The sequence below is a fragment of the Cricetulus griseus genome, chromosome 2, assembly GCF_003668045.3.
Source record: "Cricetulus griseus strain 17A/GY chromosome 2, alternate assembly CriGri-PICRH-1.0, whole genome shotgun sequence".
NCBI lineage: Eukaryota > Metazoa > Chordata > Mammalia > Rodentia > Cricetidae > Cricetulus > Cricetulus griseus.
The window spans coordinates 346,497,764-346,569,852 of NC_048595.1; positions in this window are offsets into that span (position 1 = coordinate 346,497,764).

Sequence of the window (72,089 nt, forward strand, 5' to 3'; positions counted from 1 at the left end):
ACAATTAAAAAATTGGAAAAAAAGGTGTCAAATATCTCTATTTGCTGGTGGCATGATTGTATACTTAAAAGACCCCAATGGATTCTATTAGAAAATGATTACATTTCATGCACACTTTCATTAGAGCTGATGGACACACAATCATCATATAAAACTAATCTTTAAATGGATGAATTAATGAACTTGCTGAGAAAGAGATTGGGAAAAGCATCCATTTACAATACCTCCACAATGAAAATGTAAAGACACTAAAAGACATTGAAGGAGACTACCTAAATTGTGATCTACAGATTCAACACTTTCTCTTACCCAAGTTCCAAAGACATTCTTCACTGACTAGAAAATGTTTTGCATTTCCATGTGAGATTTATACTTTTATTCATACAAATGAGTTAACCTCTAAGACACAAATCTGATGCCACCATTTTCTTAATGAAATCCTGACTTGAGTGCTCACTGTATGTGACATAAATTTCAAATTCCTTAGGTTCACATGCAAAACCTTCAAAATTTAGTTCTATCAAGGCTCTGTTTCTTCCCAGCTAAGACAGGAGTGCTGCATGTTAGCATTTAAAACATATGTATGGTTCCCAGTATTTTGGAGTTTTTCTTTTTCTCTTTTGGCTTCCTACTTCTGTCCACCCCTAGAAGTTCTTAACTTTTTGCTTCCTTTTTTACTTTTTTTCAATAGGCAGATTCCAATTCACCTCAGTGTTTGGCTGAAATGTTGAATGTCTAGCCACTTTCAATTTTGCTAAGAAGACAAAAAACTTCATTCCATGCAAACCCCTACCATGTAACTTTTATGTCTATGACAAGCTATGTTTGTTTAGGCTCATTTCTCTTAAAACTGCCAATATTGAAGGAAAAGTATTGCATTCTTATTATAGGGTATCTATTATCTAGCCCATTAATGATGCCCACACTTCATTTTATGAATGTGAAATAAAGGGAAGTAAGAATTTAATTTCTGCCTCTGTAGCTTAGCTCATTTTTACAAGTGCTTTAGATGTAAGTTAGAAAAAAAATGGTCTGCAGATTTCCAATTCGACCATGATTGTCTAAAGTTTATCAATATTAAACCTTTTTATAGAGTTTACATAGTTAATAGCTGTGAATGAAAATTCTTAGGTAAGTTTATTTAGAAACTTTATTGTTTCCATTAGAATATTTAAACAATTGACTTTTTACATTTTCCCAAATTAATTTATTCAAACTTGACTGAATCTTCCTGAAGTCTGGTCTTCTTGAAAATGTAAATTGTAGTGTTTTAGAATTATAAAATTATTATTTTAACTTTTGATTCCATTTCTGTTCACTATTGTGTTAACTATTTGCCTTTCACTTTTTAAAAACAATTTTAAAATTTAAATGTTTTGATCATATTCCTCTCTTTCTAAAGTTTCTTCCAGATTCTCTCCCCTCCCTCACAACCTCCCGAATCCTACTTACTCAAAACCCCACCAAACTGTAACCATATAAAAGCACTCACATACAAAAACTGTGGAGCCCATTATTTGTTGGTCAACTACTCTTGATCATGAGGCCTAGCCTGGAGTAGTTAATATACCCAGTGTCACTCTATTGAAGAAAATTGATATTCCCTCTCCCAGAGAGCATAAGTGACACTCCAGATATTAGCTTTTACCCCAGCAGTTAGGTTTTCATTTATTTATTCATTTGTTCATTTAAAAATATAACCAAATAAAATGCAATAAGATATAACTAAAACTCTGACATCAAACTTGGACAAGACAAACCAAAAGCAGGAAAAGGAAAAGAGCCCAAGAAAAGACACAAGAATCAGAACTGCCCCTCATTCTCACACTCAGGAATCCCATAAAAACATTAAATCAGAAGCCTCAATATAAGCACAGAGGATCTGGTGCAGAACTGTGCTGGTGCATGCTGCTTCAGTGCTGTGAGTTCATATGAGTTTTGCTCATGCAGATTTAGAGGGTCTTTTTTCTTGGTTTCTTCTATCCCCTCTGGATATTCTTTCTCCCCCCCTCTTCCATAGTATTGCCTAACCTCTAAGGGGAAGGATTTGATGGCTACATCCAATTTCTGGCTGAGTGTTCCAAGTTCTCTCATTCTGTGTAATGTCTGGCTGTAGATATTTATATTTGTTCTCATCAGCTTTAGGAGGAAGCTCCTGTGATGGTAACTGCATAAGACATGGATCTATGACTATAGTAGAATATCTGTAGGCTGTGAATATATGTTTCTCTTATTGGCTGATGAATAAAACTGTTTCAGCCAATGGACAGGTAGGTTTTAGTCAGGTGGGAAATCCAAACAGGGATAGAGATACGTAGTAGGTGGAGTCAGGGAGATGCTATGTAGCTGCCAAGGAAGCAGGAGATTGGGCATCATTGGTAAGCCAAGATCATGTGTAAATGCAAAGATTAATAGAAATGGGTTAATAATTAAGAGAGATCTAGCCAATAAGAAGCCTGAGCCACTGGCAAATCAGTTTATAATTAATAATAAACCTCTGTATGTTTATTTCAGACTAAATGGACTGCAGGACTTGACAGGACAGAAACTTCCGTCCATAGCCATGAGGAGTTATTTGATGACTACATTTTTTAAAGACCAGTATTGTTTGGTTACCCTAGATGCCTAGGCTGTCTATTCTCAGGTTCTTTGTCACCTAAGCAGTGTTGAATATGGGTTCCATCTTCATAAGGGAATGGGCCTTAAGTCAAATCAGTTATTGGTTAGTTGCTCCCGAAAGTTTTGTACTACCATTGCCTTAGCATATGTAGTAGGCAGTACACCACTGTAGACAAAGAATTTGTGGCTGGCTTGGTGTTTACATTTCTCTTTTGAGAGCATGCAGAGTAGTCTCATTAACCGAGGTTACTATTTCTATAAATAGTGCATTTTCAAATTTCAATCTTTTTCAGCAGTACAATAATTTTAGATCTTTTGAGGAATCCTAAATATTTTCTCCATTTCTAAGATATTGGAAATAAAATCAAGTCTTAAAGTTTGAGTTTAATGAAAATAAATTCTGTGCCATGATGCAATATGCAGCTCCTTAAGATATTGCTTCTACTTTTTTCTGATACTGGGTAGCTCTTATTATCAAATGCCAAACCATCCATCTTCTTGTTCAGTGTCAGCCTTTAGTGAGAATCAGAACATAGAACATTTTTTTGCCATGTGTGCAGGTGTTAAGAGTGGGAACATTTTAGACATGTAAACTTCTATTGTTGGCTGTTCTGTGTTCAGCCTGTGATTTGTTGGATAATCGATTGTGGGAAAGGTCAAGACTTAGATACATGATGCAAAGAACAAAACTCCCTTTTCAGGTCTGTACTTGTAAAAATGGGAGAATGTTATAAAGGGACAAAAGAACAGACAATTTTATAGACAAATGCTTTAGACTATCCCACATTAATACATCTCAAGGTTGTAAACAACAAGCATAACCTCTCTTAGGGTTTTAATTGCTACTTCAATTATTTCCACTTTCAGGAGAACTGAGTGTTAATGTACCCTCACTTCAATCTGGCCTCTAAATTACTATGGAATGAAATTACTATGGAATGACCGGTGATAGTCACTTCCTAAGGCTGTGAGGCAGCAGGTAGCCTTCTGCTGTAGCCTAGGCATCTTCTGAATGGCCCCATTGCTCTCTGTTGGCTGCCATTCCATCTTCTGGAGACTCAGACTGCCTGGGCCCAGTGCTTCAGTAGTGGGCTTTTATTGATGAATACATTGCAAACTGACAAGGAGATCTTTGTTAACAGGAAGACTCGTTCCTCAAATTAAGTTCTAAGCAACAAGATAGGTGCCAAGGGTTGCTTACAGCTTTCTCTTCCATGTACTGATATAACTCACAGTATTTAAGATCCAGGACATTAAAATCCCAGAACTTATTCTCTTCCAAATAGAACAAAGTTGCCACAAAAAAAATTGGAGATCAATTCACCAACAGCAATTCACCAAATACAAGTATAAAAACATGTTTTCATAGCCACTTATGGTAATAATTATTCTATTTATGGCAAAGCCATATGGAGGATAGGAGATGTTAAAATGAATTTTTACTTATGTTTTACATTTTAACTTTCATTACATCATAAATCTGTTTAAAATATTTTCTAAATGACATTTTGTTTTGCTAAGTACACTTCCTCTGGTCTTAGTTCTAAATTATATTTACTAGCTTCACTAATATTTTATGAGGCTTCAGAATCATTATTTTATACATTAATTGCCCTTTACCATTAGTAGAGTAAGGGAAATGATTGACCAACTGGAGGAAATCATATTATGGGGACAACAGAAGGTCCCCAACTAACCTATCAGTGGTCATTGTCATCATCATCATCATTATCATCATCATCAGCATCATCAAGCAGCCGTTTTTAAACAGGCCATCTGAGCATGGTGTGGCTCAGCACTCTGCAAGGTTAATGAGACAGTGTCAAGGACTGCCATTCCAAAATTCCCATTCATGCCAGACACTCTCTACCAACACAGACACTTATACACAAGTGCAGATGACTACCATGGTAAAGCCACTAGCTACAACATGTTTTATAGAGATGTTCATTCTGAATAGAAGAAATAAAAATGTTGCATAGTACATTTCTTGGTGCTATCATGTAAGCAAAATAATCTTAGGTAGTTGAGAAAATAGCTTACAGTATTACAGTTCTGCCTATATAGTCTTTGATAGATCTTCCCCCCCCCACCCCACCAGAGGTATGGGCATTATCATAGAACAATTACCTATAGACAACTAAATTTCTTCTCTTCCTTTTTTCTTCCTCTCTTCCTCCCTCTCTCCCTCCCTCCCTCCCTCCCTCCCTCCCTTCCTTCCTTCCTTCCTTCCTTCCTTCCTTCCTTCCTTCCTTCTTCCTTTCCTCCTTTCCTTCCTTCCCTTCTTCCTGCTTGACTGCCTGACTCCGTCCCTCCCTCCCCCTTACTCCCTCCCTCCCCCCAATCCCCAACTTTCACCAGAATATTGACTGGGAATCTGAGTGTACTATGCAAGCACTTTACCACTGAACTAAATAATGCACCCAATATTTCTTAATAAAAGTTTTTATGCTTGCAGAGGATGATAAGTTATTCTTGAATTATAATATAAAATATTTTCTTTGTATTCCATCTGCTCACTATGGATGAATTTTTTTCTTCATTAAATTTTCTATTATTGATTCAGGAACACCCAGTAACAAATAATTGTTACTGTTGTTGATATAACACTCATATTTCTCTCTCTGAATAGATGTAGAAATTAGTTCACCTTTTTTATCCCTCAGATTTGGACAGAAAGGAAAAATATTTAAGTTTGTATATAGTGAAGCTTATGTAAAGATTATTACTTTTGATATTGGTATTCACAAACACTAACAAAGCCCCTTTAAAATGATATAAGCTGATCCTTGTGAAAATTGTCCTTATTCCTCTTTATGGAGCCCATTTAGAGACCATGTATCATGATACATGCCTTTATCCCTAGCATTTGTGAGGCAGCAATAGGTGTATGTCTGTGAGCTCAAGTCTAGCTTGGTCTACATAGCAAGTTCAAAGGTAGTCAAGGCTACATAGTGAGATCCTATCTCAAAGCAAAAAGTCAAGCAAACAAATAAACTAAAACACCAGTCCCCAATTCACTTGGCTCTCGTAGAGTCATAAAAAAAAAAAGACTCTGCTGTTTTTCCAATCATGATCTTGACTCCTCCCTCCCCAACCCCAGTTGCTCATATGATCTCTCTTCCCTCTCTTCAGCTGAACTCCAGAAACTCAGCCCAGTGCTTGGTTGTGGATTGCTGCATCTGCTTCCATCAGTTACTGGATGTAGATTTATGATGACAATTAGCGTAGTCACCAATCTAATTATAGGGGAATGCCAGTTCAGGCTGACTTGAGCTAGTGGGAGCTCATGAACTCTGGACTGACAACTGTGGAACCTGACTGGGACTCAACTAGACCCTCTGCATGTGTATGGCAGTTATGTGGCTTGATCATTGCGGGGGTTGCTGAAAGTAGGACCAGGACATATCCTGGGTGCATGAACTGGCTTTTTGGACCTCATTCCCTATGGTGGGATACTTTGCTTAGCCATAATACAGGGGGAAGGGGTATAGCCCTGCCTCAACTTGGTATACCAGACTTTGTTGACTCCTCAAGGGAGGCCTTACCCATGCTGAGGAGTTGATGGGAGGTGGCTGGGAGGGGAAGTGAGGTGGCAGAAGAAAGGGATGGAGTGGAAACTGGCATTGGTATGTAAAACTGAAAAAACATTTAAATAAAAAAAATTGACATAGATGGTTTTCTTTTTGGGAATTTTGAGAAAGCAAACCAGATGTTGATATGCCTGTTAAGACTTGTCCTCAACACATGAACTGGAGAAAATAAGTGTCGTTCTTTAAATTGAAGGCAAACATGAAAAGGTGGTGTTATTAGCTGAGTTATTTCCACTTTAATCCTTTTCTGCCAGAGATGTTTTCTTTAGGACATTGAATATGAGGGAAGGTACCAAGGACATTAGTCTACAAATAGAGTTTAATTACCCTGGGAACAAGGACTATTTATGATTTTTCAGCATTATCTCATGCTTTGCTTGAGTCTCACTATGCACTTGTTGATGCTGCTGCTGAAGTATTGCTGAGCCTCATAAAGAAACATAATAGAAAGTATTATGGTGATACCACTCTGATGCTTATAAAATTCCCAGAGGGTGAGTCCTGAATGTGTCACAGGACTCAATTGCCTGGTACTTGATCCACTTTTACTGAAATCAAGTGAAATGAGTTGTGTAGTAGTTTGGATTTATTAAGTCCCTATCCCTTTTCTGAGATGAGGATGCAGCACACATGAAAAGAACAATTTTCATTCTGTGATACCTCAAACCCTTGGCCAGGCAACTCAGACTCAATATGCTATTGATATCATTGATAAGATCCTGAGTCAGTCACGTGGAAATGCTTCTACATGAATATTTGGAAGGGATTACAGATCATTTTTCAGGACAGAGACAGTCAAATGGACTTGAGCCTGAATAAAATGTAGTTATATAAAGAACCTCAAAGCAGTAAAAAAAAAATTCTATTAACTACACAGGAGAGAAAACCATTACCACCCCTGCCATCTCTGCAGTATGATATAAAACAATGTCCTGATCAAAGATGAAAACAAATCTATAAATCCAGCCTGTGCTTGAGGAGGACACATCCACAATGGCATTAGATATGACTTCGAATTGCAGACAACTTAAAGACCTTCTCAACGATGGTCAACCTCAATAAGATTGGAAAATTCAACACTTAGCCCTATAAAAATAGTTGCACCGATTTTCTTGAGATGTCTTATTAACTTCACCTATAAATCTCTTGTGCCATCAAGATAGAAACAATAACACCCAGGACTTTGGTTATTCTAACAGTGTTGTTGGACTATCTGCAAAGTTCAAAGAGAATACAACTTTTTATGTCATAGATTGTGTTAGGCATTGCGGGCAGATGAGTTTGTAAGAAAGAAAAACTCAGTGAGTTAGTTTGGAGGTGACATTTGTATGCCTGACAGAAGTAGTGAACCAAAAGTTAGTTGTCAGACAAGGTTAAATTTTCTGGTCAGATGGTGGTATATTAAAACTCTAGGATGGTCTGAATTTGATGAATGAAGGAAGTCTTGTGTTGTGAATTTAAAAGGTGTTTTACTTGGAATAGCATTCAGGGGAAATGTTTGTACCTATCTTTGTTGGAATATATATTCATACATACGTACATACATACATTTATGTTGCTTAAAGATATGTCAAGACCACACCAAAATAGTACACAGACAAGTCAAGGAGCAGAGTTAGACACCCCTGGCATTTGGAAACCAGCATTTCATTCAGATTACAGGTGATAACATTCAGGTCTAAAGCATTCAGATCCTAACCAGAGAGAGCGAGTAAAATACTCATTACACATAGAAACAATAATTTTGGGCCGGCAAGATGGTACAATTTGTAAAGGTGATTTCCATGAAACCTGGAACTCAAATGAAAATAAGCCCATAGTGCTGTAAAGCACTTCAAATACCTGTTGAAGCACAAGTACTTTTACTAGTAATTTATGATGTGATTTGCTTATTGGGTGATTTTTCTGCTGGGCCATCATATCCAAATGACCTCTTTTTTCCTGTGTCACTGAATTCTCAGTGCCTTGCACAGTACCTAACACATAGTGACCCTCAGGTGGTGTTTGTTGCATACAAAATGGTAGCCTGGCTTTTTCTAACATGAAAACTGTCTCCTATAGTCATGAACCTTGAAAGATACCGTGGAAGGAAGGAGGATTTATGCAGCCTTCATCCCTTTCCGTTCTATGTTCTGCATCTATTTTCATCTCTTTATTTATGGCCTAGGATTTTTTTCAAATTAATTTTTATTTAAATGAAAGACAATCTTATTTTATATACCAATCATTGTACATCCATGTACAATGAGTAAAGAAATGACTCAACTTTATGTCATGGCAAGAATAATTTCAAGAGTGCATTTCCTAAATATCTATTGCTGTTCTCCACACAAATGTTGACAGCCTTAGCAGTTTATATAAATTCAGTCCTATGATGAGACACATACAATTGAAGTGCCCTCCAAATAGTCATTTTTCTGGCCATTTATTTAAATTTATCTATGTTTGTTGATGCATCTCCAGGCTAGTACTCTAGTCTAGATCTATATGGTAGAGCAACATAATTGGAGCAAAATTAATGTAGCCATTCCACCTTTTCCATCATGTCATATCCAACCACAGTTAGTTGTTTGCAAATTTATTTACAAAGACTCTCCAGAGTGTACAACTTGATTCTCCCATAGGCAGCACACTCGCATCAATTAGACATAGAATGACATCAGGCAAATATTTAACTGGACAAGAATAAAGGATGAAATGTGTTGAAAGTTCCCAGTCTCCTTTTTAAGGCAACAACTGTACAATCAGCAGGACAGCTGAAATGAATACTATTGGCACTTTATAATTGTTTGTTGTGATAGGCAATCACATTGGAAAATGCACTGTAGTGCAATCAAGTTACACTCTCTTCAAGAGCCTTATACTGAGGTTTATAACAGTCTTTAATTTTTGATGACATCTGTAAAACTAAAATTCAGAATTTAATACGAGGAACAAAATAGATGCTCAGATTACTGAAGACAAAGCATGCAATTATATCAAACAGTAGTTGCTCATTAGTACTTTGAACAAGAGGTATAAAAGGGAGTTTGTAATTCTATACAAAAAAGGATAGTAATTGGGCCATTTAATATAAATTCGGAAAGAAAAATTTGATGTCTTGATGTACCTATACATCTCTGTGCATTTAATTTCTGACATTTTCTCAGATTTAATGTCTGATTATTGGACTTGAACAACTAGTTCCACATGGTTTAGATTAATAGGAAGCCCTATATTTCTAATGAGCTTATACTTAGCATTTATTGTACTTAATAGTGTGTTTAATATTCAAAGAATCTCAGTGTAATTCCATTGTTTCCTGAAGGTCATGATGAAAGGGCAATGAGATGTTCTTATTGCTTTACAAAACCACAACCAAACAAGCAATGAAACAAAATCTCTAAACGCTATCCATCCCCCCCCAAAAGAGTTCTAAAAATTGACATGAATAATCTTCCCCTGATAGATTACTATATTTTTTTATTCTGGTTAAACTAAAGTCATTCAACATTGAATCCACCAGTAAAAATAGGATTTGCTACTAGAACATTGGAATTATTTAAAATAGTTTTGAGGATATACTCAATAAGCTGTAGGGTCATAATAAAAATCTTTGAAGAAGTTATTATCAAGGATGTGTTCAGTCATTCAAATCATCTAGGACATATGTTCAGCTCATGATCAAAATTAATGTGAACATTGTGTCAATATCCTTCTTCATGACCCAAGAATGAGAGCATATTCAAGAAGATGACTGTGCAGTGTCATTAGAGACACACTCCAAACTGATAATCTCCCAGCCACAGGACTTGACTCTCTAGGATATATATATATTATATATATATATATTATATTATATATATATATATACAGAATAATATACATTAAAAAGCAGCAAAACATGATAACAAATTCTATATTGATTCTAAGGAGAAAAACTGCTGATGTAAAGCAAACTCCATCAAAGCTTAAGATCCTGCTCTGGGCTATGAAGACTGGTTAATACTTGGATAAGCAAAGGAGGGATTGATTATATACATCAGGCTCTAGAGCAGCACAATGAGGCTGGGATATGTCTGGAGTACAAGACAGTCACATGGGAGAAGAAGCTAGGGCCACTTCATTGAAACTCAGTTCTGTCACTTTGACTTTGGGCAGTTCAGTTCTCCTAGATTTGGACTCTTAGTAAGTAAGTGGCAATAATAATACTCAGAGCCTTATGCATGAAAAGATACTAACAGGTAGGTATGAGAAAATTTTGGGTGTTCCATTGTATGTTTCTTGGGAGGAGGAAAGGGCTGAAAATGGAAAAGGGAATATAATTAATTAGATTGCATGTGCATTTGATGCTATCTAGATTTGGATTCATCTTTAGCCATTTAGACTCATTCTCACTACGACAAATCTTGCATGTAGTCAAGAGGTGAATTTACTTAAAATTCCTTCTTTTAAACTAATTTGCCTTCAACCTTAGAGCTTTAAAAATCTATGTATTACAAAGTTATGGCCAGCAATGGAGGCATCTTTTCTGTAATTTACTGAAAATGGGGAAAAAGAAGAAAGTTTCTTGAATTAATGGTAGTAATTGGCATATCCTTATTAGTATCTTTTTGTACTTTTGGGGATAAAACTTCTAAAACTCATTTCAAAATGCAGGACATCACTTGGGGTCTTTAATCATAAACAATAAAAGCAGACTTCTAATTTAGCTTAAAATAAATTTAATAATGATGCAGGATAACTCACAGACTTTCTGAGAGATTTGAAAAAGTCACTGTGGAAGTTTCAGTCTAGAAAAATGCACTAAATTCACCATGAACCTTGTGATGGTTTGAATAAGAAATGCCCCCCCCCACACACACACCATAGGCTCAGGCATTTCAATCTTTGGTCAAGATTGGAGGTTGTGGAATTTTTTGAAAGTAGAGCCTTGCTAGAGGAAGTAATCACAGAGGCAGGCCATTTATAGTCATGCCCCTTATTGGATTATGCTAAATTCCAATTTGTAGTCTCTGTTTCTTGTGTGTGGATAGAGATATGGTTGCTCAGCTTTCCCCTTCAACTGCCCTCCTCCATGCCTCTCCCACTACTATGGACTCTCTGTCTGGAGGTGTAAGTCAAAATAAGTGCTTCCTGCCACACACGAGGGTGTTTTTTTTTATCACATCAACAAAAAATAACTAATAAAGATATTTTACACAAAGGATACAATATATAACATGGCTGCATTGTAAATGGAAAGCTAAACTCCTGGGCCTTTGCTTTGGAAGACTATCTACTTTGTCTGTCCCAGGTTGAATGAGTAACTCTTTATTCATTCTTTCCATTACTAGGTTGCCACTGAGTTTAAACCACACAGGAATAGTTCCTAATAGATTTTTTGAATGAACCATTGAATAGAAAATCTGCATCAGTGCAAGGTTGATATTGGTACCTTTGCTATTATGGGTCTGTTGTAAGGGGTATAGGAATTCAACTCAAGAGGAGAAATAAATGAAAAGGTGAGACAAGGAGAAGCAGGGTTAGCTTGATCAACAATTAGATGTGGGATCTTGGGAAGATGAATTAATTTCCCTGACTTACAGTTTTCTAAGTGAAAGGCAGATGGTATCCCAATTTGTAAATGCCTCTGAGTGTCACCATCTTCTCAGAGATGCATTAAATTTCAAATGAGAATTATTATTCCCATTTCTAGACAAGAAATAGAGGTGCTGTTAAATTCTAACTTATAAATGGTGTGTTCTCAATTCTAGGCCCATATTAATTAAAATTCTAAACACTTTCCCATAACATCTATTAATCTAAGTATCATTCAGCTCAGAAATTCTATTTAAGCATAAAATGTTGGGGAGTTCATTTTCCTACTAGTGACATTTTCTTCAGTTTTTACTTGACTCTTTCCTCATGCTCTGTGCTTATACACTTTCCTGTGTATTTCTGAGTTCAGTTAATGTGCATCTTGGCCCACCTTTGCTTTCTTCATACATCCTTTATGATTCTCTCCTGATCCCTATGTTCTTTTGCCTACCTTTAAAATAGGATCCGACTGCCTAATTCAAGCACACTAAGGTCATCAAAATGCATGCTTGGTATTAAGGACAGAATTATACCATAAAAGAAAATTGCATCACAAAATGACTTCTCTTTTTCACTGACCTCATTACCCTGGTAAACTACCCTGCTTTCCCCTTGTTCTCAGCTGCGAATGGACAGGCCATATTTCATAGGTTGCTTCAGCTAAAAATCTTGCTGGGTCCATCTGTTATGTAGAACCATTTCCATCCAGAAATCTAAAATTCTACAGCTGGAAGGGACTCAAAGATCACCTACTCACACTAGGTTATTTTAGGATTTAGAAATTGGGTCCCTTGGAGTAAAGTGCTTCCCCCAAAGTTAGAGAAGAACAAAATTCCTAAGTGCCCAAAGCTGGTGGAGTGGGGATTTTGGATGAGGATCATTAGCTCAAAGTCTCAACACCCAATCAATTATTTAGCTATAAAATCATTTGAACGGCTTTCCATGCTTCCTGAGGGATATGTGGTTTAAGCCATATGTCTTAGTGGATGATTGCTTTACATGTGGGACTGCTTTGTAAAGCAGTGGTCATGCATCCTGTGGTTATCATAGGATACTCAGAATGTAATATGATACTAGTAAATCGGGGTACTGGACTTCATTTGAATGAAGTATTCATGTGAATACTGACTTGTACTTCTTAAAATATATAATATTTTGGAGAGGATACTAGTACATTAGTATTTATATAAGCTCTCAGTAAATCATCATAAAAAGGAAGGTGTTTTCATTACACAATGAGTGGTAAGAGCAAAGATCTATGTAATGGATGATGACAGAGTCAGCAACCAAGATTCAACTGTTGTGGGCATACTGTGTGCTCTGTGCTTTTTCTGTGCTCCTATTGATAATCAGGGACAACTATTGTACCAATAAAACTTCCTTGCCTATAGTTTACTGGATGTTTGCAGTGAAACCACAAATCCATTCTTAAAACCAGAGTACTCCCCCTGTACTTGCCAAAACAGGTTTTGGGAAAAACTGAAATCTATTTCATTCATATCCAAATGCTATATACACACCAGCTGTTACCATGGAATGAAGGGATTTGTACATATTTACATAGGATCTTGGTGTCTGCAAATTGCCATGGCAGGCATTTGGCATGTTAACAAAGAATTGTGTTCTGCTGCAGTGGTTTTAACATTATAGACTTAGATATTCAACATTATATCTGCTTTTCACATTCACATAGTAAAGGGTAGAAAGCTTTTCTAACAAACGTCTTAGTAAAATTAGCCATAATTTCTTACTACTGGAGATTGGTCTATGATTGGCTTTTTTATGCAGCTCTTAAACCAACCTGGCTGGCTTCAGTGAAACTTTTGGTATTATACCATTTTAAAGAAATTGTGAACTGAAGTTAGTGTTTTGTGAATCACTAATGCCTTTATAAGCTGAAATGTTAACATGGCCATTTACAAAGCTTCACACTGATCTTTTGACATTGCTTTTGGGTAAAATTTCGACTTGAGACTTTAAAATCTTTGCCTGTGAGTGTCTATAGAGACCAGCTGAGGTCAAGAATAAGCAAATCCTACACAACAAGTACAGTCTGTCAAAACCCAGGGCATCTGGAATCCTTATCTAAGTACTAGGATGCCTACTGCTACTTGGCCTACTTTAGTTTTTTTTTTTTTTTTTTTAACTTCTCCTCATAAAACAATTGACATTTGTTTCAGTGATATAAAAAGGAAGCAGGATATAAAAGTTTTAATTTGCTCTGAAATGCCTTAAAGTCATTAATAAATCCATTTAAAATGTCAAAGTTTATTAAGAATATACAACCCTGTTCAGGTAATTTAGAAGGTAACTATACATATGGATCGCAGTCTCATTAGATTGGCATTTGAATGAATGAGGTCACATGATAGTATCTGTCAAACAGGATGTCTCACAGAATTCATAAAATCTACATTAGCTTAGGCCAAATTCAATTGGGTTCCTGTGCTATTGATTAGGATATGAAAATAGTTTCTTAAAAACACAAACATTTTCTCCCAAAGATTTACCTAGCCTATTTTACAATGTGCATACTTATATTTTAGTGACATTGTTTTTGAAAACTGTCTGGCACCACATCTTTCCTAGGTTCTTTGTAATTATACAAGTTTATTGCTGATCTTGTTTTTGTTTGTAAGAAATGTATGACTTCAACAGTTGGGGGATGACATGGCTCTTGGAGTATGGGCTTAGCACTAGGTAGAGAGGAGAAGCATGCCTGTAGTCTAAATCACAGTCAGGTAGGTCAGAGGAAACAGATTAAACTTGCTTAGCTCTTGTGTGAAAGTCCAAGAAGTAGAAGCCTGAAGGAAGACAACCTTGCTATTTCTCTTTGATCAGCACAATGAGCCTCATTCTCCAGAAATATGCTTCTGATCATACTCATCTGTAGTAACATTGATTATAGCAAAGACATGCCAAGAATTTTGGCCAGTAGCTTCAAATGAATATACTGCACATAGAAGCTTCAAGTTTGTCATGAATCTGATGAGACCAGGGAAGAAATCCCAGTCAAAGTTCTAAGTTTCTGCCCCTTTGCTGTGGGTATGGCATTACTACTGCAGTTCACCACTGCTTGAAAGTCTGTCTTTTGCTGTTTGTATCACTGAGAAGCACTTAGAGCTTTGATTAAGCATTAAAGACTATTTTGAAAAATATTAACATGGTCAACAGACACAGCATTTGACCTCTTAGAATTTCATATCCTGTATGGAATGTCTGACATATTCAAATTGATCCTATTCCCCATAGTATTTGCATAGAAAGAGTATTTTAAGATGAACAAATATGTAATGGTTAATCTTATGTTTCATGTTGGCAGGGGTAAGGAATGACTAGACAGCAAGCAAATACTATCTCTTGGTGTGTCTCTGAAGTTGTTTCTGCAAGAAAATAGCTTTTGAATCAGTAAATGGCTTCTAAATAATGTGAGTGTCTGCTTTCCAATTTATTGAGAGTTCAACTTGAGTCTAGGGGAATTCACTCTCCATGCACCAGACGTCCATCGTCACCCACCATCAGATACTAGAGTTTCTGGTTATTGGCTTTTATACTGCAGAACTTCCATGAATGTCTTTCCCAGGTCTCATGTCTCTCCTGGTTTCCTAGCTTATATATGGGAGATTATGAAAAGAATAATAATGTCCCCAATAGGCTCATATATTTGAATGCTTAATCTACTAAGATCATGGAAGATGATGGTATTGAGGGCAATGTGGAATGTGGTGCCCTGGCTGAAGAATTTTCAGTGCAGAAGTATATTTTGGAGCAGAAGTATATTTTAGAGAAGAATTAAGAGGCCTAGAGACCATTCTTGTGATAATTTGGTGAGGAATGTGGCTGCTTTCTATTCTTATCTAAAAAACAAACAAACAAACAAACAAACAAACAAACAAAAAACTGCCTGAGACTAAACTGCAATGTTTTGGATTAATAGTGTTGGCAGAGGAGATTTCAAGATAGCCTAGTGTTGCCTCTGTCATATGGTTATTAGTGGCTACTCTTATGCAGATCTAGAAATAAAAGGGCAAGCTGAGAAATGAAAGGTACACAATGTACAATTTGAGGAGAAAAGAAATACCAGGAAGTATAATGGAGCTAAGTTTCATGCTCAAGGGATTAAAAGGTTTAAAGGAAAGTCTGAAACTAAATGGAATAACAGGAGTAGTGACCTCAGGGCAAAATCCTACCCAGCCATGCCTCTAACTTATGAAGAGTAATTAGAGAAAACTTAAGCTGTGAAAGAGACAATCTAAACCAGAAAACTGATGAAAGGTATTTGAACAAGGGGCCAAGTTCTAGAACTAGAAAGCCGAAAAGTCTTGGCAGTTTGACCACATGGTTCTAGCTTTAGAGTCAGGGATGCAAGAAAGGGGCTGCAGAATCTCCTTCTGTGACTAAGGAAAGCTACTAAGACTAGGTGTGTGTCAGTGGTGTGGGTGTGCCTTCATGAAAGCTCAGAGAGGCCATTGTGTGAAGCTATGAAGGTAAGGCCTGGATTTCACTGCAGAACCCAAGATTTTGGAGATGCCAGAGCTGGGGAAACCTGTTAAGAGAAGCTTCAGACCAGATATGGAATTGACTCAAGAGAGATAAATATGTTTCAGTCAACAAAGTTGAAAGAAGTTGGAGTTCTGAAAAGCACTTTGACATCAGACATGGGGATGCTTAATTTGGAGTTTTCCCTGCTGGTTTTAGGTCTGGCTTTGGTCCAGTATTTCCTTTCTATATTCTCTTTCCTCCCTTTTGGATTGCTAATGTGTATTTAGTACTATTATATATTGGAAGCATTTGATCTGCCTTTTTATTTTGATTTTATATAAAGTTACAGTTACAGACTGCCTTGAGTCACAGGAAAGACTTTGAATTTAGGACTTTTAAATAGGGTTGAGACTCTAATAGATGATGGGGACTTTTAAATATGGACTGAATGCATTTTTGCATTATCATATGACTAGAAGCCTATGGGGTAAGGGAGTGAAATGTGACAGTTTGAATAAGAATGTCCCAAACAGATTCAGAAATTTGAATGCTTAGTTATCAAGGAGTGGTACTGCTTAAGAAGGATTAGTAGGTATGGCCTAATTAGAGGAAGTGTGTCACTGCGGGTGGACTTTGAGATGTCAAAACCTCAGGCCAGAGAAGTGTCTCTCTTCCTGCTGTCTGTGGATCTGGATGTAAAACTCTCAGCCTTTTTTCTAGATCATGCCACTATGATGCTTTCTGCTATGGCAACCATGAACTTACCCTCTGAAATTTTAAGCAAGCCCCAATTAAATGTTTTCTTTTATAAGATTTGACATGACCATGGCATCTCTTCACGGCAATTGAATATTGACCAAGGAAGGCATGGAGTTTCACAGACTCCATGATTAGGTGATCTTTATCTCATAATATTACGGATAAAACTCAGTGGAAGACTATTTGCCTAGAATGTACAAAGAATGCATAAGGCCTTTAATTTGATTCCTTATCACTACAAAAATATAAAAATATATGCTCATATATTTATTATTCTTGGGAGAAACTATTGCCATTTTGCCAAGTACAATTCTTTCAGTTATTTTCATAAGATTAAATGTTACAATATTACAATTGGGCTCAAGAGATGGCTAAATGGTTAAGACTGTTGTCTTCCAGATAACCTGACTTAATTCCTAGCATACATATCAGATGTATCACAATTGCCTGTACCTCCAGCTCCATGAGATCAACCTTCTTCTTCTGGCTTCCATGGGTACTTCTACACAAGTATAATTCACTTACACAAACAAGCAATATGTAAAAATAAATCATATAAATCAGTATATTCTTATATTCATGAACTGACAAATACAAAACTGAAGAAAGGAAAAACACACAAGTATTGGTACAGTTATCTTTTTCTTAAAACTTTAAATATTTAAATCATTTGCAACAGAGTGTATTTTGTGAGGTTATTATATATGATATATTCCATTATCTTTGAAGATAAACCATAGAGTAGCATTGATCTATAATCCTCTTTGAGAAATCCATTGACCATTTTTCCTGTTTTGAGAAAAATGAATCAAAGTTTTCATTAGGATAATTTGTTTAGTAGCATTTTAAACAACTGTTTGTGACAAGTATGTGCTTGTCAGGTGGTTGGCAGCTAATGTGCCACCTATGGGGTGGTCAATTAAGTCAGTATCTACTTGCTTCCAGAACTGCTATTTGCTATAAAAATACACCAGTGTATATGATACATAATATAATAGCATTCTTCATTTCTGAAATAACCTCTAATCAATGGCTATTATAACTGTCTTTATAAAAACTACTTAGTAGAGATTTGTTAAAAAGAAAATCTAATATTAATAAATATTTCACTTCTGTTTCAAGCCCTCCTATCCATTCATCTAGGGTTTTTCATTGACTTCATTATCAATATGTGTGATACATGCATGAACAATGTACTATGATGTATATAATGATCTGTTTTACAGAGAACATGATGTACTAATATTTTAGACCCTTTTCTCTAAAGATATCCCACACAATATAGTAGATGCAATACATGCCTAAAATATTTTTGCATTCAAATATATTCAAAGCCAAAAGGAAAGGCCTTATCAATATGATAAGGCCCTGTATGTATTTCTACAAATGAAGAAGAGCATTTCAATTTATTTAAGGTGGTTTGAGTGAGTCAGTCTACATATACATGCAACGTGCTGAGGTATATCAAGCTGATGAAATATTGACCATGTCTAGTTCAGTAGTCCATCTTCTTCTAAATATTTACTCAATGCCAGGCACTCCTGTGGTGCTGGGGAGACAGCAGTGTACAAAATAGACAAGGTCTCTGCCTGCATGGTGCTTACATAAGCCCAGCAGGGGATATGGAATAGGATAAATAAACACAAATAATATTGTGGATAGTGATGAGTGCTAAGAATGAGTAAGTGAAGGATGTGATAGAGAATCACAAGGGAACTTGCTTTAGATAGAAGGAACTGCAGGGTGTAAAGTGATGGCAGAGATACAGCCTCTGCCCTCAAATTGCCAGGAGCCCAGGGGGTGGCTGGGATGTGTATTCTGAGAGCCATTACTCACTCATGTGCTATTTCTCAGACTTCTGCCAAATCGCCACTCTTGCAAGAGAGATGTTAATAGGTATTTCATGAAAACAATCTAAGTTCTGTTGTTAAATGTATCTGGAAAGCATTGGGTAGCAATGCAGAATCTCTTGGAGATTTACAGCGCAAGGGAGCACAGTTCACTATAGATGCTGGGAAGTCTTACAGTAATAAAAAAATATATAAATTTGCTTAATGCTACATTTCAAAAATATATTTAACCTTGAATTCTGACTCAATCCAGTAAGTGCTTTACCATATAATGAATTTTAATGCTGTCAAGGAGATAAAGGTATGTAACTATCACGAGACTTAGCAGCCTAGATGAAACAATGAATTTTGTGAATGGAAATGATAGTTCCAGGAAATTCAGAGATTATTATGCTTTGATCATAGTCATCACTGTCAAGTGATTTTTCAGAAATATACTTTCATTAGGAATAGAATAGGTACAAATCTAGCTATTAGTCATATTAACATATATAATATTCATCTCATGAAAATGAAAACATGGTGTTGTTTCTGTGTTGGCAATTATGGAATTATTATGAAGGTACTTTATATCTGTGGTGATGTGTTACAGACAAGTCCAGCCCATGAAACTTAGGTCTTGGTAGTTGGTAATGTCAACCATAGATGTCTTTTTTGACTATATCTGATACGCATATACATTTTGTAGACAGAGTTACAAAAGTATTAGCATAATTGAAGACACTAACAAGAGGATGAAACAATCTAAAGAGTATAGAAAGAATCTTTCCAAGTACATTCCTAAGCACAAATGGAAGAGCTATATGGGAAGAGCTGCCTTGGGTGAATGTTGTCTTTCTTTTTGATGCACAAACCCAACTTAAACTCTCAGGACAGAAAGATGAAGGTGTGAATACCCTGCCTTACATGTTTCTTGTCCTAGCATTGCCCATTCCACCTGTTCTTCCAAATGGTTAAACTCAGACAGAGGAGCCTGATGATAAATTCACATAAATTAGCATTTAAGACCAGAACAGGGTAAAGAAAGCTACAAATTGACTTTGGAATTAAAAGTAGATTTATATAAATGACTGAGTCATGTGTTCCATGATAGAACCAATGTGTTTTCTGCCTTTGTACTGTGTTGAAGGGCAAACTGTTAACACAGTTTTCATGGCAGTCACACAAAGCTGTTTTCTCCTTATTCCGTTCCTGTTGCTATTATTCTTTACCTCCTATTGAAAGTCCAGGGACTTTGCCCTGATTCCCTGGGGTCCTTCTTTTTCTTTACTCATATCACTTAGGGTTTGTGAATTTCCTTCTGTCCCAGAAATTGTTCTCAGATGAATGTCCTTTTTGGAATCACAGTACTGCACTGGCCGAGACAGCTCAGGCTGCTACAACAAAATATCATAGACCAAGTGCGTAAAACAATACAAACAAGTTTTCTTAGTTTTAGGATGTAAGACTTCCACCTCAAGGTGTTACAACATTTGGGTTCTGATTGGGCAGGGGTTCTTCTCTCTTCCAAACCTCCTTATTGTGTTTCATGTCCTAGACAGGGACATGTGGTGCCAACATGAGCACTGCTATCTCTGCTTAAAAGTCACTAATCCCATCACAGGAGCACTACCCTCATGATTTCATCCAATACAAATTACCATTTACAGCTCCAAGTACAAATACTGAAACTACTTTCTATGGCTTTAATAAAGTTATGTTTTGAGAACATAATCTAACTCATGTCAACCACATTGGTGGGAGTAACTGACTTCATATTCCCCTCTTGCTCCCCTTATTTTTCTTGTAAGGACCATGGAGTGATGTACTCTTTGTAGAAATAGAAAGAATTATGGAAATGAATTTGAGAGTGAGTATTTTCCAAGTATAGAGTTCTGACCAATGACATGTTCTTGGTAGCGTGTCATGGTAGGAGGGGGCAACATGTCCTTGCATGCACAGGAAGGATATGGATTTAGAAGAGTGTTGGCAGAAGTTTCTGTCCCACAAGCAGCTCCCAAGCAGCCACTCAGAGGCTTAATATTAATTATGAATGCTTGGCCAATAGCTCAGGCTTATTGCTACAACTCTTACAACTTAAATTAACCCACATTACTATAGCTCTTATAACTTAAATTAACCCATATTGCTACAACTCTCGTAACTGAAATTAACCCTTATTTCTCACCTAAGTTCTACTATGTGGTATGGCTTTTTTACCTTATTTTGTGCAGGTCCTACTTCCTCTGTATCTGGCTCAGGACTCTTCTGACTCCACCCTCCTTATTTCCAGTGTCCTTACTTTGGTTGTCCTGCCTATACTTCCTGTATAGCTAATGGTCAATCAGCTTTTTATTAAACCAATCCAGGTGACAAATCTTCACACAGTGTAAAGGAATATTCCATTTTCCCCTGCTTTGTTACTAGCTAACTCTTACATTTAAATTAACCCATTTTCTTCCCTTCCTTCCTTCCTTCCTTTCTTCCTTCCTTTCTTCCTTTCTTTCTTTCTTTTTTTTTTTTTTTTTTTTTTTTTTTGGTTTTTCAAGACAGGGTTTCTCTGTGGCTTTGGAGGCTGTCCTGGAACTAGATCTTGTAGACCAGGCTGGTCTTCAACTCACAGAGATCCACCTGCCTCTGCCTCCCAAGTGCTGGTATTAAAGGTGTGTGCCACCACCGCTCGGCAACCCATATTTCTTATCTGTGTTTTGCTTGATAAATGGCTTGGTATCTTCTCTCAGTATAGTGTGCCCATCTTGCTTCTCTCTGCATCTGCTAACTGTTCCAGACTCTTTCTTCCTCCCAGCATTCTCAGTTTGAATCTTCCCTCCTAACCTTAACCTGTTCAGCTATTGGCCAGTCAGGTTCAATATTAAACCAATCACAGCAACATATACTCACACAGTGGAAAGAAGTATTCCACATAAAAGGGAAGTGGAAGTGAGCTTTCATATTACATTCCCTATAGGGGAAATACAGTGACGATTCTTCCTGAGACCAAGGCTTCATGTTTCTCTGAACACTGGCTACTGGTCCATAGATTTTGAATGCACCACCTCCAAGCTTTGTATTGAAACTCACCTATCATTGTTGAGATATTAGATTTAGCCATTTTGGAGGAAATAAGTAATTTTTGATATTTCTGTTGTAAAAGGGCCAGAAGGAACTGTGTATGTCAGCTATTTTTACTCTCCTCTATCTTCCATTTGAAGACAGTAAAGGTGCCCTTGCCAGACACTGAGCCTGCTAGAGCCTTCATCTCTCATATCATAGACCTTAGTGGCATGCAAATATACTTTCCATTATTTATCAAATAACCAGCCATATGGATTTTTCTAAAAAAACCAAACCCACAAATATACAAAGCATGTGGTTTAATTCCATAGTCAAGCAATGTAGACTGCAAGAAAGTAATTGTAGAGATATGTTTCCATTCATAATTAACCTGTAGAAGCAATTGTATTTATTTCAAATTCTAGTGTATCTATTCAATAATAAATTCAGATCTTGATTGACAGTTTTTATGAGGATTACATGCTTTTACAACATGCTAAGTACCTGTAAAATTACATTTTCACTCACATTTGTATATCAAATGTATGTGGCGTTTTATGTTTGTCAGTGATCTACATAATATAATCTAAAAAAATTCCTGCATCATTATAAATCTTCTTATAACTGTCATGGCAACTAGATTAAAAAAATCACTTTTGAGACATGAATTAAGCACACCCCAAACTCCACCAGCAAGACAAATATTTATTGTAGTCAGATCTCTTCCTTATTGTCAAAACCACGTCTATCATCTCCTTGGATTCCCAGGATAATAACTTTTGAAGGCTGATTTCCAGCTATTGGATATGCCCTGTCTGCCATGTGGCTGGATCACTTCTGAAGGAAATTGTTGGCTCTCTCTGTCATTTGCACCAAACTGTCACCACTAAGTTCCTTATTTAGCAGATATCTTAGGCATCCAATAACACTGGTTTTGTTGTAGACACTTTACAAATACCTGCTACTGATTACTGAATCTCTCTGTTAATTAAATGATTCCTGAAAGGATGAAAATTAACTTCTGACTCAATTTATGGATTTATGACTTCCTGAAAAAAATGTCCTATATAATTGTAACAAAAATGTTTGATTTTGATTTTATTTGCCGAGGACTTCCTACCTTTCGGATTTTGTAAGTCTGATTGATTTCTGGTTTAAAAAGATTCAAATGCTGTACACACACACACACACACACACACACACACACACACACACACACACACAAGCACATACTAATACACTAACATACTCAAATACTCAAAACCCATACATACAAACACAATCACACAGTATACACATACGCCTGTATACACATGCGTGCGCGCGCGCGCGCACACACACACACACACACACACACACACACACACACACACATGCACACACTCACATATATATACACTCACACACGTCCTCACAATCACCTCATCTTTATTTTCTACAGCATTAACATTAGTAGCTTTCAAGCTACTGGAATGAGAAGGCTATTGATGGAACTTTCAGCCTGGCCAGTGATTAACATAACAGCAGGTGTATTACTTTACTGTTTTGCCAATCAGTTTCTATAGCTTGGAAATAGTGAATATTTGTTCTCTTGCTTTCCACAGTGATGTTTCAAAAAATGAAGGGGAAATGTTTTTCATGGATAGGATCTCTGTGACTCAAAGCTGCCATGATATTGTAGTTCCCACATGGAACTAGTTTGTACATGAAATACTCCAACCCAGTTCTTAGCTATCTAATACCCTTTACACTGAAAAAAAAAAAAAAAAAAAAAGAGCCACCCTGCTTCTGCTGCCAATGTAAAGAGCTGGTCAAGGTTCTGCCATTTCACACTATCACTGTTTACAGACACGGAGAATTTCTCTATAAGCTGTATGAAGTTCCATCGGCTCTGTGTGAGAAGATGATAAATTACCATCACACAAAGAGCCAGAATTACCTGCCATTTCATTTTATGTAGGGAAGGATAGTGCTGGGGAATTTCTTCTGGTTACAGATGTACTGCCATATGTGTACTGCCATAGGACATGTCTGTGACCAGTCACAAGCCAGTTCATCTGGAAAAAAAATCTTTTGATGTTTTTCCTTTTACATTGTAAAGAAATGTGCTAATGTTACAGTGGAGAGAGAAGAAGAGCTCTAATTGGAACTTTAGGCAAACGAACCAGAAACAGCACAAGGAACCTAAAGATAAACCTCATTGAAGAGAGGAACTTGGAAATACAAGAACCTCAAAATTGGTGGCAAGTTGGAGGTCTTTTATCCATATCAAGTTAAAAACTTAGCCTGCTTTGGTTTCATAGATGCGGGCTGAAGACATACTGCTAAATTGGAGACAGAGAGAGGGCTTTATTTATTACTTAGTACACAGAACAGAAGACAGCCCTGGATTCATATTTCCACCTCTTCCTATGGTCAGAGATTTCACAGAGAGGAATGGGGATCCAGGCAAAGTCTCTGAACACAGTGACTTTGTGTGACAGCTGGAGTCCTGATTGCATGCAAACCCATCTTAACAAAGGGAGGCAAGCAAAGGTTTGTTCTAGGAAATATGCTCTTTTTATTATCCTGGCCAGGAAACAAACCTGTGCTCTGTTCTGGATGAAGAGACTTCATCTTCCAAGGCTGCTCACTGTACAGTTGTACTTGGAGAAGCATCCAGGAACAAAAGTAACCGGTGTCTCTGTACACACCATGTATGTGCAGAAATGGGAGACATTCAGAGAATTGTCTCCTAAACTGGCTTTCCACTCTTTCCAGTTACTAAGTGTATCTGTGGATGGGTACTTCTCCCTCTCCATCATCTGTGCTTTGATATATGTCTATAACCCAGTAATGCGCCCTGCTTGATATACCCATTTTGTATGAATGACTTTAAACAGTTAATCAAAGGGATCACTTTCTTCAGCTTGTGAAAGGCACTACTTTCCCCTCAGGATTTCTGTTCTGCTCAGCTATCAATCACTCAATGGGGGAACTTTGCAAAGGTGGCATATCAGATAAATTCATTAACCAATTTAATCCATTTATGTGTACACTAGGAATTGCAGGGGACATTTTATTGGATTTCCAGCCAAGTGAAGCAATTTAATGATAAATTACATTGGTCATTTAATTCAGATTTTTGTACTTACCCTTTTGAAACACTTTCATTACAAGTTTGGTTGACTGATTGATGGTGCGTTGTACATATGTGTGTATGTGATGAATGCCCGTGAATGTGTGGGGTCTGTCTGTGTAGCCAAGGGTGACCTCAGACAGGAGATTTTCTATCTTCTGAGTTGCATCTTGAAATTAAAGATGTGCACCCCCAGGTTTGTGACTGCTTTCAAACAATCATCCCCAGGTTTACTAACTACTCTGTTGTAGGTCTAAAGAGGTCTACAAAGTGGAGTCAGATCTAGATTGGTAATAGGTAGTTTATTAAGGAATAGAACTCATGCAAGGGAGCCAGTGACCAGGTATGCACATGAGCAGGAGTTATCCACAAGATGCCTCCTAGTCCGCTCAGCCAATCGAAAGAGAGAAAAGGGGCCCCGAGTTTGCACAAAGCGGGTGTGGTCATCGGTACCTGTGGCCAGGCCCAAGCAGGCGTGGTCAGCAATACCTCTAAATAGGATTTTTCCCTACAGGTCTTTATTCAAGGGCTTTTAGAACATTTTCCTGGAATTGTATTTGAAAGACCCACTCCTAACTGGGAACTTATTTGCAATTGATACCTGCTTGGAAAGGGAAAAATCAGTTTTCTCCAAAATATTGATATGTTGCCATGTATATGAACCACACCTCAGGCCCTGCACAGGAGTAGTTGGCCAATACAAAATGAACTTCATGTCTTTTATACAGTGTTTGTTTTACTTTTTGGGTTTGATTTTTTTTGAGGAGAGAGAGAGAGAGAGAGAGAGAGAGAGAGAGAGAGAGAGAGAGAGAGAGAGAGAATACATGAAGTTGGATGGATAGGGAGTTGCAAAGGATTTGGGAAGAGTTAGGGAGTGGGAAAGAATATGATCAAAATACTTAAAAAGTTTCTACATTAAATAAATTTCAGAGGCAGCTTGGATTGGTCACTACTAGATTTTAACTATTCATAGCTGTTAACACACTGTTTATGACTTAAGATAAAAATCACCTAAAATCTATAAAGAGCCAAAGAAGATTCCATTCACCATGGGCAATTTTAGTTTGGAAAATAACACAGCTTAGGTGACACCGTGGGACTTATTTTTCACTTTGAGTGCTTTTGATTCTCTGAGGAAATGTTTCCAGTCCAGGCAAGATTAGAGCAAATAAAAAGGTATAAAAGGACTGATTATCTTCAAAGAGGCCTCCATGGTATCATCAGGCACAGTTGCATGAATGCAGGGGACTGTGAGAGAAGAGAAGGCCTCACTGCACATGGGAAAACAGAGCCCCAGGGAGCCATGGAACAGATTCAGCATGCAGAAGAGCAAGAGAGACTGGACAGAAATGTCATATTTTGGCCAAGTTTTGAAGCAAAGTGCCAAGTTTAGAGATGTTAATCAAATAGATTTCTAGATTCTAATTTTCAATTCAGACATGCCTAGCAAGCCCATACATACAAACCTTTTCAACTGTTAAGTATCCCTCTTTGCCTCTGCCTATTTAGGGAGGGGGAGAGAATGTAGTTAAGTAAGAGTTTGCAACAAGGTTCACATCTAACCAGATTGACGATCTATGACTAATCTATTCGTCTCTTGTCACCCTTGCTTCCTAAATTAAAACATAAGTTTTATGAAGTTACATCAGCAATTCAGAAATGTCACCTATGGCCTAACTGACTATGTCTCTCAAAGTTTTCAATGACCTAAAGCAAAACAAACAAAGAAACAAAAAAAAATTAAAAAACTAAAAAAAGAAAATAATTTAAAAATTAAAATATATGAGGGTTATAAAGTGAAAACTCAGAGCAGTCTTCTATATTCTAAGATTATATTTAGCCTACCCTTTTGTGGCAACATTTCTTACTATGTTCTAACAGAAAAGAATTTTCTTTGTACATTTTTAAGGTTATGGCTTCTCTGCTTGAAATTAAGAACACCCTTGTGCTGATTCTAATTTGTATTTATTTATGTCTTGAATGTGTTCTGTTTAATTCCTGAAATTCCCAGCTCTAAGAACATTTGGAAATGATTTTAATAGTTTGCTAGAAAATGAAACATGCTATTTTATGACTCAAGAAGTTCGCCCTTGAGTGTGTATCCAATCAATTTTAAGCAGGGACTCAAGTGTTTGCAATCCTATTTTATAGTAGCATTAGTCATAGTAATCAAAAGATAGAAACAATACAGATGGATAGGAGGCAAAATATATTGTATAGACTCAATGGAATATTATACAGCCCATAAAAAGAATTTAAATTTTGAGAAGGGATAGATATGGATGAAACACCCTTAGTGAAATAAGCTTTAGGCAAGAGGGAAATTGTATGTTTCCAAGTACCTGCACAATCATGTTCATAGAAAGTGAAATAGATGCTACCAGAAGTAAGAGGAGAAAGAACAGGGCAAGATACAGTTTAATGTATATAGTTTTCTTTTAATTGGGAAAGATGAAAAGTTATTGACATAGATAATAGTGATGGTTAACACTATGAATACATATAATGTCACTGAGTTGTATACTCATGCATCGTTAAAATGTCAAATACAATGTTATGTATGTTTGTCATAGTTAAGAAAAAATCTGAGGAGCCCTTGGAGTCTTTCCAATTTTATGTCTCAATCCATAATTATTGGCCTGCTTCTGCTTCCAAAGAGTTCTAAGTATAGTAGATTATATTTAAAGATCAAGAATTACTGCTAAATGATGATATGGTCTAATTTTTTTTCCAGACAGGGTTTCATTGTGGCTTTAGAGGTTGTCCTGGATCTAGCTCTTGTAGACCAGGCTGGTCTCGAACTCACAGAGATCCACCTGCCTCTGCCTCCTGAGTGCCGGGATTAAAGGAGTGCGCCACCAATGCCCAGCTTTATATGGTCTAATTTTTAAATACTTTAAATTAATGATCAAGAAACATTCAATTGTTTCTAAAATTGTTGATGTTTTGTAGTATGTTTTGTTTTTTAAAAATTTAATGAAGATCAATTTTGAAGTAATGTTATTAACCACACATTTTATGAACTAAAGTTTTTAAATTGGATTAATGATAGGTAGACTTTTTAAAAGATGGCCTTTTATTTGTTCTTTCTCATATTTCTGCCTTTAAGGAACACACTGCCCTGGAGTGTGTGTGTGTGTGTGTGTGTGTGTGTGTGTGTGTGTGTGTGTGTGTGTGTGTATGTATGTGTTTGTTTGTTTCTATCCAGTGAAATGTGGTACTATTTCCATGATTAGTCTTCCATGAAGACTGTCACTCCCTATTTACCCACAGATTCTCATTTGACTTCTTGGCTTCCAGGCTTTGATGAAGCAAGCTGTCACGTTAAGGAATTTGATTGTTGGTTTCATGTGTCAAGCTGCTTATATCATTGTCTTGGTCTGTTTGTGCTGCTACAACAAACAGCTATAGACTGGGTAGCAAAGAGAGACAACATAGATTTCCCTTTTAATTTGTTTGGAGACTGGAAAGTCCCAGACCAAGGTGCTAGCAGTTGCAGAGTGTAGCAAAAGTGTACTTCCTGATTCACACCAGCCATACTTTCACTATAATTACATACTGCAGAGGGAAGAGCCAACGCAGGCCTCTAGGGTCTCTTTTAAAACTACACTAACTCCATTTATGAGCTCCAACCTCTTGATCTAGTCACATTCCATAGGCCTTGTCTTCTTACACATTCATCTTGGGTATCAGGATTTCAACAAATAAATTTTGGGGGAATTTAAGCATTTACCCTGTTGCCACCCTGGTTCCAAGGTTTTTGTCAAAGGCTAGTCCAGATAATGGTATTTTCAGACTGCTTAAGATTTAAATTGCTGACTTAAAGTGAAGTAGACTACACCCCATAATTAATTAGTCTCATCTAATCAGTTGAACACCTTAAGAAAAATGTCTGAGGTCTCTAAGGAATGAAGAATTCTGCCAGTGGAATGCCTTTCAGTGGGAATTGCAGTATCAGCGCTGCCCTGGCTGTGTGTCTGCTGGCCAGCTTTTCAGGCATGGCAAGCCTTAGTATGTGAAAGGTAGAGACAGAACCAGAGTTAAACTGACAGAAAGACAGAAATAAAAAATTGGTGTTTTAGTCAATGTTCTGTTGCTGTGAAGAAACACCATGACCACAGTAGCTCTTATAAGGGAAAGCATTTCATTGGGGCTGGCTTCCAGTTTCAGAGGTTTGTCTTTTATAACCATGGCAGGAAGCATGGTGGCATGCTGGCAGACACGGTGCTGGAGAAGGAACTAAGAGTTCTACATCAGGATCTGCAGGCAGCAGGAAAAGAGATACTCTGGGTGTAGCTTGAGCTTTTGAAATCCCCCAAAGTCCCCTCCCAGTGACACACTTCCTCCAACAAAGCTATACCTACTTCAACAAGGCCACACTTCCTAATTCCTCTCAAGTAGTGCCATTCCCTGATGACCAAGCATTCAAATATATGAGTCTATGGAGGTCATTCTTATTCAAACCACCACAGTTGGTCTCTTGTTAAGTGAGCAAAAAGTGCTCACACTAGAATGGAGAACACAGTTCCAGAAGTAGTATTTTGAGTTGGGAGAGTGTAGACACCCACGATAGTCGGAACTATTTTGTTTTCAGGCAACACATAACTTTGAGACCACATCTTCTCCAATATTTGAAGAGTGACTTGAAATGAGGACAGAAACGGAAGGCAGCAAGTCATTGAGATTTATTTCTGATTCTGCAAGTCACTCACACGGCAGGACAGGCTAGTGCTAAAACTCCCTGAAAATTTCTCCTCCAAAAAGTGGGCCCAGTCCCATTTCATAGGGGTAACTCATGTTTGTAAACACATCTGAGATCTAAAGATGAGCTCGAGGTGCACTGTGCTATTTTAAAGAGGTCCAGTAGCTTGCACGCATGAACTCCTTAGACGAAAGTGCTTTGCGTAGTTTACTTAATGCTTGTCGTGTTTGATTTTCCTGAGTACTGGATATGAAAGAAACAGTGAAGGTTAAAAAAAAAAAATCCGTTTTAGGCACATCCTGCTGCATGCTGACTTTCGCCCTGAATATGAGGGCATTTCTTTTCTTGTCTTTAGTGCTCCTTCACTTTCCTAAAGCTGCCAGATCCATAAAATTCTCTAGTCCTTAAATACGACTCAAAAACGGGTAGATAACACTGAGCTACCTCAGAGTAACTTAAATCTACCGGAAGATTCCCCGGAGGTTGCTAGAACAATCACTCCCACCGGTATTTTTCTCGAATCTTGGAAACAAGCAGAAATGAAAGGTGAGGCTGCCCTTCCGCGCTGTTCTTGAATGGTGCTGCACACTATTGCCTCCAAGTTCCCCTCCCCTATGACTGTTTAAAACTGATATATATATATATATATATATATATATATATATGTATATATATATAATATATATATATATATATATATATATATATATATATATTCACATCTGCCCAGCTGTGAAAAGTCTGCCTAAGCAGCTTTGCTTGGCAGTGCAACAGGAGAGGAGCCCATGTTAAAACAGACCGACTTCAGGATGTCGTCCTGTGGTGGGAGGTGGTCGGGCGCATTTACAGTGCACACACTTCAGTGGCTTTGAGTGGCCTGTATAATTTACCTTTTGCCAAGTTTATCTCATTGCTGCGAGAAATCTTGCTGGCTTTTGAGACTCTGCTATGAATGTATTTTATGATTTTTTTCAGCTTCTCTCGGGTACTATAGTTATTTGCTACATACCTCACAGGCATTTGATTAGCCTGTATAAATGTCAGCCCTAGTGAATGGTTTCACTTTATGTAGTGTCTGGAAGTCTACGTAACGACAGTATTATAAAGTGAGGAGAGGAAAACAACTTGAAGAATTGGTCCTTTGTGGAAATTGTCTTGTTCCTTCTGAGTTGTGAAGTCTACCAAGTGTTAAGAGTTCCTTGATTGAGCCTAATAGTGCTTGAACACAGGGCTGGAGTTCAATTGTAATGCGATTGAGTCACAAACTATGTGGTATTTTAGAGACCCCCATGAACTGACAGGCCAGCAGTGAGGACTAGCAACAGACTCCTACCCGGAAGTGTGTCTAAGCCTCTTCTGCTTCAGACACTCTATGTCAGTACTTCCTCTCTGTCCCCTCACACTCAGATCCTTCTGGATGTCATTGCTGCCTCTGAACCCTGTCAGACACTGTCCTGTCATTTATATGTAGCACAGACTTCTTGAAACTAGTCCCTTGAAAACCCATGTCCTGGGCTTTCCATTTTATCATGTTCTGCAGTTCCTTTTTTACAAATTGCCCACTTTCCCTCCATTTCTGTCCCAACTTTTTCTTTTCCTCTCACTGCTTGAACTTTACTTTCTGTTTACTGGCTTTCGTGGGCTGCATTATTTTCCTTAGATATACAGTCTCACTCATTGTTTTATACTTAATTCAAGGCTATTGATCCTCTGGACGTATATTACTTATTTCGAGTGTTCCATGGAAGTTGGAGTTGTGCAGGCTTCTCTGCCTATCCAATGACTTCTGCAGGTCCCTCAAATTAACCGTGTACTGAAGAGGGCCCATTGTCATTCCCTGCCTTGAGAATTCGTCATTTTGAATCTTAAATGATAATGCTGACCCACCAGTTTCAACTGAAGTCGAAGTCAGCCATCTCATGCATTTCTCCATCTCTTCTCTCTATACAGTCCTTTCCACAAATTGGTAATTTTTATCTTTAGATTCTCAAATGTTTCCTGATTTTCCCATCATTTTAGCTTATAGGAGTGTATCACTTTTTAAACAGCATTACATTAATATTGTTCTTACTAGTCTTTTTTTCTTTTTCAGTCAATATTGTTCTGTCTTTTGTCTGGAGGATATTTCTAAAACACAAATCTGACCATCCTGGTCTTATAATTACAATGATATTCTTTCATATGTAAATTTAGTACCATGCATAATATGACCCAAAGGAATTCAGTGCACTTTGGAATATAAACAATGTCTTCTATCTCTAGACTGAGCATACCCTTCTACTATGTGTATGCTTTACTTAACCTTCAAGAGTAAGTTAAAAAGGACATGATAATTTTTGAAAGTGAGTAAATTCAAAGCCTAAATTTCTCACTTAGGCTGAACTAATTACCTCTCCTTGTACCTCTATTGGAATATATTTTTAGGGAGTCCCTCAAATGTTCAGAAATATCAATTTTGACATTATGCAGTTGCACTCCACCAGTCTAAAATAAATATTACTGTCAGAACAGGTAGGTTTATGCTAATGCTATTCCATTCACAAACGATTGTCTCCAGCATAACACAGTGTATCAACAGGACAATACTTACATTAAATTTATGTGAAATAAAGGAGAAACTGAGTTGTTTTTCCAACCATGTTGACTTAGGGTAATGAAGCACATTACCTGTTTTTTTAAAAAAAAGTCAGTTCACAATTTTCTTTCATTTGACTGCCTATAGTGTATTTTAGTTTATGTTCATATACAGCAACATTGTTACATAAAAATAATGAGTTTCTATATCATGAAAACCAAGTCTTTACCTAAAAGAAAGTAAAGTGATTTTTAAGTCAGACAAAGTTTAGAAAAAACAATAACAACAATATAAAAATAAACTATTTTGTTCATATGGATGTGTTTAGCTCACAAGTATTTTTTGGAATGTTATAATTGGGCAGGATTTATGTCTCAGGTCAAAGCTGCAGGAGCAAGCAGATTCCAGAGATTTGTAAAATGCAAATTCAGTGGTAACACTATGTCACACTAGGGAGCCTGGCATTATTTACAGAGTCAATTGGGCTGTGACAGGGATCTTTCTTTTTTATCTCTGTGATAGTTCAAACTCCATTTCCTGGCTTTTCCTCAGAGCTCTACAACCTATAACTTAAACAGCCTATATCAGACATGCTAACGTCCCTCCTCTCTTCCCATCAGGGACTTGTGGAATTGACTTGCTATCCTGGTGAGAAGATGAGCAAATTGGTATGGGGCAAAAGGTCAATCTGCATTCATGGTGTGCTAAAGTCTTTGTAGATGAAAAAATTATAACCACCCTCCCGGATGGACCCAACTATATGCATATTTTTCTTTTTTTTTAAACGAGTAAAATACATTTGCAAACTCATTGGAAATGTTTAAAATGAAACTGAAGTAGGAATTTTCTTATGATACTACATTCTGGTGGGCTTGTCCCTTATTGTCTCTTTTAGAGTGACCCAAAGGATCAATTTGAGATGCAGTTTCATAGGAAGAATATAGTCTTGAAACTCTTCATTGCAACAGGATTTTTGCCTGGCATAGACACTAGGAACCTTCATCTTTTCCCCTTATTAATTCCATATCCAGTGGTTGCTAATTTAATCAGTTGCCTGTTAGTTAATTTTTAATGACCATAGCACATTTAAGTTTAAAAACATTAACTCCCAGTATTTGTTCCAGCTTTCTTTGTCCTGATGTATTGAGGAGATATTTTTGGCAAAATCAATTAATTGCAAGTCAATCACAAGGGCCCTGTCATTCTGTTTCTTGAGCCAACATGTACCATGTAAACATGATTAACAAAACAGCTCCCTGGAGCAAAAGAGGTCAATTGCTGCATCATGACATTAAAACTTGGACTGTGCCCTGTCAACTCCTTTAATTGAATTAAGTGTTGCTTGAAAAGAATGAAAAAAGTAGAAATGAGAAACAGAGTCCTCCATTATATCTAAAATTGTTGATGCAGGATTTTTTTTTTCAATTGGGGAATTTTCCATCTCTAAAAAACATCAAAGTAAGTGCTTTTTCTGAAAAGGAATATTAAATACCTCCACCAATGGAAAGACTAAAACTTGATGTGATATTTATAGGATCTTCAGTAACTCTTACTCTTTTTAATTTTAAAAAGGATAGTAATAAATTTAACAAGAGAATTTCAGAAGATAAAACTACTTGCAAATTCTAAAGAGGGTTAGAGCTTTATGGTAAGATCCTGTTACTGAAGATATCATACACTTTGGACATGGGATTCCAGCTAACTTTGTAGTGCCTGTAGGTGCTATTCAGGCTACAGGTGAGTGAGTGAGTGTGTGTGTGTGTGTGTGTGTGTGTGTGTGTGTGTTTATTAACAGTCTTGCCCAGCTGTGAATTACAGTAATGACTGGTATGGCAAAATATGCCCTTGGGTACAATAATGGTATGAATGCTATGGCGGCAACCAACAGCTTTATGATTAGATTTATTTCCTATTCCATAGGAGAAAATTCATGTCTAGCACTGTACACCTGACCAAGAACCTATGGCTGGAAAGTTCATAGCTCTCAGAGGTCAACCGGGCTAAATGGACACACTGACAAACAGCATTCTAAATTTGCACCTCTACACTTATAGGATAGTGAAGCTCTTAGATATCACCAGAGAAGTTTCTGTGTAGTGGTTGGTGGTTAATGCAGAAAATAGCAGCTGGTCATTGAGCAGAGAATAAATGTCAATGAAGTACTCAGCCATATATGGCACATCTATATCACTTCTTACCTTTATAAGGCTAAAGAAAGATTGAGGACAATGATGCAGAAAGACTACAAGAGTTAAAAGTTGGATAGTACCAGAGCAAAATATCTTCTGTACATGACAGGATTGCAGCATTCATGTACTCACAGAAACTCTTGTTGCTTGCACAAGATCAAGACTGTCATCATTCAAGTACAGAGTTGTGTGTGTGTCGGTTGGGGGGGGGGTGTTCCAGCCTTAGCTGAGGAGCTACTGAGGGTAAGGGCGTTTACCCTCTCCCTTCTTAGGGAAAGGAAAATGGATTTTCATTATAAGTGTGATCCTTTGTAGTCTAACTATGCTCTGGTGGACCAACCCACATGTGATGAATACATGGGGAAACGTACTTAATAAAAATTGAACTTAAAAAAAGGTGACAGCAGAAAGTAGAAAGATGGAGAGGTAGAAGGTTGGATCTGGTAAAAGATAGGGATAGGGGCAGAACATGAATATGATCAAAATATATGAAAAAATTCAATAAAATATTTTTATGATATTTCTTCTTAAAAATTTCTCAAAAGATTAATAAAAATACTACATTAAGATATATATGAACTACATTTGTTTTACTAATCTGTTCTTAAACACTGTTTCCTAGGTTACTAGAAAATTCAGAGGTTATTGCTAAAAATTCATTCATAAACATATAAGAAAATGAATAGATACCAAGTTTTCCAGTTTGAGGGAGTTTGATAACAGTAGACACTTATATAAAAGACAATGTCATTATGCTAAATGAAGTAAACAAAACACTGGAGTATAACTACTGAAAATTCATTCTCAGGTGTAGAAAACATTAAGGTCATAGAAGCTGAGTGTAGATATTATAGCAATTATTTGAGGCTGGAGAGAGCAAGGGGAAGGAAAAAACTGAAAAAGCTGAAAATAAATGAGAATTAATAAATTTAAATGGGAAAAAGAAACTCTGGTGTTTTATTGCATTGTATAGTGACTATAGATATATTGAATGTTTTTATAATAAAGTTAGGATTAACTGGACATATATGTCTATTCTAATTTGAAGACTATACAATGTCTACATATAGTGAAATGTAACATGACTCCCTTATATATATTTGTGTGCTGGAGGTTTTAATGTTAATGTAACAAAAGCTTAAGTCAACTAGGAGGAAGTAACCTCAATTAAGAAAATGCCTTCAGGAGTTCAGCTCAGAGTTTAGCTGTGGATTTCTGCTTCTGCTTTCATCCAGCTATTGGATGAAGGCTCTAGGATGGCATATAAAGTAGTCATCAATCTCATTATCGGGTAAAGGCATTTAAGGTAGCCTCTCCACTATTGCTTAGAGTGCCAGTTGTTGTCACCCTTGTAGATCTCTGGATATTTCCCTAGTGCCAGATTCCTCTTCAAACCTATAATGGCTCCCTCTTGTAACAATAACAATTTCTGCCAAACTGCCTGAGCCCCACTGCCACATGGGTGCCCAAAATAATACAAGAGTCTTATATTAATTACAATGCTGCTGGCCAATGACTAGGATTTCTTATCTGCTATCTCTGTCTTAAGTATCAACCATAATTATTAATCTATATATTTTATAAGAACTTACCTTATTGAAGATGCCAGTCCTATGTGCCCTCTCTTGCCAGTGATCACATGGCAACTAAAGAGAGAAGGAGGAAAAGAGCAATTTCCTGCTTGTCCCTGCTTATATTCTGAGTCGGCCTGCTATTTCACCTCCTGCCTGGATCACAAGACTTCTCTTTACTACATTTCCTGAATCTTCCTCGACTCCTAGTCCTGCCTAACTTGCTTCCCTATTGGCCAACAGTACTTTATTTTCAATCAATAAGACAAACATATACACAGAAGAACTTCCCCCATCACCCTCTAGTATGGTATCTCTTATCTTGCTCTCCTCTATTGTTCCCCTGACTCAATCCAGTTGCAGAGAAGGAGGAGTGATGAGCAAAGTGGTCAGGACTAGGCTGGAGAGACCCACGGAAACAGCTGACCTGAACAAGTGGTTGCTCATGGACACCAGACTGATAGCTGGGAAACCAGCATAGGACTGTTCCAGACCCCCTGAAAGTAGATGTCAGTTTGGAGTTCTGGACAATCTATGGGGCCTCTGGCAGTGGATCAGTATTTATCCGTAGTACACGAATGGACTTTGGGAGCCCATTCTACACAGAGGGATACTCTCTCAGCCTAGACACATGGGGGAGGGCCTACTCCCTGATCCAAGTGATATGACAGACTCTGAAGACTGCCTATGGAAAGCCTCATCCTCCCCGGGGATCAGAAAGGGGATGGGATGGGCATCGGTGGGGCACAGGGGAGGGGGGGAGGGTGACAGAACTGAAATTGACATGTAAAACAAGCTTTTTTCTAATTTAAATAAAATAATAAAAATTAAACAAAATAGGACAAAAATAAAATGCTTCCATAATATTGGGTCGTAGGCAACCTATAAGTCATTTTCTTAATTCTTGATTGATGGGGAAGTGGGACAACATTGTGGGTGGTACTGTCCCATCCCTGGGCAGATATTCCTGGGTTCTATAAGAAAGTAGGCTGGGCAAGCAATGAGGAGCAAGCCAGTAAGCAGCACCTCTCCATGGCTTCTGCATTAGCTTCTGCCTCTGGTTTCCTGCTTTGCTTGAGTTCCTGTCCTGATTTCCTTTGATGATGAACAGTGATATGGACATATAAAGACAAATAAATGCTTTTCTCTTTGACTTGATTTGTAATCATGCTGTTTCATCACAACAATAGAGACCCTAAGAAAATAGTTATAATTTTTCTATAGCAATTAAAAGTTTAAAAAAAGTAAAGCAGGTGAGATGGTTCAGCAGGTAAAATGTCATGCTGCTACAACTCATGATCCAAGTCCCATTCTGAGACTCACATGGAGGAAGTAGAGAACTGACTTCCTCTGATTTCCATGTGAGAGCTGTGGCACCTCATGCTCACAAAAAAGTAAGTGAAAGAAATCTAAATAAAGAATAAAAAGAAAATGAAAAAAAAATAATGTTTTATCATTCTAGAAACTTTTCTCATGATCCTTAGTACTTTTGTTTTGGCTAGTAAAACATCTACTTTCTCATTGCTACCATTCCATCATCCTAGCTCAGCTTCACCTAATCAACAAGTTCATATTAATGGAATCATACAGGAAGAACTCCATAGTGTGCTCTGGGGATTCATCCATGTGTTTATAGAAATATGGTCTGTATCAGTTTTTTTTTTTCTCTTCTGATTAGCATTCCAGTGTGAGTGTATAGCACAGTTTGTTTCTCTGTTTTCCTGTTGATGGACACTTGGGTTTTTTCCAGTTTTTGTCTCACATTTTGAGAAACTGCCCTATTAAATTTTACCTCATGGAAATGCACAGGCGCTTATTTGGCTGTTTTCCCACCCGGGCAGTCAGAGCTGTTTCCCTGTTGTTCTGAAGAGGTTGGGTGATTTTAATGAATGATGAAACAAAACAAACCAGAAACAAAACCCACATCTGCCGTGGTAGAATTTTAGCAATGGCCATGGATGCCTCAGAACAGTTATATAAAACAAACTCCCCATTTTCCCCCCACACCCACAAAACACAGTTCACCAGGATTCTTAATGAACATAAGTATAAACGTATTTGATAAAGAATACTGATAGTGTATAAACGGCCTTCATGTAAGTGACAAGCATTTGAATAATAATTGAATTAATTATTTTATATAATGAAATGTCTCTATTTTATTTAGAATTCAAAATTTCCTATTTACTAATGGACTTAAATATTCTTTTGTTCTATTTATTAATATCCTTCCTTTGTTCTAAAAGACTAAATCAGGATATTCAAAGTTACAGATTTGTGTGCATATATTTTTAGCTATCCAGAAAGTGCATGCTCTAAAATGCCCTAATTATGTATAGAGCAATAGCTTCATCCAAAACACTGTAATTATTTGGAATATAGTGGGCATACTGTTAGCCTAATTTACCTCATTGTTCAAAATAGCCACGAAAATGGCTCTATATTAGGTGATTGACAACCACATTGAAGTCTCTAGGGATGGCCCAAATATCAAAGTAAATGAATACCTTAACATATTTTTTAGCTTGTCATTCATTGAATTTACTTTTATATTATAATTCTAATATCAAATTAAATTTCTTGTGGTAGGTAACTTTTTTTGCTTTCCATTTTTGAATTGCTAAGTTCCTTTTGGACAAGGTTTGGTTTGCTTTTGCCTCTGTGTCTTTATAGTCTGCTGTTAAGGCCCACATCCCCATGGTAGGAAATAAACATTGGTAGGATGATTCTATACCTGCGTATGCCATAATTGGGCTTAATTTGTCTGTTTCCTATTGTATTTTAGAAAAGTTAAAGAACAGCAAATATTTTCCTGACTTTTGATAATTTACCTTGTATAACCTTCCTTATACAGTTGTTGACATATAGCCAACCACATTGTTTTTGTTTGCTACTTGTCCAGTGCTTTCTATTTTCCTGTGATCTTTGCATTTGTTTCTAAGTTAAAGTTGTTTCCAAAACCTGAAGAATTGTTTTCTCTTGTCTGTACTTCTTTGGCCACCATCCATCCTCTACCACTTTTCAGTTTGCTTTAGATTGCTAACAGTTCACAGCAGTTGCCAAATCTAGTAGCATTCCTCGCTGTTTATTTTCCTTAGGTTAGTAATATTGACCCAGTTGGTTACATATACTCTCCTTAAATCAAGTACCCTTCCTGGTACTTAATACCTATGCTTCACTCTCTTTCTTGAAGTTGGACTCTTCCAGTGTATGTCAAGACCTTCCTTTGATCCCCCTGGGTCTTTCCTTCCATGTCTACCTCCTTCTTGGATGATTGGCTTTACATTCTTCCCACATACTTTCCACTTCCGGCTATGGATATCTTTGAATTCTGCATTTGGATATGTGGTTACTTGCATGGTATCTTGTAGACTAAATAGACATCTTAATCAAAACAGGGATTGCAGAGAAGTCTTTGCTTCCAGTGTACATTACGATGTCTATTACAGGAAATGGACCTCATCTGCCTACTTGTTCAGACTGGGGTCTAAGGTATTACTGTGGACTCTACTTTCACCCCCACTCTTCTAACTCATCAGCAAATCCCATGGCTTATTTTTTTTTCAAAATACATCCTGCAACCATCTGCTGTCTTCCTTTCATCAGTGCCTCCTTGTCAATGGCTATTCTTGTCTCTATCTGGAACTATGGCGGTTGCTGCACACTGGCCTCTGCTCCTTCCCATTCCTTTAAAATCCTTTCTTTATATAACAGTAGATAGAATTAAAGTATTAAAGTACAGATTATAAAACCATACACATATCATGTAGGGTCCCTTGAAGATTTTCCTGTAGACTCAATACAAGTTCAACCTTATCACAAAATCTATAAAGCTGTGCAAACTCTGCTCTCCATGTCTGTTTCACTATCCCATCAATATAGATCTTCAGCTTCCTAAACAACACCTGCTTCTTTTCTATACAGTGATGGTCTTCTTGCTATAAAGCAGATACAGGAGCACAATGCAATGGCTGCTTTCTGTAGACAGACTTTGTAATCTTACTGTGCACTTGCCAGCCTGGTGGCTTTGGGTAAATCATTTATGTTCTTTCTGTGTAAATTCATTTTCTCATAATATGGTAAATGAATGAGATAAGGTATCATCAGCACCAAGTTACTCTTTGAATTAAATGCCAAGTGTTAAATGAGTTCTCAGCAAATCTGAATCCTTAAAAAGAACAAAAGAATTAGCTGCTGTATTAGGTTCTGTTATGTCTCCTACCATGCCTGTTAAGCCATGCCTTCTATGCACAGTTGCTTTCTTTGAATTCCTTAGTTCTCACATTAAACATTGCCTTTGCTCTCTCTCTCTCTCTCTCTCTCTCTCTCTCTCTCTCTCTCTCTCTCTCTCTCTCTCTCTCTGTATGTATGTATTCTGCATTTTTGTCCAGTATAGAATTCATTGCATTGTGCATTTGCTTTATCTCCTTAGATACTTTGTTTTCTCCTCTCTCTGTGTCTCTGTATATTTCTTCTTTGAAATCTCTAGAATATAAGGTCTTTGAAGACAATAACCTGATGTAATACCCTATACATAGCAAGCAGGTGGCTTAACAGCATTTCTTTGTTGATTTGCAAGTGTGGATGTGATATGCATATGTGTGTGTGTGTGTGTGTGTGTGTGTGTGTGTGTGTGTGTGTGTGTGTGTAGGGAGCAGGCCAGAAGTTGATATTAGGATCTACCTTAATGCCTCTCCACCTTTTAAGACAGAGTCTCACTGGACCTGATAAGTTGTCTAGGGGAGCTAGCAAATGAGCTCTAAGGATATGTTTACTCTGCTCACACTTTTTCTGACCCCAGCAAAGGTTTTGTAGAAGAATGCTGCTATGCCCAGCTTTTATATGGATGCTGACGATTCCAACTCAGCTCTACCTGCTTGAATAGCAAACCCTTTATTAATACAGTCATTAGTGTAGCACCTAATAGAAAAATTTTGAGTGAATTGGTGAATGAAATTCTAGTAGCTGAGAATGATTGACAGTTGTAGGTTTTTGTCACCTTCGTTTGGCAACAGATGCAGTACTTGAATAGAGGCGAGACAGAAAAGAAACTTTAGTACACTTCAAATTGAGAGGACCTGGATCTAGTGCCCTCCTGATCTCTGTCTAATTACAGTGGATAGGGCTCCCTCATTGGCAGTATAAACAGGATGATGGCATGCACCCATATCTGCCTACATAGTCTTACATTTTTTTAATCTAGTTTCTCTGAATGAGTATACATTTTTATTTTTGAATTGTCAAGAAATGGATTTAATTATTAATAAGAAATACCATGGAAAAGAGAGTAATTCACTCTCATGTTGTGGCTATGTAGACTCTTACATTTGGCAAAACATATTCTTGTGTCCCTCAACTGGCAGGTACAGCCAGTTAGAAGGATTTTATCCTCTTTTTAGAAACTCTTTACTTTTATTCTCTGCACAGATAGGGGCATTGTCCCCACATCATCTGTGTCTCTTCTTTATTATTATTTATTTTTTGTGTGTACACACATGTGTATGAATCTTTGCTTGCCATGGAGCATGTGTGGTAGTCGGAGGACTTTCAGTAGTTGGTTCTCTCCTTCTATTATATTGTGTTGTGTCAGAGTTAGAATCTGTAGGAATCATAAAACCTTTGGAGAGGATCGATTCCTTAGGATGAGTTGCCCTCTGCTCCTTTGGCTACTTCAAGTAACATATTCACATCCCAGGATCAAAATCAGAATCTAGGATCCATGATCAAGAGAGAACAAGCAGGTTCATATTTAGGGAGTCTGGGTTTCCTCATTCAATCTAATGTATTCTTGCTACTTTCATTTACAGGACTGGACTGGAGTTCAAGATGTGCTACCTGGGCTAGGCCTGGAAGTTAGGTATCAAAAGGCGGCATGCCAATGTACATTTTTATTAGACATTTTATTATTGAATTATTTTCCCTCTTAAATGAAATGATATAATTAAATGAGGTATTTTTATACTTTTTAATTACTTATAAAGGCAGCACATATATGGGACAACTACAGTAAGTCAAGTGATCATGTGATGACAGTCTATTTATTTAAGGTGTCTATGGGATTTCTTTTCTGTTTTATTTGGTATATTATAGTTTTAGATTTAGGAGCCTAGCAAGAGTTTTGTAAGTCACCCACTTTGAAGAGTAAGAGATAATTTTCTCTTTTTTTTTGTGTGTGTGTTTTATTTTTTTAATTTAAATTAGAAACAATTTTATATATCAATCCTAGTTCTCTCTCCCTCCTATTCTTCCATGTCTCTCACTGACCCCCATTCCATCCCTCTTCTGCTCCATGGAAATGTTGAGGCCTTCTATGGGGGAATCATGAAAGTCTGTCACATAATTTGGGGCAGGGCCTAGGCCCTCCCCGATGTGTCTAGGCTTAGAGAATATCCCCCTATGGGGAATGGGCTCCCAATGTCCATTCATATACTAGGTATAAATGCTCTACTATTACTAGGGGCCCCCTAGACTGCCTAGGCCTCCTAAGTGACACCCATGTGCAGGGGGTCATAACATAATTTCAAGTCTCATAATTCAACGCAAAATATCCAATTCTATATAATAGCCCAGATTTATTATTTTAAAGGATATTCATTTTGTTGTGTTCCTTCCCCTTCCCCTCTCCTCGACTCCTTCCATCCCTTCCTCACTCTCTCTTTCCCTGCTTTTGTTCTATCCTTCTTGAAGTGCTGGGGACAGAAGCCATCAAGTGCTGTACCATTGAGCTTCATCTTCAGCCCAGTCTTTCCCCTTATTAAAAATTAAATGTTATAAAAGCATATCACCCCTAGAGTTTTGAAATATTAAGCTCACATTTTAGTAAACATTCACAAAGTAAATGTACCAGTGAAACTTATCCATCTTGGGCTCACTACTCTTCCTCTCAATCACAGACATGTCACCCCCTCTTCCCTAGAAATAAGCACTCTTCTGAGCCCTGATATTGTAGAGAAGTTTTATTCTCTTTCACATTTTGTTAAAGTAGATTATTGCAATGCACTGTTTTTTGGTATCTGGCCTCTTTATTAAACATCTCCTTTATGAACTTAATTTGTGTTGTCAAGTAGTAATAGTTATTGCTTTGGAATCAATGTATTTGTTTTTGTTGTTGTATAGATATTTCTGAATTAATGATTATTTTGGTGGTCTTAAACGCATACTGAAGTGCATCAATTTTATTGTTGTTGAAATTTTCTTTTTAGTTTTTGATTACTGTGAACTCTGCTTCTATATATTCACACAAACTGTGTCTTATAAGGAACATAGGCACTCATTTCTGAATATATGCCCAGAGTAGAAAGTTATCTCATGGAATATTTGTGTACACAGTTTTAGAAGACACTGCCAAAAAGATTTTCAAAGACACGATTGTATTTTCTCTATTTACATGCAGTATTGGAATTTTAATTATGACATTAAGACTTTCCCACCCCCATCTTCTACTCCATATTGCCATCATTTTCAATGTCCTCACTTAGCTGAGTGACTTTAATCAGTGTTTCCTTGCTGATGAATGAGTTTGACATTGGTTCACTTCACATAGTAACTGAGAGCCTAGATGAGCTTTTAAGGAAGTACTCCTTTATGTTTTTACTCCAGTGATGAGCAGGGTACCAGTGCTTTTCTCTCATAGAAACTGTTAGATGTTCTTTATATCTTCTTTACACAAATCTCTTGGGAGTGCGATGTCTTATAAATTTATTTCTTACTGCATCTTTTGTGGATTTTCAGTTTTCTAATGAGTTCTTCATGAAAAGAAGATCTTACTTCTAATGCATTCTAATTTATTTATTAATCTTTCCATTTTTGATTAATACTTTTGATGTCCTATTTAAAAGTTTTTGACTTCTTCAAAGTCATGGGGATTTTCTTTCATGTTATCATTTAGAATTTTGTTATCTTTTAGATTAGATTTGTAATCTATCTAGAATTTAATTTTGGATTAGATAAGTTTGCTTTTTATGATCCATATATATATATATATACATATATTCAAGTATCTATAGATATTTGTACTTCTCTAAATAGTTAATAAATCTCTAATTCTCTTTGTTATACATACCAGTTTACTTTGACATAAATTTTGGGAAATTTTATTCTCATTTCTCTGATATTTCAACCTCTTTCCCTCTCTTTTACATAGTCCAAGCAATGTCAAGAGTATATTTTAAGAGATAACATCCCCATTAACATCAGCAGCAAAAGCTAGTGTCTGGTTTAACACTTATATTTTAATGGCAAATATTAAAGTGCTAAACGCTTAATAGCAGCAATTTTTTAGTAGTGCCTGTAAGTGACAATCTTATGAAAGCTTTGAACCCTGTTTACAGAAAAATATGCTTCATATAAAGATTTTTAGGTACAATTTTAAAGCTGTTTGCAGACAGCTCAGAGCATATACATTCTGATTTATGAATCCCATGATTATCTATGTGTAAGTGATACCATTTGGCTACATAATATTAAAATTATAAGAAAACCTCAGAAGGAAAAGAATGAATAGGCAGAAAAAATATTTGCAGTTTAAGTGTGTTATTCTCAAATTGTATGCATTCATTTAAAAAAGTATATTGGCTATGTTCCATGTAATTGGAACAAAGAAAAAAAATTTGAGTTCATTGACACTGAGAAAAACCATATGTTAATCATGCTGTAATTTATTATTTTTGTATTAAAATCACATGAACAAAGTGAAAGTTGTTTGAAGAGCAAATATATGTAGTGTAAACTAATTTTTGGATATTAGAGATGTTGATAGGTGATATTCAGGGAAAAATTGTTCTAAGGGCATGCTAGTTGACAAGTGAATAAAAAACATGCATATCTTATAAAGGAATATATTGAGAACATGTCAAGCAGAAACTGTATCAAGTACAACATCACAAGATTGGCTTAGATAAAATAAGTCTGAGAAGAAAAGGATAGGCAGACATCATTGGGAAACTAATGGGGAAACCAGCACATTTAGGACATGGTGTTTTGTGACTTTAGGCAGTACTCGGAGGAACAATTAGGAACTGTGTAATGTTAAAAATATCCATGAGAGACTATTTAGAGTTAGGCTTTGCATTGTCATATGGCAAGAGTAAGAGGGAGTTCCCAAGAACAATTTCTAGGTTCTTGGTTTATACAACTGAGTAAATAAATAAAATTGATGAAGCAGAAAAAAATATGATCTGGTAACTGAATTAGATTGCTGCCCAGACCCCTGTGGTGGACAGAGGTGGAATGCAGGCAGAGACAATGGATTTATTTGGGGATTTGAGAGTGGGCTGGTTTTAAAGTATCTACATGGCAGGGTTGAATTGACAGCGTATGGGTTGTTTTGGAGATAGGGTATTCCTATGGCAGGAAGCTGCACATTGGGATGCTAGTGGAATTTAGATGGCATTTGAACTAAGTTTGGGAGAGATTTCTAGGGAGGCCCTGCTGGACACACATTAGGAGACTGATCTTTGTCTTTCCAAGTCCAAGCAGAGTCTGTTTGAAATCAGCTGATTAAATATGCTTTGCTTAAGAGCAAATATATAATGACTCTCTCATCATTGATAATTTATCAAGATTGTTTAGTAGGATAAGAAGCTTAAAGCTGACTTGAGAAATAATAGCTTTGAGAGTATGTTTTTTAAAATTTTATTAATTAATTAATTAATTTCATTTTACATTCCAACCAAAGTTCTCCCTCCTACCTCTCTTCTTCCCCCCCCTCGTTGCCTCACCCCCCCACCCCAGCTCATCCCCCATCTACCCTTCCCAAAAGGAAAGCACTACCATGGGGAATAGAAAAAGTCTGGCACATTATGTTGGGGCAGGACCAACACCTCTCCCCTGCTTCAAGGCAAGCATGGCATCCCCTCACAGGGAATGGGCTCCCTGGGTTCATGCACTGGGAAGAGACCGTGGTCCTACTGCCAGAGGCCCTTCACGTTGCAAGTAAGTTTTACTCAGAACATTATTAAACAGACATGTCTTCTTCCTTCCCTACAACTAGAAAACAAGTATTTGATGTTTGGAATCTACAGAGTATTTTTATGGAAATATGAGTAGGACATAGCTAGACAGAGATACAGAGACAGGGAGAGGGGGAAGAAAAAATGAATTGGACTGGGTGTTCGGTTGGAGTGAATTTCAGTTCTGTAAATATACTTTGATACTACCATGAAGAAGCACTTGTAAGCTACACTATTGATTGTGTTCCTGTGGAAGATGAGGATGGTGACTGGGATGTTTTCACAAAAACTACACAGGAGGCTGCTCACTTCACATCTCTGTGAGGTATCTCCTGCACTGCACAGTGCCTGATACAATGCTTCATGTATCACATTAGCATTGTTGGAGAATCTCTGTGGACAGTTTGGTCAGGGTGATTTTTTTGCTGTATACCTTCTTATACATAATAGTGTTCTCAGGAGTACTGCTAGTGAAAGGCATTTCTAAGTCTCTCCTGCCATTAGGGAAGCTTAGAAGTAGGAAATTGTCACTAATCCAGAACCACTAAAGGCAGGTGGGATCGCTCAGTGGAAAGATAGTATCTGGGAACCATATGATGGAAATAGAGAATCTATTGCTACAAGTTGTCCTCTGACCTCCACATGCTTGTGCTTTGGTTTACATGTGCTTCTAAATACACCCACTAAACACACACACACACACACACACACACACACACACACACACACACACACACACACGCGCGCGCGCACACAGAGAACGCACACACACACTCCTACAAGAGAAATAAATAATAAAGTAGTAAGAATGGAATCACCAATTTAATGAGCGAACAAATATTTCCTTATGTGACAGCTGTCAGCTATTCTCAGACCTTGTTCTCAGTTAGAACTCAGAGGACTGAAGAATCTTGAATCTCTAAACACTATGCAATGGGCCACTTGGTCATCCTGTGGTCTGAGGCAGAGGTCACAGGTCAAGTCAGGTGCTAGAGGGCACACTTAGTAATGAGCAACAAGACTGGCATTGAGGCTGTGTGTTGCCTATTAGCCAGGCAGGGTTCATCTGGGGCACACAGGCATGCCTATCTCATGTCTTTATGAAAGAAGGTTTTCAGAAGATGACAGTGGAGCCCTTGTGCGATATCTTAGCAGACAGGTTAAAGATCGACTCCAGAGGTTAAAAGCCACCATTTAATTGACTCCTTTCTCTTTGGGTCAAATTACTCACAAAGAACACTGAAGAATGTGGGAGTGATTTTGTCATTTTACGAGCATGATATTTCCTTAGAAAACATAAAATTTAATGACCAAATATGCAAGTATGAACCTCCCTTTTTAATTTGCTTATGTCTGAGACTAGTAAAGCTATGTGATGTATTTTATTCTGTTAAGCCCCGGATACTGAATATATCTACAGACTTCTCTGGCTTAGCATTAGATATCACACCACACTCAGATGGGGCTGTATGTTTTCAAAGGACTTTAAATCTGTATGTAAGTTCACACCGCAAGGCTTATGTTGCAATAATGTACACACACACACACACACACACACACACACACACACACACACACACACACCTTTATGTATTATCTGCCATCCCCTAGCTTTTTTCCAGATGCCTTTGACTACATCTTATTCTAGCTTCATACAACCCCAGAAAACATAGTTAAACTACCCCCGATCTGACATGCTGTAGAATAGCAGCCACTTGGAAACATGTATTATTATGATAATACAGGGATATGGAATCATGCTGGCTGCCAGCAGGAGAGGAAGCTTAGTGGCCTAAATGAATTCAACCAGAAACATATTAAGTAATTTAATTTTTGGCTCATCCAACTATTGGTTAAACTTACATCTCTCAGGTATTAACAGTTGTGGTATCAACATAGCAATGGAATTCTGAGAAGAAGTTTTAGGAAGAACTCTATATACTGCAGAAACTGAGTAGAGGTCTGATGTGAAGGGCCTAGAACAATAATTTTCTGACAAGGCTGATTTATTCCCTGTGCACTGAGAGAATGTCCACAGATTGTTCATGTCAAAACATCAGAATATAACAGGTGTCTCAGCATCTGAATGCGTTGTGACGCTTGATTTTTTTTTTCTTTTGGGGGAAAAATACCACTCACAACAAGTGAACAGTAGGTTTGGGTACAGTAGACAAGCTGTCTTTCATGCTGGATAAGTTGGCAGGGGACAAATACTGCAAGAAGTCAGAATGACAACATGCAGCCATTACAAAGTTCACATTCACGTTAAGAATGGGAAATATAGCAGAGCCTGCACCAGGTGAGCTCTGTGTGTTGCATTAGATGCCTCTGGTAGCTGTTAGAGAAGCCTGCCTCTGTCTTTTTGTCAGTGCCACTGTATGGGCAAGACACAACTCCATCTTTAAACAAAACCTGTAGTAAACACATGCTATGCTGCTTTTTTTTTCCGGCAAATGAAAACAATTATAAAGGAGTACTATCACAACTTGAGGCTTTGAAATTTGAGAAAGGCACAACAGAACTCCACAAAAAAAAAAAAAACAACAACAACAAAAAAAACATTTCCAGATCCATGAAAAAAGCCTTAATATATTTATGCGGCCTTTTCTCATTGGCATTTTCTTATTTTCACTAAGTATACAACACAGGGAAATCCAGTTCTTTAGAAACTGGACAGTGGGAAACTTACTAGTTGTGAAGGGCACAGAAAGTAGAGTTTTTACGATGATTCATTAGCAATGTTTCTGAGACAAGTAAAGTAGGTGCCTCTGAATCTCACAAGCTTTGGTGGAGAGAAAGCAAAAATAAACAGCATAGACTGTGAAAAACCATTAAACTATGAGAGCACATTTTGAAATGACAAACCTTCCCATTATGATCCGAGCACAAAAAAGGAGTATTTTTACAATCGGCTATTCTCTGCTCTTTCTATTTCCAATTGCATATGATTAGTGGACTCAAATAACTTGGTCTGTTCAACACTTGCTTTGCTTCTAGTGCAAAATGACACTGAGACATCATGATACATGTTCTGGTCCAGAGCTTCTAATAAGCTTTGTTCATATTCCAATAACTGACCAATGGCAATCACAGAAGACTGATTGTCATAGGCTGTAGGGGGATAATTTGTTTCATTATCATTTGAGATGACAAACATTTCACTTCACTCATGGTTTATCCAATGAAACTTGGTGTGATTATAGAAATAAGGACATGAAATTATTTTAATTGTGGAGATAGGAAATAAGACTGGCAATGTATGGTGATTAAAATAATATTAGGGAAAATAGCTGAAAAGCACATAAGAAAATGTTCAACATCCTTAACCATCAGGGAAATGCAAATCAAAACAACTCTAAGATACCATCTTACTCCTGCTAGAATGGCTAAAATAAAAAAGCCAATGATAGTTTATGCTGGAGAGGATGTGGTGAAAGGGGTACACTCCTCCACTGCTGGTGTGAATGCCAACTTGTACAGCCACTTTGGAAATCAGTATGGCAACTTCTCAAGAAAATGGAAATCAGTCTACCACAAGATCCAGCAATTCCACTCCTAGTCATATACCCAAAAGAAGCACATTCATACAACAAGGACATCTGTTCAACTATGTTCATAGCAGCACTATTTGTAATAGCCAAAACCTGGAAGCAACCTAGATGCCCCTCAACTGAAGAATGGATAGAGAAAATGTGGTACATTTACACAATGGAGTACTACTCAGCAGAAAAAAAACAATGGAATCTTAAAATTCGCAGGCAAATGAATGGAACTAGAAGAAACCATTCTGAGCGAGGTAACCCGATCACAAAGAGACAAATGTGGTATGTACTCACTCATATGTGGATTTTAGACATAGAGTTAAGGAATACTAGCCTACAATCCATACTGCCAAAGAAGCTAGTAAACTAGGAGGACCCTAAGAGAAACATACATGATCCCCTGGAGAAGGGGAAATGGTGAAGATCTCCTGAGCAAATTGGGAGCAAGGGAGGAGGGATGATGGAGCTAGGAGAATGAGAAGGGTAGAAGAGGAGGGGTTAGGAGGTCATGAGGGAGCAGAAAGGTTGATTTGGGGGAAGAGTAGAAGAAAACAAGAAAGGAGATACCATAATAGAGGGAGACATTTTAGGTTTACAGAGAAACCAGTCACTAGGGAAAGGTCTGGAGATCTACAAAGATGACACCAGTTAACAATCTAAGCAACAGTGGAGAGGCTACCTTAAATACCCTCCCCTGATAATGAGATTGATGACTGACTTATATGACATCCAATAGTCTTCATCCAGCAGCTGGTGGAAATAGAACCAGACACTCACAACTAATCACTGAACTGAACTGGAATCCAGTTGCAGAGAAGAACGAGTGATGTGCAAAAGGGTCCAGACCAGGCTGCTAAAACCCACAGAAACAGCTGACCTGAAAAACTGGGAGCTCTTGGTCCCCAGACTAATAGCTGGGAAACCAGCATGGGACTGATCCAGACCCCAGGAACGTGGGTTTCAGTGAGGAGACCTTGGAAATCTACGGGACCTCCTGTAGTAGTTCAGTACTTATCCCTAGCATAGGTGTGGACTTTGGGAGCCCAATCTGCATACAGGGTTACTCCCTGAACAAAGACACACTGGGTGGGCCTAGGCCCTATCCCAAAGGCTATGAGAGACTCTGATGACCCCCTACGGAAGGCCTCACCCTCCCTAGGGAGCAGATAGGTAGGGTTTTAGTTGGGGGGGGGGCCTGGTAGGGGAGGAGGGCAGGGAGTGGGAACTGGGATTGACATGTAAAACAATCCTGTTTCTAACTCAAATAAAAAAATAATAATATTAGGGTTGAAAAGTGTTGGGTTTGAACTTGACTTTGTTGTTACAAGTCCTCATATCATGGGGAATGCAGCCCTATGTTTCTTTAGTTTTTGTGTTGGTAAAATAAAGATAACTCAGCTTTTAGAGTTCCTGTGAAGATATTATTTGCTATTATTGCAATTTATGTAATTAAACCATTGGTTCAGAGTTTCTGTGGAAAGTCATATTAGGAGTCCTAGATGGAAACATGGTAGAAATTTTATGATTCTTCTTCTAACATATATTGAATATATGTTAGAAAACTAAGGCATGTTGAACTTTTTATTTTATATATATATATATATATATATATATATATATATATATATGCTTTGAGGAAGGTTTATTATCTTGTGTGAATGAGAAAAGTGAAACTAAGATGGGCTAACTAATATAGACACAAGTAGCAGAAGAGTTTGAATTCGAAATACACTGAGTAAATTTTCCCTTTGCTTTATGACTGAAGCTTTACACTCAGGGTCTACAATGATCCTGATGTTTTAGAGTGCTAGATCTCATCAGAAGCACTCTTTTACATGCAGAGATGCTCCAGCATGGACAGCCCTAGGTTGTAATTATTAACCCATCATTCCTCAGTTGTTTGACCTAGGTGTGGCTTTTGGAGAGATTCTTCCTTTCCTGCTCACTTCCCAGCAACATCTTCAGTCCATGCCTGTGCTTATAGTAGAAGGCCAAGGCAATGCCACCTATCGTCTACCAGACAGTGTTTTGACAAACTGAAGTCAAGACAGACTTTATAGTAAAAGGAAAGATGCTTTCAAAATCTTATCTATTATAAAGTTTTTAGATCTCAAGAAGTCTTATGAGGATGCCTTGCAAAAGATGCAGTGTATGTGACTTGGGTAGTTTGAAAAAAAAAAAAAAGGTGTGCTACACTGTGAGATTTGGAAATGAGTTTTAAGTGAGCTCTATTTTGATCATTTGCAAATGGCTATTCGCCATGTGCAGTGACTAAGCCTGGTTGTTAATGTGACCAGATTATGGAATACCCAGAGACCTGATGGAACATGATTTTTGGGACATGTGCCAGGTGTTTCCAGAGGCAAATGATGTGTGAGTCTAAGTTTAATATCTTCCTTCTGGGTGGGGAGGTCCTATCCAAAAGCTTGGAACCAGATAGAATGAAAGCAGTGAGAAGATGAGAGAGGGCAGGGTCCACCTATTTCCTAAAGCTGAGATACAATCTTCCCTTTTTGATCCTCAGAACTACACACATCCATGTTTTTGTGTTTTGAGAATTACACCTATTGTCCTACAAAGTCTCTGACCGTAGATTTCCTGTCCCTGAAACCTTCAGATTTGGGCTGGGCCATGCTTATGGCATCCTAGTGTCTCTAGTCTGCAGATGGCCTGTCATGGGATGCAATGACCTTCATAATTATATTACCTAGTTCCTCTCATAAATCCCATCTCATAAATTCCCATATATCCTATTGCTTCTGTCTTTCTGAAGAACCTGACCAATACACCATGCTATATTAAAAAACGTTCTCAGGCTGCACTTAAACACAGAGGAATTGCTGTCATCAGGTAATGATGTCTGGCATGGCCATGGACAGGAGGATCGGCATGACTCGAACCATTTATTTGTCATCATGGGTCAGGAGCACTAACACAATCTTCAGTTACTTTGAATGTGAAATTTATCATCTATGAATTAATTTCATGAGTCTGCCTGGCTGCTTGGGGGTAGGGCTTCTTTACTCCTTTTTAAATGCATTTCTCCAGAAGATGTGTGTTCTTTCAAAACATTTATTTTTAACATTTTTTGCCAGTATTGGGAATTTTTCATAAAACCTATAGTATAATACTAATACAAATCTCACAGATTTAAGAAGTAGAAGTAAATCACAAAAGCATAATGAAGAGGAACATTTTCATAATTTGTCCTGTGGATTTGAAGAATGAGCTAATATTTCTATATTCTATTAAGCTACGTAATTATATAAAATTAGGTTTTGGAACAGGTTTTCTTGAATTTGTGTGTTTTATATTAATTTTACCGTTTATTAATTATTTCCAAGGGAAAATTTAAATGATAGAAGAATTAATTTGGTGAGGAGTTTTAAAGGATTTTATTTTGGTGTTGCCTGGCATGCACTTAACGTTGAGTGATACTGAATCATATTTGATTAAAAAATGTGAATAGAGTCATAGAATAATTCAAGTTGAGTGCCAGCAATAATAAAAAGGCAAATTTATGGATAATGGATAATTTCAAAATCAGTTGCTAGTGTAATATATTCATATAATATGTAGAATAATATTATATTTAAATTTATGGATTAAAGTAAGAAATGAGTAAAAAGTATGGAACCTTGTCGAGAGTTATGGTAGCTTTTCAATTTGGAAACTCAATGTTTGAGGGCAGGGGAGTTGGCTCAGTGGACAAAAGTGCTTGAGGTGAAACATTGAGGTACTGAGTTTGAATAGCCACAAGCCATGCAAAAGCTGGATGTAATAGAATGAACATTTGTAATCTCAGAATTCCTGTGGAGAGATGTGAGGTGGAGACAGGAGAATACTCACAAGTTCATGCACCAGCTTACCTGATATATATATAGCAGTAATGCGACACAGAGTCCCTGTCTCATACAAGGTAGAAAACAAGGTTCCAAACCCAAGGTTAGCATTTGACCTTCACATGAGCATATTGGCATGCACATCGCATTCACACACATGAATGTGTATACACACAGACATGCTTGTTCCCAATCTCCCTCTCTCTCTTATACACACACACACACACACACACACACACACACACACACACACACACACACACACACGCACACACACATGCACGCATGCGCGTACACATACACACGTGTATGCAATAAGAAAATATGTTTCTTCTTTGATAACGTGCTTTAAAACTGAACACTACTGGGTTTGCTTAACCACACATTAAATAATTTCAATGAAAATACAAACTATACTTTCTAAACCTTGCCACATTTTAGCATACCCATTTTCCACACAATGTCTTTTAGCAAGTGGATATCTGGGACTGATTAAATGTGAATAGATGTCCCCCCAATTTTATCATTATGTTCAAGGAAACCCTATTTACTTCTAAACATAACACTGTACACTTAGATATTATCTGGTTTGTAATAAATCATGCTGCCTTTTGAGTGTGATTACAGATGCTGAGATCAGCGTTTTCACTCTTCTATTCCTGTTCATAAAAAGGACAAGGGGAAGGAGAAAACAAAGGAACAAATATCATACTAATTTCCCTTCAGTTGAATCAGGAGTCTCAGGAGAAACATGAACTTGAAAACATATGAAAGAAATACTAGGATCCCTTCAGATGTGATGAAAGACACAAAGAATGAATTAGAGGTGAAAGGACAGAGAGGGTGAGATGATCCAGGGAAAGCAGATTTTGGAAAACGGAAGGATATACCTGCTTATTGAAATGACTGAAGCATTGTCCTTTGTCTTAACAGTAGTGTTAAAATGAGATTGATCAGGGCTGGAGTTAGCCTTTTCATATTATCTGAGAAGTAAAGCAAGTGGCTTATATAGGAAAATATAAGGTTTGTGGGAAGTAGTTTGTCATTCTCTGTACAGTGAGGAAAGGACTGCTGCAGACCAGCTGTCTAGAAGGTCATGGTACTCAACCAGGGTAATTTCAGTAGAACACCTGAATATGGCTAATTCTAGAGAAAAGATTCAAGGGAACATGGAGATTAGAGTCACAGTTCAACATGTAAATATTCATTGCTACAACAGAAGAGCAATAGCACCACCAAACAGAATTAGGATAGGGAGAATAAAAGACAGTGAGAAGAACTGTGAATGATAATGTCTTGGTTTATAATAGCCAAGAGTGAAATTTGTATTTAGAGTTGGGGAATACATTATATCAAACCACCGGAAATTGTCATTTTTTAAGCAACTTCTAGTAGTTGATCAGAAATCTGAGATAGTGCAGTCCTTCATCATGTCATAGGTACTCTCAGTTGTACAATGCTTTTTTTTGTTGTTTTTTTTTTTGAGACAGGGTTTCTCTGAGTAGCTTTGGAACCTATCCTGGCACTCGCTCTGGAGACCAGGCTGGCCTCGAACTCACAGAGATCCTATCTGCCTCTGCCTCCTAAGTGCTGGGATTAAAGGTGTATGCCACCAACACCCACTACAATGCTTTATTTTAAGCTTTACCACAACAATATATCATTGATTGTATGACCTTCTAAGAAGGCGTGGCTACAGCTTCCCCTACAGATTATAATATGAAGAGCAAATAACTACCTTCTAATCCCCCTTCTTGGTCATGGAAACGTCACACATGACATCTAAAAACAGATAAGATAATAATATACTGGAAAATATAGTGTGTTAAAGAAGAAATAGAAGAGTAGGGATGGAGAAAACTTAATTTTGCTATTACTCAGAAAATTATTAGACAGCATATAGATAACACCTTATAACACTTGGAATGTATAAATTAATTACAATAACTATTCCAACTATACTTTAGTATAAAAGAAAGCATTTTGCCTGTAGTAACAGTTATAGAAAATAAAAAAATAACTCAAACAGCAAAGAAGTTTATTTCTTAAGGAACAGATCAAATTGGAAATTGTCCATCAATAGGTCACTACTAAGTGCAGCAGTTCACCTAACCAGAATCCCCTGTTCCTATGGTTTCATCATGCATTTCAGAGCTTCAATACCTCTTTCCAGCAGCCAGAAAGCATACAAGGAGCATAAAATGGATCAATTTCTTCCACCTTCTATTGTCTTTTCTCTGCTCATGGGAGGGTTTTATGCAGAGGAGGTCAAGCAGGACAGAGCTGTCAGGTTCTTATGCAGAAGAGGAGGTCTTTAGATCCAATAGGAAGGAAGGACATAACAAAGTTATTTGAGAAAAATTAACATGAGAGAATAGAGAGTAGAGAAAGCAATAAGAATTGCTTCAACAAGGGAGGATGTATACTCTGTTACCTATCTAGTGGAAAAAGTCAAGACAGTGTAATGATAAGTCTTTACGCCATGCTGCCTGAGTTCTGCCCACCACATGGGCATGCAGAATAACACACAGAGTCTTATATTAGTTTACAAAGCTACTGGCCAATTGACTAGGATTTCTTATATGCTAGTTCCGTCTTAATTACCATAAATCTATATATTTTATAAGACTTATCTTATGGAGGACGCCTTCCGCTGACATCCTCTTCCCGGGATCAAGAGGGGGTGAAGAAGGGAAAACAAGCATGGAATTTGGGGGGGGGGTAAGGAATGATGGAAGAGGAGCTAATATGGTTACATAATTGTATGAAATTATCAAAAAGTAATAAAATATCAATTCTTAAAGTGTGGATAACTAAGAATATTCATTCCTTAGCTTGTATAAGGAAGAAATATTGGAAGGACAGAGAGAATTAATAACAATAGTTACCATGTTATTTCAAGGAATGAAAGTTTAATAAGGTCAAGGTGGGATTGATTTTACGGTACACAGTTTTATATTATCTTCATGTATTGAATCATACAAATATATAGTTTATTCAAATATGTAGGGATGGTAAAACATAAACTTAAAGGAAAGATTTTAAAATTATTTACATGAAACAGGATTTGTAAAGCTTTGGGCTCCAGGGTTACTTTCTGTAGCATAATTTGAAGAGGAGGACAGGATTTTTGTTAGGTTCTTTATATCATCAGTTAATGATGCCCTAATGTTATAAATGGTATAGATACTGTCTCTGTGAGGTGGTATACATGAGAACTCAAAAGAATAAATGCCTTTTAAGTGTGATATTACAGTACCAAGTAGTATTTGGCACAGCAGGGGCTGCCTATTGTTGCATAATCTGGGCTTGATGACCATTTCTAGCAAGAGCATTTATTCATTGAATCTTCCAATTTCTCATCCCTTTGAGGTGTTGTGAGATCCCATATCCTTCTGTGTGGTAATGGAATCCAGAAAATAGGGACCACTGATCTTAAAAATTCATATCCTGATGTGACTATAAGAAACTTCTTCCATGACCAGTGGTGGTGGTGCACACCTTTAATCCCAGCAGTAGGGAGGCAGAGGCAGGCAGATCTCTGTGAGTTCAAGGCCAGCCTGGTCTACAAAGTGAGTTCCAGGATAGGCTCCAAAACTACAGAAAACCCTGCCTTGAAAAACAAAACAAAAACAAAAAAGAAACTTCTTTGATGCCATAAAATGAACTCAATTCATTCAACTTTCCCAGTTTATGAAAATCTGAAGTTTGAAACTCATGACAATTTATTAAAATGACATGTCATGCCTGTAGACATTAATTCAAGCAGAATAAAGTGAATGATGTGGGTTTAGGGGAGGTGGTATAGAGAAACCTAGTGTCTTGACTTTTGGGTCCATTTCTCCTATATTCTTCTCAAGATAAAAAAGAGAAATGTCTCATAGTGTCTACCAGTTGTCTGTACTAACTGGCATTGCCTTGTTGTTAAGAATAAATGAATATCAGGAGAGTGAAGCTTGTTCAAGGAGACTGCAATGAGTAAATGTGAAAGAGAACATCAGTAAAAATATGACAGAAGGTGAGTCTTGCTCCTGTTCTACTTTGTCCACCTCTTTGATCTTATCCTTTCCTGCACATATCTCAGAATAAAGATACTTCATTCATGCGGAGTTTAGAATTTATTTTTCTTTTCTTTTTTTCCTTACACAAACAATAGAGATTCATTTTTTAGTTGAGCATCTTAAAATAATTCCATCCTAGAAGGGGACAGACTAAGCAATGAAAGGAAAACTTCTACTAAAGGGAGTGAGGAGTAGCTCAGAGCCAATTTTCCAGCACTGGAAAGCTGCTGGATAGGGGCTGCCCTCCACAGCACGGTCCTTTTTGACCTACTCAGATATGTCAGTTTGTGTGAGGTTGATTCCCCCAGCCTACCCTTTGTTGATTCGCATGAATGATTGCAGAGGGACAATCAAAACACAGCCAAGTTTATGTCATGACTCCTTGTCTGGGAACATAGACAACTACTACAGTGGATTCAGGCTGTTTGAGGCCAAGGCCAAAGAAAATCCCAGCTTGGTGCTAAGTGTCCTGGTGTGATGATTTTGAGAGGTAGCTCCCTGAGTTTTAAAAGCAGCTTCTGAGTTTGTTACAGTTCTCTCATTAATGAGAATTACAGAGATAAATAGGACCCTAGTTTGCCTGTAAAATGATCCTGGTTTAGGTTTATTGTTGCCAAAAATAGTAAACTGCACTTCCTTTTATTCTTAAAAGGGAATTTGTTTAGATAGCAAATTGTATCATCCTGGAAGAATGAAGAAATTTAGACTTCAGAAATCCCCCATGTGAGCATAGTGAACATTTCTTAGTATTTGGAAAATCTTAGGTATGTCCCACCCCCTTTTGTCAAAGAATCTGGTGAATGACTGATTTCATGTGCTTCTGACTAGGAAGATGACCCCTGGCACATGCACTAACTTAAGACCACAAATGAACAAAAATGAGTTACAGCTTTCCATCCTCTTTGCCCCAGTGAGCTATACTACAACATCATTCACAAATCAGTTCAGATCATTTAAGAGTTATAATAATATTCCCATGGGAACCCATTCCACATACAGGATTACACTCTCAGCCTAGACACATGGGGGAAGGCCTAGGCCCTGAGCCAAATGATATGACAGACGCTGAAGATCCCCATGGAAGGCCTCACTCTCCCTGGGGATGGGATGGGGGCTAGTGGGGCCCAGGGGAGGAAAGGAGGGAAATGGAACCGGATTGACATATAAAACAAGCTTGTTTCTAATTTAAATACAAAATAATATTCCCATGAAATCAATTGTATACCAATAACTCAAGATGGAAATGATGAGTGTTTTCTTCTTTAGGAGTGATGCTGGGTGACTAAGGAGGCATTTGAGTTTCAGGGGCTCCGACTGTCTAGCAGCTATCAATGTTGTTCTTACATGTATTGAAGAACATTGACTTGGTATTCAAAACAAGTCTAAATATTTGTCAATTTTAACTAAGATTCCTAAACCCTGAGATCTCTCTATCCACCACCCTCCACATGGTTTTGTAGTCCTTCATGATTGTTCTTTTGCTATTTTTTGTGCAATACACTGTTGTATTGTGTACACATGTGTGTTTTGGTGTTTTGGGTTTCTTGAAATTGCAGACTATATCCATAGTCAATCTGACAGCTCACACCCACACCACAGAGCCACGTGGTTAAGGCTTGTAAAAATCTAAGGAGAAAATGATTTACAAATATATAAATGATTTCATGAAATTAATTAAAAACTTTCACAATTTTTATAACAACACTGCCTCAGAGAATCTAACCTAATACTAGTATATTAGTAATAATTAAAATCTAATATTTTCTGACCTTTGCAATTAAATAATTCAAAACTATCATATATATATGATAAAGCCTAAAGAAATTATAATATTTTCAGCATTGCCCCTGAAGCTTACAAATTGACATTTGGGATATTTTTTATAAATGCTTATTTCTATCACAAAGCAGTATACATAGCCATCTTTATTGTGAACTGTGGACCTCTGACTCATCCAACATGAATAGACAAAACTTTTATTCCTTCTTTGCTATGCTTTTTTTTTTCTGAGAGAAAAATGCTGAACTATTTTTGGGAGAAAAATATGTAAGAGCATGCCAAGTAAATGCGATAAAGGCCAGATATGTCCAAAATCAATAAATCATTTCTGAACATAATTTTTGAGGAGTCTCTGACGTCTCTTGAACTAAAATATCTTTCCTGCCTATGATTGAAATACTACTAATTGGAAGCTTCAAAGCAATGTAAAATCAATCTGGATATATTTGATAAAGAGAGGACTAGTTGAATTCAATTTTAAGCCTAAGATTAATATTTGAGATATTTTTCTCAATATGGAGATAGACAAGACACAGTATGAGAAAAAATAAAAGTGCACAAAAGAAGTTAACTTTAAGAATCTCTGTAATGATTTTTCTATTAGTGTAGTCTCACTCCCCTAATGCACACTTAGCAGTGAACCATGACCAAAAGTTGAAGCAGGGAGTTGCATAATCCGTATTATGTTGAATGTACTCAGGAAAACTCAAGTAGAAAGAGATCACAAGGCCTCAATTACTTAGACTGGCTCTCTTGGTCAAAACCAATTTACTGAATAATTGTATGCTTCTCTATCAATTTGGTATGATGAATTCTCATTGGTTATGGAATGTGGAGCTAAACTGAACTTCCAGTGTGTGTGTGTGTGTGTGTGTGTGTGTGTGTGTGTGTGTGTGTGTGTGTGTGTGTGTGTGTAGCTTTTTTCCCTGAGACTGGGTCTGAGATTTAAATGTGAAAATTTGGTTTTAACTAGGGCCAAGCTGGATTCATCAGAGGATAGGAATGGATTTTGTCTGCCAGTGGGTTTGGGGCTTGGCAATGTTTTTCATTTATAACTGAGATGATCTCCATGCATCTGTTGTTGGCTGAGGCACCCATGTGTTGTGGGGGATTCCTGTCTGCTTTTTGTATGAACCAGCTATCCAATGCCTCATTAGTGAGTTCAAATTTGCCTTACACTTTTCTAGCAGTTTCTACAAACCACAGCATCATTTTTTCACTACTAACTCACAGCATTCATGATGTGGTATCAGAGGTGAGTAGCATATGAATGTCATATTTAATATTTAAAGTAAGAAATGGACAAGTTACATGGATATCCTCCTTCACTGAACTACTCAGTGGGCATAATTTCTTAGTACCATGAAGCTTTTGCAACATTGATTTATTATGTTGAAACCAAATGAGAAACTGAAATGAAGAGACTAAGACCTTACAGTAAATATTTATAGTTTGAAAATAAATATTCTCATTAGTTTTTGCAGTTTGGAGCATTAATTAAATGAGGAAAGATGAATTAGCTTTCATTCCTTATGTATCACCAACTTTAGATGACATAAAATCTTTGGTTTCCAACTCATTTGCTTAAAACTGAGAATCCATATATCTCAGTACTGGAATGTACAAACACAAAAGGGATGCCCAAGAGATACACTTAGCAGTTTCCATATGCCATAGGAAGTATAATGTTATGGGAAAGAATACAGGAGCCTGGGATTTCAGAACTGCTTCCTACTTTCCCATCTGCTCCTGCAACCATAGTGATTTTACTCTGCTCATCCATGCCCACCTCCAAGCTTTCTGCAGTGATCACATAAAATAACATATGTGAAGATGCTTGGTAAGCTATTTAACACTGTAGGAGTTAAGGTGCCATTACTTTGTTAGGCTCTGGCACTATGCAGTTAAGCTTGACTGGCCGATCATGGCATCATAAATTTCCAGGTACCTACTGGGAAGGCTGCCAGTGAGGAAGACAGTCTCATTCCTTTTCTGTGATTTGATAAGATTAAGTCTTGGGAGAAAGCTTCAGAAATAAACTTAGAAAGCCATTGCCTCAAAACATATATTAGAAAGACAGAAAAAGGACTGTAACTTGAAAGTGAGTTCAGTAGGTTATGGGGGTTGCTGTATGAGTCAGCTAACCTAATTCTGACACTGGCTGGTAGTGATTCTCTAGCTGTTCACAAAAATAGGCATAATGACTATTTAGCTGTAGGGAGAAAGTAAATTCAGTGAAGTACTATTAAGGCTCCACATTTCTGAACACCTTCGATGGAAAGTGGGAAAAAGGCCAAACTCTCCTTCAGTCGATAGAGACTTAAGCAAAAAAGAGAATGCCATGGTCCCAACGATGAAGAAAAGAAAGACTCATCATCTCCCTAGCAAGAATACCCTCTCATCTTCCTAGAAACATTACCCTTCTGTCCTGACACAAAATATATTTTACACAGGAACAATCTCCATTCATTGCAATTTGTGAAAGGCTCTAAAATTTTAAGTGTAGTCTTCAGAAATATTTTTTGTTAAGAGTGTGAGTCCCATCGGGATGATGAAATACTCCTAAATCAAATTACTTGCACAAATATGTTGGTATTTTACCATGATCATTATAACCTTTTTCTGTATGTGTACTTTTAATAAATCTGATTTAATACCTGGATTCCCATAAAATTGTCATCCTACACCTCTGTTATTTTTTCTGCAGGGCTCAATGTGCTAGATTCCTTGCAAACACCTCCAGATAGTGAATATAAATTCACACTGACAGTAAACATTTTTGGCATTTGTTAAACCAGGAAAATTGATTCTTGACGGGTGCTACTTAGTTTTGATTGGTTTGAGACAGTAATACTTCACAGGAAAATCTTGTAAAATTGTGAGGCAATGCTGGGAGAAGATGACTTTGCAAACAATGTGAGTGCTGTAAACCAACAGGGCAGTTTGGGTGGGTTGAAGTTTAACAAACATAATCCTTGGAAGAAATTTTGGTTCAATAGTATTTTATTATTTCATTTCTTAAGCTATAGTTTAGATTTAGTTCATTTATTTGTACCAGTCTAGTCTATTTTAAGGCTTTTCCTTGTATTTTGCAACACCCTCCAGTATTCCTGGCATTGCAGTAATAGGTAATGGGAAAGTAACTTAGACTATAAAAAATATCATCATTTCTCTTTGACAAATAAATAGAAGTGATGATTTCTTATTGGAGGCTTTTATAGCTGAACCTGTTATGTAAGGTTGTGAGGGGAATGCAATGAAGGATGGGAATTCTTTACTTCTTGAACTTAGAACAGCAATACAAAAAGAGCTACCCCAGATTAGAAGAATAATAACAGCTTAAAATATTTTAAACTGTGTGTTCCATCTTTTTACATTTCATGAACGTTTTATCAAGGCAAGTTGCCTTTACCTTTGGTGCCTCTATATTTTTTCATTTTATTTTTGAGCTTATAATACAACATTTCTCCCAACAATAATCTTAACATTCATTCTCATATCTACAGATATCACCCCTAGTCAAGGAAACTTCTCTTTACCACAAATCGAGACCATTACAGAAAAACACAACTACTCAGAATGCAGAATTATGGAGCCCAGTTCTAATGGATATATCTACAAAACAGTCCTGCACGTAAGACTCAAGGAGCATTGCCAAAGGAGCTATAAAGATTGTAAGAGTCAGAGGATCATGAAGTTTTCTGTGGGATTTTGTCTTTTAGCCATATAACCATACAGTCTCAGCAACATTATTGGCAAAACATGAGATGGATAAGGACAGCAATAGACATGCCAAACTGGATAGGATAAAGCTCCCGAGGCTTCAGCCCTACACAAAGGACTACAAAATACTAAGGAATGATGAGAGCAGGAGAAATAATCTTCTTTGGGGAAGAGCACATTGATTAACCAATTCAAATGGTCAGACATGAAAATACACATAGCACTGCACAGAGTGAGCAGGTTATATTTAGGAATATATATGTATAGGCATGCAACAACGATTAATGAAAGACTACACCATACATTTGAAAGAGAGAAAGGGATTGGAGTGCTTCTAAACTCTTATTCATTACAATGGCCATTGGTTCTTGTGCAATGGCCTCATTTTCCTTCCTTCCTTCTTTCCTTCCTTCCTTCCTTCCTTCCTTCCTTCTTCCTTTCTCTCTTCCTTCCATCCCTCCCTCTCTGTGGTGCTTTGATATGGTATGCCAGGAAAAACTCATTTTCATGTAGGCTCCACAAGTTCATTTCCATAACATATTAGTCAATTTCATTCAGGCACTAAGCATCCAGGCACCCACAGATGCTTAGCTTTCTCACTTAACAACATGGACCAAACTTTTGAAGCTATTTAAAGATGTTCATAAACACTATTTGAGTACAGTTGTTTAAGTTATTTTTGTTCCCTTTTATGTTTTCTTTAGTTTCTTGCTCTGTCACTATCATTACTTATATTTAACCAGCTTTAAAGGGTACAGTCCATTTATTTAAAGGAACTCTCATATCCAGGTGCCATTGCACTTATAATGAATCAAAAATATCCATCATGTTTTCAAAAATTGTATGGATAGATAATCCATGTCCAGCTACTTATGATATATCATTGGGGTATTTAAAAATACATTAAACATAGTTTTTATTTTACTTATTTATTATTATTATTGGTATTATTATTATTTGGTTTTCTGAGACAGGGTTTCTCTGTGGCTTTGGAGGCTGTCCTGGAACTCCCTCTTGTAGACCATGCTGGACTTACTCACAGAGATCCACCTGCCTCTGCCTCCTGGGTACTTAGATTAAAGGCATGTGCCACCAATGCCCAGCTCAACATAGTTTTTAATGGTATCTGATTTCATGAAAATAAGGATTTAATAATTTGGAGACAACTGGGTATTATGCTTTATATCTCACATGTCATGGAAGTTTTCCCCCTTAACATATATCTTGGAAGAATAACATGATTAAATGAACCTCTGAGCTCTGTCAACCATAAAGAAGAATGGATTTTTAATATATCAGTGTAGGTGTCACAATTCCACAAATCAAAATATTTAAATATATAGTCATATGGCCAATTATTATAAGTATACTGTCTATCCTTTTTTGGAGTTTAAAGCAATCATTTAAAGTTTTAATTTGAAATATAATTGAGAACACTGATGAATGTGGTGATATCTTGTTTGTACTCTAACAAATAAAGCTTTCCTGAAGATCAGAGGGTGGAGCTAGCCATTAGTTAACCATAGACATCTGGAGGTCTGTATATACAGACAGGAAATGATATATATGGCTGGGTGGAAGAGAAATATAATGTGGGAGGAGACAGGAGTTTGGTCTCTTTTAGGCTGAGAAGTTGGCAGGTGCTAACAGATGCCTGTGGCTTGCTCCTTTGTCTATCTGATCTTTCAGCATTTACCCAGATACCTGGATCTGGGTTTTTATTATTAAGACCAATTAGAACACGTCCAACAGATAGATCTTAGCTAAATAATAATTTGGAACAAGTGGACAGTGTCCTGATTCAGAGAGAGGCTTGCTGTAAATTCAGGCACATCCTCTGTTACCTCTCACCATGCTCACAGGAACATGCCAGTAGCAGTTTAGACCTAAGTGAATGAAGTCTGATTGTTTTCTGGATTTTGTGTTGTGTACTCCTGAAAATCCACAAACAAAACTTATTTTGCTTTTATAGACATCAATTTAAAAAAGGAAATTGAAAAAATATCATTTATAATTTTAGCTCAAAAAGGAATTCAATTTGTATTTTAATGTCTACCAGTTTACCTTTTCCAATAGGCCATGTTTATTTGAAGAATATGAGTAGTATTTATGAAATAGAAACTACTGACTATTACAGTAAGTGAAAAATGAATGAATCAAGCCTGAATTCACCATAATACGAATTCATTGTAGAAAATGGCTGTGAGGTCTGTGTGATCATTGGGGATGGTGGGGGAAATGCATGGGGAAGAAAGAACATCTTGGGGTGTAGGAGACTTAATTTAGGTTGTTGACATTTAATTCCCTATCTCCTTGATTACCTCAGAACCCTTTTAACATTGGGGATTTGTAATCTTAATTTAAACACTTTCAATTTCAAAGCTCTAATTATACTTTATATAATTCATGTCTTTTAAAGAATGCTATTTCTTTCTACATATAAACATGTACATTTTTACTTCAGATGTTTAAATATTTTAGCATTGGTAATAGGAAAAAATCCCTATAATGGCTTTATAATAGCCTTTCTGAAAGGGAATGAAAGTACATATTACAAATTAAAAAAAGCTAGTTTTGAGATTTAACTGCATCATTTTTAGTGAGTTTTCATGAATGTAAAGTGTATGTTTAAGCAAAAGTCTACAGTGTTTGCTCACAGAATGGCAGCAACAATCATAGCTGCATTGTATTGAGTTCAAAAATCACAGTGGATACTTGACAACTTGAAAATTGCTTTTGCTTATAATTTCATTTTACAGTTTTCATGAAGGGGAGCTCCCAATCTATTCTTCATATTTTGTTGAGACGTATTTATCCTTCAGTGTCATATTATTTTACATATATCCTTTTAGATAATTGCTAAGTCATCTTTGAGTAATTTACTGAAACCGTCTGTGACTCATTTTCTTTACTTCCTGTATGGGAATTGTGATGATGCTTATTGCATTGGCTCCTAGAAAGATTAAATGAGGTGATGTTTTTCAACATGCTTAATATTTTAAACCCATTAAATGCTATGTGAATACTAATAAGGCAATAAAAGAGACAAATGGAATATTCTTAAATACTGTGGATTTAGTACATAGAGAGATAACGCTGACATGTGACATATAATGCATAGAGAAGTCAAACTTTGAGTTAGATCTTGAAATCAGGGGAGAAGCTGTAAGAAAACTTTCGGTCGAAAGAGTAGAAATGTTGCCTGGTCATGCAGGTATGACCCTGAGGAAAACGAGTTTTCCATAGCAACAGAGTGAGGAAGGAAAGGTTGTGAGAATTAAGGCTACTTGGACTGAAAATGACCCGAATCAAAGGGTTAAGAAGTGGTGCTTGGCAAACAAGCTGGGCTGTGGAATCTTTGGCAGAAATAGCTATTTCTGTAGGAAGTTGAGAGGCTCACTGTTGGCAGGTGGTGGTGTTTTTCCCAAGGTGATGAATTTACTTCAGAAGAAGACTGTTCTCTGTTTCACACCTCTCCAGGTACCAATGAGTCATGAAGCTGGCACCTGCCAAACTAAGAACTGGACACCCTAGTTCCCATTGTGGCAAAGGCTTTGCTCTCTTTCACTGTTTTCCCAGTGATCTTACCTTCATTCTAATTTCAGGACACTTAATTAGCACCCAGATTTGTCCATTTTCTTTGAATTTTGGTGTGGTGATATATTGTTTATGATTTAATAGAGCTTTCCTAGATATCAGAATGAAAAACTAGCTATAGCCATAGACACTAGACAGCGGTGGCACATACCTTTTATCCCAGGACTCAGGAGACAGAGGCAGATGAATCTCTGTGAGTTAAAGGCCACCCTAGGTTGCAGGAGAGTGAATCAGTCTAAAAAAGAAATAGATCTCATGCCTTTATCCCAGCACTAGAGAGGTATATAAGATAGGAGTGGGTCTCAGAGCTGGCAATTATTCTTCAGCCATGTTGAGGTGAGGATTGTGCCTGCCTTGGTAGGTAAGAGCTCGCTTGGTAAGCTGGCTGCTTTGCTTTTCTGATCTTTGGCTTGAACCTCAATATCTGTCTCTGGGTTTTTAAAATTCATGCTACAGTTTGGTACAACTAAACTCTTTCCATTTCCTCTTTCCTCTCAGTGGTCACTCTGGCGCAGCCCATGTCCTTCTGTGTAGGTTCTTACCACATATATTTGATCCAGCCACCTCAGAAAGAGTTTAAGCCAAGTATATCGTGTCCCAGGAGCTCAGCACACGTTGGACAGAAGCTAACAAGGGCTATTCAGTGGGGTCAAAGCACCAGCCAACATATTCAGAGCTCAGTTCAAAACTCTATTAACAGGAAGTAGAATTCAAGAAAAAATTGATATAGAACCCATGTCCCTAGGTTATCACAGTAAAGAAGTCAGGAGGGATACAAATTAGGAACCTGAAATAGGTGCTTTTTTAACGTGCATAGGAGTTATATTCCCAGCCCAAGTATTCACTTCATGTAAGAGACTGACTCCATCTCCTTCTGAGATAAGGGAGACTGATGCTCCCCCACTGAGCATCTTCTCACAATTGAAAAGGCCAAAGAAGGTATACAAACAAAGTATGCCAGCATATTCTCTCTCATGTGCTTTTGAGAAATAAACAGATTTGTAACATAGAGCAGAAAAGAATAGCATTGGGAGGTAAACTTAGGGCCAGGAAAAGCAGGCCTGTAATGCCTGGAAAGGGATTTGAATTGGTTTTGGGGCAGGGGAATGGCTGAAAACTTTTGGGCATCGATGTGTGTGAAGATTAGCTAGCTGGCAGCCATCTCTGAGTTGAAATACAGCAAGAAAAGAAGCAATGAGACCAATTAGGATACCTTTTATTCACAGAGACAACACTGTATTTTAGCTCTTCAGTGACTGACATTTAATAGATGTTTAATAAATATTTATGCAATGAAAGAGTAAACTAATTAAATATGAGCTTCTTGAATAAGGAGATAAATTTAAATCCAACTCTTCTAATGCCCTACATATTGTGTTAACTGATCTGACAGCCTTTCTGAATATTTCCTGTCACATGGGAAATGTAGCCTGCGTTAACGCACCCTATTTGACTGGGGTAGCAGAACTCTTCTAATACTAGGAAAGTTTCTACTATAATAAGTTAGGAGAGAATTTAATTGTCATTGTCTTGTTTCTCTTTCATCTAATGATCATGTGTCCACTTAGGTTTCTAGAGTCGTAAAATGTACAACACTGCCTCCCTGAGATCTTCCTTACTCCTGTAAACTAGCCCAGTGCTCTTGCTGCACACTCTGTTAGCATATGTAGCCCAGAAATATTCACTGTGCAAGTAATTTGTTATGTAACAAAGTTATCAATGCAGAATCCTGGATGCTTATAACACAGTCCTCACATATAATAGGTGCCCTGTAAATATTCATCCATTGCACAATTTTCTATTTATAGTTACAGCATAAAATGTGCTATTCTAGACATTAATGTTACAGAAGTAACTTACAATAAGGACTGCTCTTATACAGATTTTACATTAACATGTGAGAGTATGGATAGGAAGTATGTAGGAAACACATGGCGATGCATAAGTGATTATAGATATAGTACCACAAATGGCATTTGGTGAGGGATGGAGCTGAGTAAGGTTTCTCTACATAGAGTACTTAGAGAGGAGGTCTTATGGAACAGTACTAAAGCAGAGAATGGCAGTAAAACAAGGAATTAGAGAGACAGCTAATTAAAACTTTTCCAAACAAAAGTTAACAATGGTTGAGCCAAATTGAATTGCCTGTTCCTAATGACAATTAGGAGGTATCTGAACCTTTAAAAAATTCCCAAAAATAATAAGAAAAGAGTGAGCAAAGAATAAAAGGGTACATTAATTTGTATCTGTAAGATTGGACTCATATATGAGAGTATTGTGTAGCCCAAAGCTTACGAAGGGACTATGAGTGAGAAGATAAAAGCCCAAGTATTCTCATTTTGTGAGTATGAATGTTAGGTCTGAGTGTATGCATGTGATCCACACACATGCTAGAGAGGTTGTCAGATCCCTTAGAGCTGGAGTTACATATGCTTGTCACCATTATAGGCAGAGATTTCTGTCCAGAAAGCCACACCCGAGTAACCACACAGAGGTTTAGTATTAATTATAAATGCTTGGCCAATAACTCAGGCTAGTTACCAACTAGCTATTACAACTTAAATTAACCCATTTATTAATCTACATTCTGCCATGTGGCATTACTTCTCTTTCATCTTGTACCTCCTATTTTCCTTTCTGTGTCTGCTGGAGATTCCTCTGACTCTGCCCTCCTCCTTCTTCTCTGTGTCTGGCTATCCCACATATACTTCTTGTCTAGCTACAAGCTGGTCAGCTTTTTATTAAACCAATCTTCATAGTGCACAAAAGGATTATTCCACAGCACACCGTGTGTGTGTGTGTGTGTGTGTGTGTGTGTGTGTGTGTGTGTGTGTGCTGAGAACTGAATTCAGGTTCTCTGTAATAGCAGCAAATACTACTAACTGTTGAGCAATCAATCTCTCCTGCTCAAGACCAAGTATTTTATTTTCATAAATACTACAAAACTTTTACAAACGTGTGACAATATGAATGCATTACATTACTAAGGTCTAGAAAAGTGAGAGACCTAAAAACTTCATTCTCATTTTCATTATTGCATATCCACCTCCAGATGGATATTTGAGAGGAAAAGAAATCATTATTTCTTACATCTCCCCTGTTTGTGACCTAATAAGAAAATGGCAGTTTGAGGTTAACATCATGGCTTTTCTAGGTGAGTGCCTAATTAATAATTGTAAAACTCTATTCCAGAATGAGGAAACCAGGCCGTTTTGGTGATGTGAATAAAGAATTTGGATGAGATTCAATGGTTCTAATTTTAGTTCTGTCATTTGCTGCCTGTGGGAACAAAGGGAAGGCCAACCAGTCAACCTGCCAATCACCCAGTTCTCACATGAAGGGTTGCTCACCATCAGTTCTTCCATGCTCAACTTTAGGAAACTGACCACACTTGAACCTGTTACAATTTACCTGTTACTTTTCAGAAGAAAGCAAAACACTCATAATTTTTACTTAAATCTATGTAGAGTGAATACCTCATTTCACTATTGGTTCTGGAAATATTTATACTGAAATGGAAGCTTGTTTCACATGTTTTATAAAAGTCAAAAATATTGCTAGGTTCAGGATGCAGTTCTAGCTTGAAGAAATCTCTAAGACCAAGCCTTTCCCCTTTTTAAAATATATATGCCATAAAGGGAAGTTACCAAGTATCAAGATGTTGGTAGAGTCATATTTCCAACAATTCAGCCTCTTCATAATGGAACTTAAGTTCATGGAAAATAACAAATTAATAACACCAGAAAATAAAAGTTTGTTTGTTATTGAAGATTATTTAGTGAACCTACCTGCCATTTGAAATAACTGAATTGTGGATATTAATAGGGTATTATATGCACAGTTTTGGGAAACCTATTGTGCAATCATGCTTGAGAGTCAAAATCTTTTTACAGCTTACATTTCCATTAAGTTAGTGCAGAATGCATGGTAGTCTGAAGTTCAGCATTGATCTGCTGCTTGCTTTGAAAAGTAAAACCTTAATAAAAAATAAAACACACTCACACTCATCTGTTTTTATACTGTCGGTGGCCATTTTTTGCACTATTACAGTCAAGTAATTTAGAAGGAAATCATGAAGTCTGATAAAATACTGATCACAAAACACAATAGCACCCTTTGCACTAATGAAAAGTGTGACTTCTTTTCACACATGACCTTTGTGACTTGGGGTTTCCTATGCCTGATGCTCAAAAGTCCTAGTCAGCTAAGAAGATGAATGAAAGAAAGCATGTATTGTCTATATTTGGAAGCATCATGGATATCTAAGATCAATGGGCATAATACAGGAGCCAATGTATACAGATATCACATCTCTTTTTGCAGCCCCGGTCTTTCTGTTCTTCTAACTGCTAAAGGGAAATACTTAGAATTATCTTTACTATTTATTTTAATTTCACCCACATTTATATCATTTAAAAAATACTTTGTGGTGCCTTGCAAGTAGATCCAGAAACTGAACCCAATGAACCTGAATCCAATGGTGGTTCCAAAGATCTATACCTTATTAGTACTTCCACCATGTTTTCATCGACTTTCCAGCATTACATATGGTTCCCTACATATTTGATTTTGACTCCTGTAGCCTTGCTTCAGCACAACATCCAGGGAAACCTCCTACTCTAATCAGAGTAAATCACAAGTCTCTATAACATTGTATGTGGCTAAATAAGAAGCAGAGCACGTTCCCCTTCCCTCTGCACCCTCTTTGATCTTCCCTGATTTGTCAGCCACCCTGGCTTGCCACTGTCCACAGAACACCAGCCACATCCCCTTCTGGCCATCTCTTGCTTCTGAAATTACCCTCTTCACATAGACTTCCCCTCACTTTGTTACTTCATTGAGGTCTTTGCTGACAGTGACCTTGTCTTTTCTAGAAGACTACCTGAATACCGAATACAATGTTTCCACATCTTACCCTATTGTGTTGGCTCTCTGAGACTGTCTTTCTTTTAATTTTCATGGCAGTTGTCTATTTTAAGTGTAAAATATTATTCATTAATTATCACTGTCGTTTATTTTTGTAGTCTTGAGGATCCAACATAGAACCCCGTGTATGTTATGTTGGCACTCCCCCATGAACCTATCAAGTATGTCTTTGTGAAGTATAACATAAATGCCACAAACTAAGGATAATTTTTTAAATTTTTATTATTTTATTTTTTATTTAAATTAGAAACAAGCTTCTTTTACATGTCAATTCTAGTTCCCTCTCCCTCCCCTCCTCCTCTTCCCCCAACTGACCGGCTATCCCAACCCCTTTCTGCTCCCCAGGGAGGATGAGGCCTTCCATGGGGATCTTCAAAATCTGTCATATCATTTGGAGCAGGGCCTAGACCCTCCCACATGTGTCTAGACTGACAGAGTATCCCTTTCTGTGGAGTGGGCTCCCAAAGTCCATTTGTGTATTATGGATAAATACTGATCCACTACTAGAGGCCCCATAGATGGCCCAGAACTCCAAACTGACGTCCTCATTTAGGGGGTCTGGAACAGTCCTATGCTGGTTTCTTAGCTATCAGTCTGGTGTCCGTGAGCAACCCCTTGT